The following is a 72,089-nucleotide window of genomic DNA, read 5'->3' on the forward strand; positions in this document are numbered from 1 at the left end:
TACCTGGCTAACTTCAAGGCCCATCTATAGCTTTAGAAAATAGACAACAGTAACAAACAATCATTCAGGTCCCCAGTGGAGTCGCCAATGATGTTAACACTCAAGTTGTTCCCCAAAAGTTGTAGAAAAGGGAATACAGCCGAGGTAACCACAGACCAATCTTTTAGATGCACGTTCTAGCCAATCTGCATCCAGAGAGGGCTCTCTCTTTATGATTTAGCTTTGTTTTGAGGTATAGTAGGCTAATTATGAAGTACAAGGGTTTGTTTGATTTTTGGATGGTGACATTCAATAGGACAGGGGTGTAAATCTGAGAAGGTTAGTCCATTGGGCTAATGGAGTATGTGAGGATAAACTGCTTGATATGGTTTCTTTGACAGAGGGTGGTACTACAAAGCAAGTTAATCAACCATGGAACAATTTGTAAGCTAGAATGAGGTGGGATGGAGTCAAGAGGTGAAGGGAAATTAAGAATCCTTCATCATGTTGACAGAGGGAAAGTGGATGATTATTGCTAGGGAGTAGTTAAGAATTCTTTAGCTATATTCAAGATGTAAGAACCAGGGGAAACAGGAGCAATTAAGAATTCATTCTTATGCTAATTCTGAAGAAAACATAAACAATAATGGAGATCGAATGCAGAGTGTAGTCAAGCAAGTTCTGAGTTATTATTTTTACCTATTATTCAGATCATGAAACATATATGATATAGTCAACACAGAAACTGAAAACACAAGTAAGAAAGACTTATTGATCCACAAAATGATTCAGGAATTATGTAACATAGTTCTCTGCTATCAATACACATCCAGACATTCCAGCAAAAATGGATTCCAATAGCTTTTGTATTCAGAAGTTTTTTAGAGTTACAGCGCAGTCTGAGAGATGTATCACCAACCCCTAATACTTCGTTTGGGGAGGTATTTGTACAAAAATGTTTACAAAATATCTCAAAGAGATAATATCTAGTAATAACTTCTTCTACATACTTTACAAGAGAAGTAAATGATCTTGGGAACAGGAAGAAATAAATGTAGAAGTAAATGTTGTTGTGCTGGCTGCTCAGTTGGTGAGATATGTTGACTGTTAGCTCGGTGAGTCGGCCGGAGGCTGCTTCAACTAATATTTCGCGTTGCTGCCTCAGCTTTCTTGGGCATATCTACTTTTTGATATGATATATTTCTGCCCCACATAACTCTCATCTGTTCCTTTTCTCCGCTTTTTGATATCTGTTGTATCCTAGGAAAACAAAAGTTTGGAACCTGCCTACAGGATTTCCAACATACTTTGCCACCACTACTCTTCTGGTAACTGATGCCTTAGCAGCTTTCTCAAAGTCTGATCTGCGTCTGTGTACCTGTAGAAGTTAGGCTGGACTATAAAAATATGTTTTACTTCATGCTCAATATGAAAAAAAAAATCCAAGTTGTTGTAGAGAGTTTGCCGAGATGGAAGGGATTTCTCTACTGAAGTACTTGATGATGCATTTAGTTGATTAGTAGCATGTTTATTCAACTTGAGCTGGTACTCAACTTGTCTCAACAACCGTTCATTGTTTCCCACCAGACTTGGCAAGCCCCTTTCATGCAAAACCGCAAATCTTTCCATAAAAGAGTCTATCTCCACCTGCATATCCTAGCTCTTCCTCTCCAAATTCTGCATCAGGGTTCTCCTGGTCAAAACTCTTTTGATTGTTAGAATGGTGGCTATCCGGTCTCTGATGTCTAGTGCTGCTAGTTCTTCATTGGTCTTAGTGTTCAAAAATTGTATTAACATGTTGGCCTGTTCAGGCATATGTCCCAATAAATTTCTAGCCCTTTGAATATCCACCTGGGCTACTGCTATCAAATCAATCTGCTCATATGTAATTTGAATAGATCTCCACACATTACTAATGAATTCACTGATGTTAGCCCACAAAATGCCCTTGATTTCTCCCAGAGGCTTATCTAAAGAGAGGTCCTTTTCTAATGCTTTCACTTTGTTCTCTAATGCCTTCACCTCTCTTGTCTTTTATGCCACAGTTATTTTAGATTTGTCATAACTTACTTCTAACTTTGCCAATTTCTCTGTGGCCTCTTTTAATTCTAATACTTGGAGTTTTAAATCTTCCATAGCCTTTATCAACTCCTCAGTGGTCATGGTAGTGTTGCTGCTTTCTGCTAAAGTACCTGTTGTTGATGCTGGGTCAGTGGGAGGCACTATTGTTGTAACTGCAGGAGGAGCAGTTGCGACTGTTGGAGCTATTTGAGATGGCTGGGAGGTCGACACTCCCTGATTTTCTTGTAATGCTTTCTCCAACTCCTGCTCTATCTCACTTAATCTTTGATTCATTTTGATCAGCAAGTCCATCATGTCCTCCTCTGCTTTTTTCTACACAACCTCTATAGTTTGTGGGTGCATAGTAATAGGCAGCTTCAATTGTTTCCTGAGGGCAGCAATGTCCTCCTCCTTCTTCTTCATCAATGCTTTTATTCCTTTGGCATCATCGGTATCATGTCCCAGCTCAATGATAATATCTTCCAAGGACTTTATCCTGTTGTCCTTGGCTAAAGAAGATGCCTTTTCTCGATCCAGTTGGGAAGATGTGTTGTTCAATGAGTTCTGCAATTTGTGAGCTAACATTGCCTTATCTGCCAATGTAAAGTAGACCATCTCTCCAGTTTGCTTATGCAGCTCAATTTGGTCCATAGGATGAATGTCTTTGGCAAGGACCTCCAGATTTGTCCTGATATAGTCAGCTGCTGACTGTGGCTGCTGCACGTTAGGCTTAAAGTGGCTCAAGATCATTTTTCCTTCTTTAATGTCATATGCAGACATTAACCTTTGCTAGTTGGCGGGAGTCATCTTGAGAAATTGATCATAAAGTTGCAGCCTCAATGGATCATTTCTAGCCTTAATCTTTGTGAATGTTATTTTGACATCTGAGGCCTGCTTGCTTGATGGTCTTGTGGATGAAACTTCCACACTATGCTACTTTTCTAGGTCCTGCCTATGAGAGCTGGTGGATGTTTCTACCACTGGAGATGTCTGTGGGCTGTTGCCCTCTCACCTCTTGGACTTTCTATGGTTTCCTCAATAATTTCCTCTTTAGGTAGAGGATTTATTCTTTGCCTTTTTGCCCATGGTTTCTCTACTAGTCCACTTACAGCTGTGGTCTCTTCTCTGTCCCTTTTTCCTGCACTTTTCCTCATTTAGAGGATTCTGTAATGCTGGTATCTCTGGTGCTTTGGTCTGGGCAGGAGGAATTTGCCCTTGGCCCTGTTCCTTTGATGATGTTGGCTGATCTGTCATTATGTGCTTCTCTGTATCCAGCACTTCTTTGCCTTTAGATGTCCCTGTAGCTGGTGTAGTACTTTCTTGGTCAAGCTGCTGTGAAGTTCCAGTAGATGATGTACCCACTCCAGTTTGCTAAGGCAGTTTGAAAGACACCAGTCCAAAAGAGTCCAAGTCAAGATTTTTTTCTAGATTTTTCATAGCTTGTTCCATTTTTTCTTCCTCAGTAAGCTCGTCTATCAATGTGCCTTCTACCCACTCATCCTAATTAGCAAATTGCTCTATTTCAGGGATCCTACAATGTTTGTAAGCTAATAGCCTATTTTTTACTTTTCTTTCAGTGATAAAGCCATTTGGGTCATAGGGTACCCACCAAAAGCTCCTCTTTAATTTGAGTTGTTCACCCAATATCTTGTCAGCATCTTGTCATGCTTCCTTTTTGTTAATGATGAAGGGGCCTAACTAGTTTCTTAATTTTAGCTGAGATTTTTTCTTGGCACCATAAAAATGAGTCAAATCTGAATTGATAAATTGCTTGAAATATTCTAGAGCAAACAGTCTCATAGGCACATATTTTGGCAGCTTGTAAGGGAACAACTCACAGCCATATATCTTGTTCTCATTGTGATTCTGGTAGAAGTACTAGTCACCTATTTTATAGCTTTTGGAGAGCTGTAAAAATTTCTGCATATCACCAGAGAGTCTGGGAGGAGGAGTTCTCATCAACAGAGAGGAGACTGGATGTATAAACAAATCAATGAATTCACAGTAAGTGTAATGAAAGTTATGGACTTCATGGAATACTGAGATCCAAAAGATCACAGACCTCCTTTCTCCTTTAGAATCCAATTTTCTGATGGGAAACTGAAAACTGTCTGTTTGATAATACAAAAACAGATGATATAGATATGAGGTATACTTGAAGACTCCTTCTTTGTCTATATTTATGAATTGGTCATGGATCTTGTTGGCAATGAAAGTAGCAAAGTCATATTTGACAGCAAGGGGCTATCTTGGAGTAAACATGGACATCAAAGCTAAGATTGTCTCATCAACATATTCCCTTGTCTTAAATCCCAAGACATAGGATATCATATCAATAATGAATATTCCAACTTCATTGAACCAGACATGGTGAAATGGAGGTGGCTCTTTGGGCTGGCAATCTGGTCTCACAAATGTTTGAACAACATGAGTTATCTCTGCATTGGTCAGTTTAGAGCCCTACTCAAGAAAGTATCCCATAGAAAGACGAGCCAGAGGCTGAGTAGGTTTGAAGTGTAATATCTCATTTATGGAATCAGGGGTTATATAAAAGAGAACAGTTCCAGATGGATTCATAACTGCTCTTTTGACAGGTTCATAATTGGCACAGCACAGACAGATTACATCTAGGAATACATTTACTGAGGGGAGATAGTATCTGGGCAGACTGGATTCCCATATCCCATAAAGATCAGTTCTATTTAGGTGACTGTTCCTAATTTCACAGAATGCTTTGAGGTGGTTTTTGTAACGAGTTAAGTCTTGTATTTGAAAATTCCTATCAGCCAAGGGCAACCACTCCAAGTCCTTATGAGGAGCATTAAGGGGAGCAATGTTTAGGGTCACTGGAGCTTCCATTGCTCAATTGTCTATAGTTTTCAACTAGGAACTTGTGTTTTTGTAGCAAAATTAGGTAAAATAACAGTTTCGGGGCTTTTCTCCGAGAATTGTAGACCAAAGCCGGCTTGAATTGAGATCATTGGGTGCAATTTACAGAGAGAAACGAAATTTGCAGGGTTTTTTTGGGCAAAAATGGGTAAAGAGCAGAGGTTCTGGTGCGTATGTTCGAAACTAGTATGGTGAATTGAAATTGAATTCGGGTTATTTGAAAATTTTTGCAGAGGAAAGCTAAAAACACGGTTTTGGGAAGTGAAACGGGTAAATACCTACGTTTTTGTACGCGCCCGGGAGTAATTTGCAAGTTTGGACGACGAATTTGTAGAGTGGGATGTTGGATTAGGCTGGCCAGGGTGGTGGACTGGAGCTCTGGTAGCAGCTTTGACGAAATTCACATGCACCAGTCTCGTGAAAGCAACCAACAGAAATGAGCGAAAGAAACACTTTTCACATGCTTTTGACAAAAATTGGTTTGGCGGGCTTTTGGCACCTTTTTTTAGATGACGTCAGCATGATGTAATAGCTTGTCGCATAGGAGGGTGACGTGGTGGTGACACGACTATGACGTCACGGATGAGGTGGTGATGACGTCAGCGAGGAGGCAGTGGGGGCAGTAAGCGGTTTCAGCCCCGCACCAGTTTAGGACTGAGGTGGTTTTGGAGGGGAGGGTAGTGGGGGCTACGGGAGGGTGCCACACATCCCTTAGTACAGCGGGAATACCACCATTCCCCGGGCGCTAATCATCAGACACGGAGGGGATTGCGATATGGATCTGGGTCGTTGGATGGTCAGGTCAGATCTGACAGCGGGCGGTGAATGGGATATGGCGGAGGCTATGGTGCGGGGCCCATCAATTAAATCAATGTATTTTAATGTGGGTGGGTATGACCTTTGGTTATTGGGGTTGTAAGGGTTAGGTTAATTAATCAACCAGATGTTGATTAACTCTTTTAAATGGTGCGGCAATGGATTATTAAAAGGTTTCAAATAAACCTTTTAATCCCTTTTATGTAATAACATATGGCTTATAGCTTAGTCGGGGGCGAGATTTTTTCATATATTTATATAATATGGGGAGGGAAAAATATTATATAGGAATTATATAACAAAGTTAAGGGTTAATATGGAAGATATGTTCAAACAAAAGCACTAAGTTGAAAAGTGAAAAACTTAGGCTTAGGGAAATGAAGGGCACCAAGCCATGAAGTTGGAAAACTTAGCATAATGGAAGAAAAGCATTTTTACACAAGAAATGTGGCTTCAAAGAAAGAATGTTATACTTCTTAGGTTTTTCATGAAATGGAGTGATTGTAAGAGCATTGAGCAGATCCCAACATCTTTAGGGGGGAGGTTAGTGAGTGATTTTGGGAACAGTATGGAGGGAAGTTAGACATGCATCACCTGATTTGTAGCTAGATCATTTCCATTGTGCTTATGATATCAAATGAGATGAATCACCTTTGAAAGACAAAATTGCTCATAAACCTGCTTCTGTAACATCAAAACTGCCTACCCAGCCTATTATACCTAACATTTTTCTTCCTTTTTTTCTTGGGTGCATTTAAACTAGCAAACCCTTACTCTTTTCTTTTCTTTTAACTGCCATCCTATCTAAGTCTACCCTTATTTCTTCCAGGGGCTCAAATTTATCTATTGAGCACCTTTGCTTCTCTACCTAACTATTTATCTGCCAAGCTTGAACTGTTTGGACAGATTTTATTCTCTATCTCTAAAACAGGAAATTTAAACATCAACTAACCAAGATTAAGTTGTTTAGCCATCCATCAGCTATGGCAAGAGTCAACTAAGTAGTGGAATTTTGGAGTAGCACACTTTCCTGGCCTTGTTTATTTGGGGTTCATTTCCTTTTCTTTCTTGACCAATTCATTCTTTTTTCCCTTTGATCTTTCTTTTAGGGCATACCCTCTTTTCATTTTTTGATTTTTTGATTTTTTCAAAATATGGAACCTTTGCAACATGGAAAGGATGAACATATTTGGGACTTTACCAGTCAATCATGAAATATGACACCTATTGGTATAGGAGCATAACAGGGGGTGTAAAGGGGTGTTTCATGTATTTGGACCCCTGCATCCTGGGTCTTCGCAGGGTCAATCTACACAACAGCTTCAACGGCTTCCAGAATTACACAATCAACTTGAAAATTTTCTTCAATATCAGTTTGGACAACAATGTCCACAGTGGGGTAGGCCGTTTGAGTTCCCTGTGAAAAGATACAGGGCTCTCTAGTTTGTATTGCAATATCTTCTCTCATAGTTGGCTCAGTCTAGGTTTCTTTTGGGAAAACCTCAAGAAACTATATCTGAGTCTCACCATCCTTTGTAGAACATTGTTCTATTCGTGCTCCTGCATTTTCCATTTCTTCTTTCAATTTCCTCATTCTAGTTGCTTCTTTTAACCAATATTCCAGTTGCTTGATGACTTGCTTCTGTTTTCTGTATTTTCTGAGTACCTTTTTAACCTTAGCTCTATAGGGATCCTCTACTCTAAGGCTTCCATCTGGAGCTATGTTACCCTCTACTACCTGTACAGGGTGCACTATGTCATCATCAAGAATGTTCCCAATTGGAATTGTGTTTTCTGGTGGAATTTCTCCTTCCCACTCATAATTATTATTCTTTTCATTTTCCAGAGATCCCAATGCAATTGTATCTCTTGAGTATCCATAATTCTCATGGTCTTCTCCTTGGTAGGCCTCATCCAAAAGGGACTTTGAAAAGGGAATATCACTTGGTTGATTGGCATCTCTCAAGTTTTCACCTTCAGGGTTTCCTTCTACTGGGGGGTCCACTGGACCGGTGCCTATGGCTTGAGTTTCCTTTCTGTTGGTCATTTCTTCATGTTCCTCAGCTTCGAGGGGTGTTTCCATAGCAGGAATTGACTCCTTCTGTTCCTCCATGGCATTAGTGCATGGTTGGGTTTGTTCATGACCGGAATTGTCAGCAGGAACCGATCAGTTAGGGGTACAATTATGTTTTTCAGTGTTCCCTAGTTGTTCCCTACCTTCGGTAAACACTCCCATGCTTCCCAAAACCATTTCCACTTCCTCCTCATATTCTTGCAAAGGAGGGTCTCGAGGACTAAGAGGAGGTGTGCGGGGTGGTCCAGCTTCCTCTTCTTGGATTGGAATGCATCGTTTGGATTTTACTCTCACCGAGCATCTACACTTAGCTAATTCTAGGGGTGTAGAGGGGCTCTTTCGCTTTAATATTTTCTTTGGGCCTGGGGTTCTTGGCCCCTGCTGCTCTGTTTCCTCATTTTTGGGGGGTGGAGCCAAGGTAGGATTTATGATACTATCCCATGTTAATTTTTGCCAATCCATTTGTGATGATTAACTTAATTAACCCATGATGGCTAACTACACTATGTGGGTCCTTGGTTGTCCTTACCCGTCGGGCAACATCGTGTAATAGGGAATTTAGATAAAATGGTAAATTAACTGAAATTATTTGTTTAAAATGGCTAGGAGTTTCAGTTGTTGGGGCTCTACCATGTCATGCTGGTTGTTGCAAGTGATATATCTTTGGACGATGACCACCAGCTCTTCCCTTGCTGCAACGCCGAAGGATGAATTCCTTTCCCCGTTCATACCAGCCACTCGCCTGGGTCCTGGAATGCTTGAATTGCATTGTATAAAAGGACGTGTTTGTCTACCCATTTTGCACCTTCAACCAAAATTGAGGTGACTTCGGCCAGTACTTCTTCAGAAACCACCATGCTTATGCCTTTGACCACTATACTACCATTCTGCAGATTTTTCATAAATTCCAGCATTAGCTCTTCATGGAATCCCTGCAATCCGTTTAAATACTTGAGACAACCAGTGCATTCAAGGATTTCATGGGCTTGATCCGACACCATCAATACTAGAGGCTCACTCTGAATTGCTCTTCTGCCCATAGCTGCTGCACTCGAGTCTAGTTCTTCTATATACAACTGTGTTTTACCCCTGTAATGCAACACAACAACAATGTATATCGCAACAACTATCAAGGGAATGATACTACCTGGATAATTATTATCATTTTTAGTTAAGTCGTTCATCCTGTCAGCCATACTTAACGCAAAATCATATGTTCGCATGCCCGCCATAATGGTTTCCATTCTTTGACCAATCAGAATTTTCTACTAATTATTACACATTCCTGCTCATCATGCAATTTGTACTCTAGAGGTAATCTGAATGACTGTCACACAGTTATCCATAATTGGAAAACATGCCATCCATATGCAAGCCATCCCCCCTTTGATGAGAAAAGGGCATCCATGTCCTTTCGACACACGTAAAACAGGCAAATAAACCAATGCGAAGTAAATGCCGGCAACCAATCTAATGAACACAACATGCAAATTAGTAAAGCATTTAAGTGATATCCGCCCTCAGATATGAATTGGCCAATTCAAATAAAAACAATATTAAGTCATTATGTCAAATATTTTTACCATAAGCAGAATTAATCACATCAACATAATCAGCAGTTTATGTTTAATGATTGTCATTTAATGCTCGGATGTATGGAATATGATAAATATATATTAAAGTCACCATGCTTATTCTGCTTGTAAAAGTGCTACCAAATGGAGATTTTCATTGGAAATAAAGTCATAGGTGATAAGAGGTAGATGTCATATGGCAATATAAGATAATACTTGAATACCACAAGCAGAGCCGCTGCTGCCAGCAAGCATTCATAGCCCCGGCAGGGTTCCTTTTTAACCCTCATAAATGAGCCAGAGTCCTTCCTATAGTTAAATGTTCTTTATTTTGTCACAAAGAGACCGCTACATTGGCATGGTGACCAGATAACCATAGTGCCACTTACCTAGGTGTACAAAAATAATCAGTGTGGCTCATGATGAGACCCCCTGTTCTTTTGACAAATTAATTATCAAGAAGGTCATTGCCTTGGCTTGGTAGCCAAATTAGAATGTCACCTGTTACATCCTTATGATCATGGTAGGCTGGCTCGTGATGAGACCCCCTATCCTCTTTGGACAATGTTTTAAGCATTTTCCTATTATTTTTCTTCTGCAATCTTTCTTGTAGAAAAGGGAGACTCATTTGCTCCTTAAGCATCAGGGATGGTGTAAGAAGTAAGAAGGCACCAATGGAAGTGTTATACTCTTATTCGCTTAACATTATATCGATGAGTTTTATCCATTTGGAAGAATAAACATAAGACAACATGGGTTAAAAATAATCAATCATTTCATGATGTGTCCAAAAGAATAGATGTTCAGATAGCCATTGTAAAGATATACCGTATTAGCTTATGGATAAAGATAACCAACAAAAGGCTTTTAGAAGTCACAATGATATTCTTATTACCATTTTTGTTTAGAAGCGGCACAAATGAATGTAAATGGTTCTTATTTTCAATACAAAAGAAGAAGAAAATGGCATAATGATCAAGAGAAAAATGAGAAAAATTCAAAATTTAGCTCTTAAAAGGTGTGGTTTAGTCAACAAAATCAAAATAGAAAATAAAAAGTGTTGTTCAATTGATTGAATGGAAATCGTTCAATCATTTGCACAGTGAAATCAATCAAAAACAAAAATGTTGTTCAATCAATTGAACGACAATCGTTCAGTTGTTCGAACAACGAAATCAAAATAAAAACAAAATGTGTTGTTTAATCAATTGAACGGCAGGCATTCAATGGTTTGAACAATGAAAAATAGCAAGGAAAGTATGTTGTTCAATCAATTGAACGACAATCGTTCAATTTTTTGGTTAGTGAAAATAAAGAAGAAAGAAAAGTGTTGTTCAATCAAGTGAAGGGAAATCATTCAATAATTTGAACAATGAAAAAAAATAAGGAAAAAAATGTGTTGTTCAATCAATTGAATGACAATTGTTCAATAGTTTGAACAATGAAAACAAATAATAAAGAACAATGTTGTTCAATCAAGTGAATGGAGATCATTCAATAGTTTGAATATCGAAAACAAATATGAGAGAACAATGTTGTTCAATTAAGTGAACGAAAATCGGTCAATTAGTTTGGACAGTGAAAACCAATGAAAGCAAAACGTGTTTTTCAATCAATTGAACAATGGTCATTCAATAGTTTGAACAATGAAAACAAATAAGAACGTGTGTTTTCCAATCAATTGAACGACAAACGTTCGATTGTTTGAACAACGAAAACAACAAAGGGAAATGTGTTGTTCAATCAATTGAACAGAAAATGTTCAATTGTTTGAACATCAAATTATAAAAGAAAAATGTGTTGTTCAATCAATTGAACATAAAACATTCAATTTTTTGAATAACGAAAAACAAAACAAAAATGTGTTGTTCGATCAATTGAACAACAAATGTTCAATTGTTTAAACAGTGAAAAACAAAAGAAAAATGTGTTGTTCAATCAATTGAATGACAAACGTTCACTGTTTGAACAACAAAAAAAAACAAAAGAAAAATGTGTTGTTCAATCAATTGAATGACAAATGTTCAGTTGTTTGAAGAGTGAAAAACAAAAGAAAAATGTGTTGTTCAATCAATTGAATGGCAAACGTTCAGTTGTTTGAACAACAAAATGTGACAAAATAAAACTGCGTTGTTCAATCAATTGAACGATGACCATTCAATTGTTTGAAAAACGAATTACATAAGAGAAATAAATGTGTTGTTCAATCGATTTAATGACAAACGCTCAATTTTTTGAACAGCGAAAAAAAAGAAGAGAAAAATGAAACTTAAAAAAAAAATCATATTTACTTGGTAATGCCTACAGAGGTATGCACATTATTTACAATTTTTCAAGAAATTTCAATTTTTTAAAGAAAAAGTTGTTGGGTTATCATTCCCTATAGCTAGAATTTTCATGGAGGAGTCCTCATGTACCTGCTCGCAAAAAGATTCCTTGGTAAGAGGTTTATGATAAAGGCGCACTTGAAGCCTGTTTACCTTAAAGGAACGGTCAGATCCATCTATGGTAGTCAAGGTAAGAGTACCATTGTTATGTACATTTTGAATCTCATAAGGGCTGAGCCATCTTGTTTACAGCTTTCCTGAGAAGTCCTGGAATCTGGAATCGTACAGAAGTGCCCAATCCCCTTTCTGAAATGTTTTCTTCTTGATAAGGTTGTCATACCAGTTTTTCCTTTTCTGCTATATTATTGCAGTTCGTTGCAAAGCAAGAAATTGAGTCTCATCTAGTTTGTTAAGCTGCTGAAGATGCTTGGGTTGGGCTTCTATTAAGTCCAAACCCATTTCCTGGGCCGTTCTTAGAGTCTTTATTTCGAATTCGATTAGAAAAATTGGTTCTTTAGCAAACACAAGCTGGTAGGGAGAGTATCCCGTAGTATTCCTCCAAGTCGTACAATAGGCCCATTAGGCCTTTGGCAGTGTAGTAGCCCAATCTCCTTAGTGTGTTGAGACTGTCTTGGTCAGAATTGCTTCTATAACCTTGTTGGTGCTTTCGACCTGCCCATTCTCTTGCAAGTGATATAGAGAAGGTGATCTTGTGCGTGATATGATGGTTTCTAAGAGTGACAGTAATCTTATGCCCTGTGAATTTCTTTCCCCCATCTATGATCACTTCTCGTAGTAATCCATACTATACAAATAGCCCAAAAAGGAAGTTAATCACTTCTTCCTCTGTGGCTCTTGGTAAACCTATTGTTTCCACCAATTTTGTCACATAATCTATGGCTACCAATATGTAGGTCTTCTGATTGGATGGCGGATGGAATGGACCTACGAATTCTAATGCCCAATGCTCGAAGGGTTCTATGACAAATTGTGGCTACAGAGGCATTTCATCAGATTGTCCAGGTCGGCCCATCCTTTGGCAATTGTCACAGGCCTTGGCATATTTTTTAGCATTCTTAAAAATAGTGGGCCAATAATAGCTCATTTGTGGTACCTTATGTCTTGTCCTTCGGTCTGCGAAATTCCCCCCACAAGGTTCGTCATGGAAAGCCTTCAGAATGTCATGGATCTCATCCTTACGGATACATCTACGTATACATATGTCTGCTCCTGTATGAAAAGGATATCTGCCTATCCAAGAGAACTAGGCGCTGCGCTAAACAATCAATTTTCTTTCTCTTGTTGTTAAATGTTTAGGTAGCTTCCCCACTGCTAGATATTTGCCACATCTACATACCATGCTGTCTTAACTACCACGGAAAACAGGTGCTCATCCAAGAATTGGTCATCTACCGCCAGTGGATCTAGTATCCAGGATAATATGTGGTAAAAAGGGAGGTACCCAAGGGAATAATGTAATAATGGGATGGGCCATAGTAATAAATAAGGTGGTTAACCCGTATCATGTAAGGGACCACAAGTAGTTAGTAATAATGTAATGGGTCCATGGTATTAGATAGATGGTATTGAGAGAACCATGGTACTGATCCATGGTATTGTATGTATGAAGCCAATATAGAGGCTAGAGACTCCCCATTGATGGATGTCAAGGAATATTGTATGAACATGCATATGGCTTGTGGAGTGTTCCCCTTCCTTAAGGAGTGAATGTATGGTGTTGCCCTACCTTAAGGGTTTGATCAATAAAGTGAATCATGTCTATCTATTTTCAGATCTTTTAATTTATTGGGTTTATTTATATTCTCTTATATTACTGGGTTAGATCTATAACAAGTGGTATCAGAGCTATAAAAAGTGGTTTCAGATCTATAACTAGAGACTCCCCATTGAGGGATGTCCAGGAATATTGTATGAACAAGCATATGGCTTGTGGAGTGTTCTCTTTCCTTAAGGAGTGAATGTATGGTGTTGCCCTACCTTAAGGGTTTGATCAATAAAGTGAAGCATTTCTATATTCAGATCTTGTTATTTATTGGGTTTATTTGCATTTTCTTATATTTTCATATCAGATTTGTAACAATGGATCAATAACCTTTGGGATTCGAGATGGAAAATCAACAACTAGATTTTCCTTTCCTGGACAATCTTTGATAGTAATATCGAACTCCTGCAAAAGAAATAGCCATCATGTTACTCGCCCATTTGTGATTGGTTTATTAGCTAGATATCTAATGGAAAAGGTGATGAGTATACACAAAGACTTGGTATCCAGTTATATAGCGTCTAAATTTGTTTATTGCATAAATAACTGCTAAGAATTCTTTTTCTGTGACTGTGTAGTTTGGTTCTGCAGGAGTGATACTTTTGCTAATGTAATATATAGCATAATGTTTCTTTTCCTCCTCCTGGCCGAGGACAACATCTATAGCTACATCTAATGTGTCCATGGAGATGTGGAAAGGAAGCTCCCAGTTTGGTCCACATAACACTGGTGCCATTGAGACTAGTTTCTTTAACCCCACAAAATCTATGTCACACCTGTCAAACCAACTCAAATCAAAATTTCCAGTTAGAGCGTATAAGGGTGCCACAATCTGTGAAAAATTCTTGTTAAATCTACGATAATAACTTGCATATCCTAGGAAACTACTTACCTCTGTTTGGGTGCAGGGGTTAGGCAGTAAAATAATTACTTGTATTTTTGTTGGATCTACCTGTATTCCTTCTTCAGAGATGTAATGTCCCAGGATCGTGCCTGCGGTCATCATCATGTGACACTTGACATTGCTTAAACATAAACTGGTAGCAATGCATCGTTCTAATACCTTTTCTAGCGTTTGGAATGCTTGATCAAAATCATCCCCATATGGAGTAAAGTCACCCATATATACCTCCAGTCCTTCATTTATTAGATCAACAAATATGCTAAGTATATCTCTCTGAAATGTGGCTGGGGCATTGCACAAGACAAATGGTAATACCCTGTATGCAAATGTGCCCTAGGGACAGGTGAAGATTGTTTTGTCCTGTTCTTCAAGGGCAATCTGAATTTTATTGTATCCACTGAAGCCATCTAAAAAGGAGAAGAATTGCTTCCTTACCAATGTATCGAGGACCTGATCAATGAATGGGAGGGGAAAGTGATCTTTCTATATTGTCTTGTTTAACTCTTGATAGTCTACACAAATACACCACTTCCCATTTTTCTTACGGATGACCACCAATAAGGAGTTGATAGTGTGGGTTGAGGCTGAGGGCCTATCCCCATATGTACATTAGATATTCCCAGAGGTTGCTGCTAGTTAGTAGGTAAAATCGGATTTTGAGAGGTGGAGATTGGCCATTGGGATTTATAGGGATTTCCTTGCCAAACAAGAGTAAAAGGAGAATTTGGCCAGCGATTTCCTAGAAAAGATTGTGTTGGATAGGATGTAATAGGGAATGGTGGGCTTTGCCAATTTGGGTAGGGTGATTGGCATTTCCAGGCTGCCCTAAGGTTCTGCTGTTGATTAAACTATGAGGAAGGAAAGAATTGGGATACATGTAGGTTTAGCTTTCCATTATCGACGCTGGTTCATCGAATATACCGATTTTGTTTCCTCCTCTACTTCTTTGAATACTTCTTTCAGCCCGAGTAATGATGGACACTGTTCAGTTTCATGATCTTTAGTATATATGGCACACGTCTGAACCATGTCTATCAGGCATTCCCTTTGGTTGTGCTTCTTCCGACAATGTGGGTAGGAGATGGCCAATTTTTTTTTTGCTAAAACCTGTTTTTGTTTGGCTTGTAGGACATCTAGTTGTGTTGTAAGAGTGCCCAAGATGTCCATCTTAAAATATTCCAGTAGGTTTCCGATCTCCATCCATGTTACACCTCCACTATGTTGTTTGCTTCCTCTGCTCATTGGATCTTGGATAGCTGCTCCTGTACGTGTGCTTCCCCACGAACACCTGATACACAAACGAATAATTTCATCATAATATTCCTCAGAAATATTTCCTTTTCCCATTAAGTTTAGAGTTTTTACCCATTCCTCTTTCATTCCTTTAATCAATATAGCTCTTAGGACTTCTTTTGGTAGGGTAGCATGTGGATATATTTGCAAATTATAATTAAATTGTTCTACATATTCTTCTAGTCTTGCATCATATTTTGCAATCATCTTAGAAATCTAATCCTTCAGTTCCCTAGTTTTACAAAAGTCCTGATATCTTTTAAGGAAGGAGGTTTTCATTTCATCCCAAGAATTGATGGTTCACCCACCTAGACCCATAAATCATCTCAAAGCTACCCCTTTCAGAGTGGAAGGGAACAATTTCAGTTTTTGGGGGTGGATGGTATCGTCATACGCTCTATAGAGGACATCAAACTCAAATGGGAAAGCATCAGGATCCAATGTGATCATCCCATGGAAGCTTTGGATGCTCTGTAGAGGAATAGCCTTCATAGGGGCATTAACCACCTGGTCAACTATGGGGTACTCTAATGTTGAGGTTTGACCTTGGGGTGGCTAATTTGCCATTTGATCAAAGATATGCCAATAATATTCAAGGATTTCAAGGGGTGCTTATGAAGTAAGAAGAGATTTGGAAACTCGAGCTAGCTTTACAAAACTTCCTAGGTCTGGAATCTTAGGAGATCCTTTTTCAGACAACTATGGTTCTACTTTAGCAGCCCCACTAGTTTCTCCTTTTCCTTCTCGTAAGTTACACGATTTTCCCTCTTGTAGAGGATCAGAGTGTAGGCTTATTGTATCTTGAAAACTTTGTTCTGATCCTCCTACTTGGCTTTGAATCTCAGCATGAGCTGCAGAAGGTGAGCTTGTTGCTTGAGGGATACCAATAGAACATTTTCCAAGTATATCTTGGAATCCTACTAATGCTTGAGACTCTGCTCTTCTTATGATTTCGTTTACAAAGGTCATTCTCCCAAGGTTCACCAATCCTTTGGGTTTTGTGGGTTTTGGTGGAGGATTCTACTCTTTTTCTATCTTTTTATTTCTAGTCATTCATAAAACAAATTCATGTTTAGCCTCTAAGGTTTTGTTGTAAAGCAGGCAGGTAAGCAAGCACTTTACCTCCTAGGTACATAGGTTCTTACCTTCCATTTTTAAAATCTAGTTCTCCTATAGAAAAGAAATAAAAACAATCACTTGAAACACTCTCCCCAGCAACAATGCCAAAATGTTGGCTCGCTAAGATGTCTTTTTACAGGAAATCTCAATCCCTACATTAGTTGTTAAGCCTAGGTAAGTCTTTCTATTTCAAGAGTTCCAAAACAGTATGTGTAGTGAAGCTAGAGGTTATCTAATGATGAATCGTTGCAATCACTAAAGGTTAATTCTTCAATTCAATTCACATAATTCTGAGAAGAACTATCTATGAAAGAAATGCTGACAACACACCATGTAATTCTATGCAGCTTGTTCTGAACCTAATTGAAATTGAATGCAAATAAGAATTACACTTAGAATCATTAAATAAGATTGAGACTAATCATACTTAATCAAGTAAAGAAACTATGACTATCAAATAACACTATGAATCTATAACAACCCAAATCAATCTACATTACTCAATTGAACAGCAATAGTAAGTGAACAACAAGCAACAATCGGTAATTGAATAACAATTGGTAAGTGAAAAGAAACAAAGATAAAGGATCCCTAAATGATAAAAATTCTATGTTGAAAACTATAGAAGTTAATCAGTCTTGTCTTTTAAGATCTATGATAACATCTATTCAAATGAACAACAATTAACATGCATTCACTCATTCCAATCAAAGCACTACTTAAGTATATCTCACAACTTCAATATGAATCTATTTGAACAGCAGTATAAATCGATATCATAAATCTTCATGATAAATGAAATCACTGAACATTAAATCAATTGAAAAGATTGAATATAAAACTATAACACAAAGGAGTAGTGGAACTTCTTGTGACTGGGCCCAGAGTCACCAGATACCCCTTCTTAATAAAAACTTAGAATACAGAGATGTATCAAACGCAACCTTCTTTCATTAACTTCAAGTAAGAGCTGATAGAGTCACTCAATTAACAACATTTATGCTTCAAAAAAGAATAATTACAAATTAAAAGTCTGAACCTATATCTAGTTGCCTTTCAGCCCTATATATAACATAAAAGAGAAACTTGGATAAAAGCGAATCCTCAGGATCAGGGGATCCTAAGGATTTCGCCATATAGAATCTGATCATATGATAAAACACGAGTGTTCAAACTGATCTTCCACTTCCTTGTCTGCCCCAAACACTATGGCTTTCCCTTTTATGGCCTCATGCTGTTCTTCCAACTGAACAGATTTTTCCCAATCGCATCTCTGCATACAAAGATAACAAAGAATTAGTTTTTCGTACTAAATGCGCGTATTCTATCACCAAATGGTTTCTTCCAACTTTTGCTGATATTTTCCTCATTTTAATCTATAAACGGAGATAATATAATAAGGATGAATGATAAATTAAGCATTTAATGAAGAGGAATCATACCTTTTTCCTGTCCCAACACCCTTTTAGTTCATCTTTGATTTCTCTTTGCGACAATGAAATTTGTTGCACTTGGTCCTGTAATTTGGATATATCATGTTGCAATTCTTCCTCTTCATGTGTCATAGTATATCTCTTTGAGGATTTAATGGTTCTAGAACTATTTTCTTTGGGATGAAATTTAGATCCAAATTTGATATCTCTACTTCAATATGCCCTTGGAATCACTTCAAACTGATTTTTCAAACAAAAGTTATGTCATTTTTTAAAAACTACACACCTTTTCCTTGCTTTTAGGAGATCTATATTGAAACGTTTGTAACTATATAACTCTGGTTATCCAAGCACTAAAATTTCACCGTGTTGTATCCCTCTAAGTCTTCTTTCCAACCCACAATTCAAACCTAGATTGGATTCTTCAAGAAATAGTTATGCCCAATCTCGTATGATGACTTGATTATAGAATACTTTAGTAGACAGAAATTATATAGAATGCTACATGTCATTGTTTTGACTTTCAGCTCTAATAATTATATAAGAAAACCTATAGCCTGTTCACTTTCAGTCACTTTTTACAAAATTCATATAAGATTCTCGAAGAGAAACTTATGATGATTTTTCCTAGGTCACCTATTTGAGATTAAATTTTGGAGCCTACAAAAACCTTAACATCTTCAGACCATATCTCAAAACCTATAGAGAATCAATATCTCAAATATTTATATTAATTTCACTACCATTTCAGCTCGACATGGTCAAAATTTTAGCTTTAAAAGCCTCATATAAAATACTTTATAGGAAAAATTCCAAAATGACATGTTTGAAGTAGCAAAACCCTAGAATCCAAAGCTATAATACCAAATATTATGAAACCATATCACAGAAAAAGAGAAACTTTAGATCAATGATTTAAAACTTATCCTCTTCGAGGGGGAAGCCTACTTTACATTACATAAATGAACAATTCTTGGATGAGATACATGATAAGACCTCCTTCTTATATATAGGAATCTAAGGGATCACAATATAATAAGAGCCTACATAACCATAATATTGTAAAGACACAACAATAACAATAGTGGAATTTTATGAGGCACAAAAATAAAAATATGGGGGATACATGGGCACAACAATAAAAATAGGGAGCTACACTAACAATAATAATAATGGGCATACACTATTATCATAGGGACCTAACAAGGTCCTCCACCAAGGAAAATAAGCTCTCCCAATATTCTAAATTAGCTTTCCAATTTTGGAAACCAAGCTTTAATAAGAGTATAAAAAGGAAAATATAACAATGATCTGAAATGATCATATGACGAATTGATGTAGAATTGATTAATGCCATTAACGAATAGAATGTTAGATGAAAGTGCTTTTATCATGAGAACTATTTGAGAAGAAATATTTTGCGACATATGATAAACATAAACAAGATGCAAAACAAAATTGAAAACAACAAATACATAGTGATACTAGACAACAAGATTAATTACGGAGTTCGTCCCTAATGGACTACATCTTGGGGTCCACTTTCAAGATGGGCAACCGCTTTATTAGGATTGAATTCCGAGAAGGTCGATTACACAAAAAATTGACCAAACTAAATGTGCACAAATGAACTTCTGATCACTTTCATAATAAATCTCTCTGAACCAGCTTTCCAACGCCTGTCATGGTTCCCAATTTTGACTCCCGATGCTCCTGTTACACTGAAAACAAAAAAGCCTATATCCTCAAGAATTTGCATACAAAACTAAAAAATCACTCTCCCTCTCTTCAATGAGTAAAACTGCCTTTATAACATCCTATATGCATTCGTACTCTCTCAAGATAAGTTTAGGCATGAATATGATGATTTTTGGGGTTAAATTAGGGTTTTGGTTCAGCTTTAATGTCATGTTGTGACATTCACCACTCAATTTAATTATTTTAACCAAAAACTGAATAATAAAACCCATTTTTAGACTTTGGATAGGTCGCGGACTGCTAACGGTTAGCCAACCGGGCAGAGGGCCCTCACAGTGCATGTGAGCAGTTTCCCTAGCTGCGGTTAGCATGTCAGAGGTTCCACTAATTGCTAATGGCTGATGGTTGGTGAGCTGCAATGTTCACATGCCAATGGTTTATAACTCCTCGTGCAGTCAGGCTCTGCTACGTAAACCCCAATGGCTTATCCCCTCACTACTCACATGGTCTGCCGGGGTCAGACTTTGATGTGGTCACTCCAGCAGTTAAGAGCTGTGGTGAATTGCTAACTCCGATACCTACTACCTGTCGCGGCTATCTCTATATCCGCTCACATGATCACAGTTCTAACACGGCTACTGTTGTGGTTAGGGACTAATATATAAGTTTTATAATTTTTTCATATGGTTTATATATTGTAATGTTTTTTTTAATTACCTGATAGGGTTTGAAAATTTATTTTAATGTATTGCAATGTTGATACAATAGGTTTAATGTATTTGTATTCATGTATTAGGTTCTTAGGTATAGTTTAATGGTTTTAGTATAGGTTTTGGGTCAATGTGTTAGGGTTTAGGTGTTACATTACTTGGATTTTGATGATAAAACACACATACATCTTCATCACAAAATGAAATTTTGAAGAACATCACATGACGACAAACCCCTAACAAAAACCAACCCTACAAGGTAGATGACCAGCCCACTTTGATGACCAAATATTGGTAGAAATGACGACAATCACATGTCGACAACTAGGTACCAAACCATAATTGCTGAACACCATGAAAACCATATACATTACCGGACAACCTAAATGATATACATAACTGTTGAAGCTAGCGACACCGGACCTGAATACTGACGACGAAACTGAACTTGTGCAACTGATCTGACAAGATCCTCCTCGATCAATCCTCTCCACTTGAAAGCTTTTGGACCACAAAATTTTGACTAGACAGATAGTAAATGAGGGTATATCTCCCTCATTCTCCACCTAGTCCAGAAAATGTACCAATACATTCAATCAACCACCTGAAAGTGATAACCCTTATGATGCTAACCATGGCATATTTTGTATCGGTGACCTGTTCCATCCATCTCCAGTATGTACAACTTGCGAATATGGTCAAACAACCTGTTATGAACATGGAAATTGACTTCTATCCATGAAATTCCATGAATTAGTGATTCATACATATCTTTGAAAACAGTCTCTACAGGATATTGTTCAATACTTTTCACATGTATTAAAAATCCACATTGAGGAATGATAGAGACAATCGAAGACATTTTTGACATTATACCAAACTACTTGATTTGATATACTTTCCTGATTCCTCATTACTAATTGAACTTGCTGCAATAAACCCATAAAACTGTAAGGTGAAAAATGCTGCAACTTAGTTGGATTTTTAAAGTATTGAAGTGGTTGTTGATTTGTTTGAATCACTATTTCCTTATTCATTAAATGATGTTTCCATTGATTAGTACTTTCCCCTAATGCATAAGTTTTCCTTAGATGTATTGGATACTTTGACATTGCTTTAGAAAAGGCTTTCATATGAAAACAAATAGGTTTCCTCTCCACTTGAAAAGAGGATTCGAAACTGTTTGAAACATGAAATGGTGACACAATACAAGAGAAAATTAACACTAACTTTCCCCAATACTGACCTCCATCCCTGTAACTTATAACTTCCAAACTTGGACTAAATTGATTCATTTGACATTAGGAAGAGGAGCTTTAGGTATCAACTGTAATTTATGTTGTATTCCCTACTTATGAGTAAGATATTTAGTTTCTTTAAATAGAACTGGAAAAGTTTCTACCTCTTCAATCAAACTATCTTTAAGCTGAGACTCACAACCTGAACAAACATCTTGTCGATTCTTATGTTGTTCCTTTACACACGTGATTACAAATCTTTTATATGAACTTACTAATCACTTCATCTGATTAGTAACAATATTCAAGTGATTTTTGTTTTGATGTTCCCTAACAATAAATTCAAGCCCATCTTTATTAAGGTGATATTTATGCTCTCTTCTATAAAATACTGCATCATGATCATAAAGATAAGGACTTCCTAAGACAACTCTACATATGTCTACTGGAACCACATCTAATTCCACTTCATCAATGTAATTAGTTGTAATGGAAAATATTAATCGACACTATTTTGTGACTTTTATCTGAGTTGATTTATTTAGCCATCCTAATGGGTAAGGTCTTGGATAATTTCGTGTCTCCAAACCCAAATTCCTAACTAAATATTCAAATATTAAATTTTCCTGTGATCCACTGTTAAACATTGTATGTATCTTTGTGTGCTTAGAGGTTATCCTTATGTTAAATAATTCAACTCTTTTTTCCTCATTTGAAGGATTTATGTTTGATGAATATGCAATAGTATTCGAACTTGAATGAGTGTCAGAAGTTTTACCTGTCAAAACTATGGCAGTTATCGTCCTTTCATCACCTGAACCAGAACGTAGATCTTGTTGGACTGTTGCAATTGCCTTCTTTTCATCCTTCTCTTTAAGGAACTTTTTGGACTTAAGTTTTGGATGAAGTTTCCAACACAGATTCATCATGACTGATTCTTTGACAGTGAGAACAAGTAGGTCTTTCCTTCTGAGTTGTTGCTGATTTCTTTCTCTTCGAATTATTCTTCCTTTTACTGACATTGGAATCTTTGATTTCCAACTCTTTGGATGATTGCGGTGAAAACTTGAATGGTCAACCACCTCATTCAATATGTATGGTCTGAACACACACTTCATCAAAATCATCAGGATTAAACATCAATAATGTATGCTGCAAATATGAATGTAAACTTCTGATGTATTTTAATAAAGTTTCATGTGTATCCAATGAAATACCAAGTGCCAATTCTTTCTTTCTGAACTCCTAAGTAAACTCTTGAACACTCAGCCCTTTACCTTGCCTCAAATGCTGCCAAACAATAACAGCTTGCTGCATGTATCCTAAAGGATAGAATTGTTTCCTAAGAGCTTTTAAAAACTTAGACCACGAAGAGATGACTTTACCTTTCCACTTTACATCTATCTGAGTTTTAATTTCCCACTAGATTAAAGTTGTTCCCCCCATTCTAAGTATATGTAGCTGAATCTTTGTTTTATCATCAGAAATGTTCTGAATACGAAAATACACTTCTAACTGCTTAATCTAGTTATCTAGATTTTTAGGATTAATTTCGCCATCATAAATAGGTAACTTAAATTTTACATCAAGTTTTAAAAGAGATTTTTTTTCTTAGGTTTCTTTTTTGTTTCAGATTTTGCACTGGAAGAAGAAGAAGAAGAAGATGATGATGGAGATGATGGAGGTGAAGGTGGTTTATCAACCTTGCCTTTACCTTTTTCCTTCTTCGATGTATTTGAAGAAGAAGCTGCATCTCTTACCTTCTTATCTTCATAAATTTCTCCCAACATATGCTACATAGTCAAGAATTCTTGCTGAAACTGTTCATCGCTCATCTTAGTTTCTGACATTTCACCTGCATCAGATCCTGTCATGGTCAACTTATGCACAACTGTTCTCTTTCCAATCTATGGATCAATTTTCTAAAGGATTCCTTCTCCACGTTGCGACTTTGACGTAGTTAACATTCACTGACAAATTCTACAAACGCAACCTGCTCTGATACCAAATTATATGATCTGAAATTATCATATGTAAAACTGATGTAGAATTTATTAATGTCATTCACGAATATAATGTTAACCGAAAGTTCTTTTATCATGAGAACTGCTTGAGAAGAAAGACTTTACGACAGATGATAAACATAAAAAAGATGCAAAATAGAAGTGAAAACAACAAATGCACAATGACACCAGACAAAAAGATTAATTATGGAGTTCACCCCTCATGGACTATGTCTTTGGGTCCACTTTCAAGATGGGTGACCGCTTTATTAGGATTGAATTCTCAGAAGGTCGATTACATAGAAAATTAACCAATTTGAATGTACACACAGGAACTTCTGGTCACTGTCATAAGAAATCTCTCTGAAACATCTTTCCAATGCCTATCATGGTTCCCAATTCTAACTCCTGATGTTCTTATTACACTGAAAACAAAACAACATATATCCTCCAAAATCTGCATACAAAACTCAAAAATCACTCTCCCTCTCTTCAATTAGTAAAACTGCCTTTATAACCTCCTAGATGCATTCAAACTCTCTCACGATAAGTTTAGGCATGAATAAGCTAAATTTTGGGGTTAAATTAGGGTTTTGGTTTAGCTTTAATGTCATATTGTGACATTCACCACTTGATTTTAATTAGTTTCACCAAAAAATGAACAATAAAACCCATTTTTAGACTTTGGATAGGCCACAGACTATTAGCGGTTAGCTAACCGGGTGGAGTACCCTGATAGCGCATGTGAGCAGTTTCTCTAGCCGCGGTTAGTGTGCTCGAGGTTTCGCTAATTGTTAACGGCTCACGGTTGGTGAGCTGCAATGTTCACATGCCAACAGTTTATAACTCCCCACGTGGTTAGGCTCTGCTATGGAAACCCCGATGACTTATCCCTTTGCTGCTCACATGGTGTGCCACAGTCAGACTCTGATACGGTCAGGCCAGCGATTAGGAGCTACGGTGAATTGCTAAATCTAATACCTACTACTCATCGCAGCTATCTCTATATCTGCTCACATGATCACAGTTCCAACGTGGCTACTACTGTGGTTAGGGACTAATATATAAGTTTTATAATGTTTTAATATGGTTTATATATTGTAATGTTTTTTTTAATGACCCGAGAGGGTTTGCAAATGTATTTTAATGTATTGCAATTTTGATACAATGGGTTTAACGTATTTTTATTCATGTATTAGGTTCTTAGGTATAGGTTAATGGTTTTAGTATAGGTTTTAGGTCAATGTGTTAGGGTTTAGGTGTTATATTACTTGGAATTGGATGATAAACACACACATACATCTTCGTCACAAAATGACATTTTCGACAACATCACATGACAACCAACCCTACAAGGGTGATGACCAACTCACTTCGATGACCAAATCCTAGCGAAACTGACGACAATCACATGTCGAAAACTAGGTACCAAACCATATTCCTTGAACACCATGAAAACCATATACATTATCGAACAACTTGAACCATAAACCTCACTGTTGAAGTTGACAACACCAGACCTGAATACTGACGATGAAACTAAAACTGCAACAGATCTGACAAGATCCTCATGGATCAAACAGTAGAAATGGAATTAATAGTAAAAATATATGGTAGTGTCTAATATTCAAAAATTGAGCATGGCTATGATGGCTACCTGCTACGAAAATCTTAGCGAGTTACCTTGACTCACAACACTATAGCCCATATGAAAAATAATAATAAAAATAACTAAAATTCATTAGAGTATTCATGCTCTAGAGGGAGAGTTGGATTTACATCATTTATTTCTTCCTTACAGTTTTTTGGGAACCTATACAAAAATTAGCTATGGTTGTGCTGCATTTCCTATTCTACATACATGACATACAATTTGCCAAACTCCTAGATTCAAGCTAAAGCCCCTACAACCTAAAACTAGATGTTTCCCTTTGTTGCTTCTATGGTGAGTTAGAACCATTACTCTTAGATTATTTGCAATAGAGTTATGAAAATACAAGTATTCCTAAGTTTCATCCCTTGTAATCACTAAACCTAAGCTAGAGAGGTCATAGCTAGAACAACCCCCTAAATAATGAATTCAAGAAATCATCCCATAGGATAAAATACGAAATCATACCTTGAATAAGGTGAAGTTAACACCCCACAATAATCACTTCTATTACCTTCATATTTGAATATTATAACCCTTTTATGCAATTTTTCCTCTTGTAAAGCCAAAACCATGCCAAATTATAGTGGGAAATCATTTACACATTCACTTACCTAAGATGCCAATTAGGTTCCTTTCCTCCCTCACTTTGGTTGTTAATCTTCATTAATCCCACACTCATATCTGAAGGTGGAATTGGAGTACAGGTATTGTGAATTTGTTGGGAATGGGCTCCTATACTAGGCAAGCCCCTTAATCATATGAACACCCCCATCCGCATTAACCTCCACCACCATGCATACACACTCATTTTTTACTTCAACTGCATTAATTTTCCTTGTGTTTGTTCTGTGATATAACACCCATTAGAAATATGGACATATTTATTCATAATAAAGAGATAATGTAGTTGGACTAGGGATGAACTCTTTTATAGTAAGTTCCATATCTGTAAAGTGGTAGGTTGAGAGAACACTTCATTGTAAAACCTATACATCAATACATCCCTTGAGCATTTGATATGTTGAGGGATGACTACATGAAGTATGTTTAATAAATGAGCCACCTTGGTGTAGCCTACTAATAGTCTCTCATTGTTCATGATATTCACTAGGTTGTTTCTTTCCATAATCCTACCAATTTATTACATTATTAAGTATGATTCTTCTTCAACCACGAGATAGGAAAGTCCCTAAGAAGTAGCTAGGAGAAATCCCCTAATGAGGCATGGTAACTATATGCCATTATTATAATTGTAGCCCAACCATTTGGAATACATACACAAAACCTAACTTTCATGTTTTTGAAATACGCTTTCATTAGATAGTCACAGATTCCCTTTGGAGGCCTCATCAAACTTCAACTTCATCTAACCAATAGAAATGGGGTCCCTATTTCCTGGAGACGTCATGACTTTGGTCCATGTCTAATGGGGGAACACAAATGGAGCCTATAATATTGATATCTTGCATAATTAGTGTTTTCGACTCAATGATTGTTTGGATTTGCGATCTTGAATTCTTGAAACAATTATTTATTTAATGTTTCTAGGATTAAATTCTGAAATGTGTGCATCTATAAACATATTGGATTTAAAAATTCACCTATTACTTTACTTCCATATATTATATAGAAAAATGGCAAAGAAGGAATTCCAAGGTAGGTTGATAATGGTGTTCCTAATGAGATATTTCCTCAACTAATATATAGTAACAAGGACCTATGTATGAGATTGTTTTAATTGAAAGAATATCAAATGCATGTGTGCCATAAATGACCCAATTCCTTACAAAATGTAAAGAAATGTTTGTTGGTTTCCTCCATTACCAAACAAAGGGGACACCTAGATGGACCAATAAACCTGATAGAGATTATTATCCTAGGTTAACATTTTCTTTAGTTTAATAAACCATAGAAAAGTTGATATTTTCAGCCATAGCTTTCGATTCCATATTTTGTCCTACTATTAAGATCGGCTTACAAGGGGCCAACCTTACTACTAGATTATAGTCTTATTTGAGCTTCATATGATGATATGTTGTAGGAAATCATTATCCTCATGTATTCCAATGAGGCTAGATCAAAGAATCCCATTGATTTTCTTTTTATATACATTCCTGATTGAATAACCCATGGCTTGCTCGAAATATATGTGTGCATTCCAATCTAGTTTAAATCCCTTATTAGCTCCCATTATTGGTTAATTTTTGTCCAACCCACATCCATAATAACTTGTCTAATATGGTCTAATTCTTCCTTTAGGACTACATAGGGTCTTGTTGCGAAGAATCTTCCTAAAAAATGATTGAATATCTATTATAGACTTCACAAAAATAATGGGTTCGAAATAAATTTATGTTTTTCCATGCATTTTTTATATGAGTGACCATGAAGAACCCCTATCCAAGGGAGACAATAAATATTTTGGTATATCAAGAGTATACTTTGATTTCCATATATTTTAGCATAGCTCCCCTTTTCGTTTTAGTCACAACCACCATAGTTTAGCTACCAAAGTTTTTCTCATTGGAATAGGGTCTTTTAAATTAAGGAATCCTTCTCATTTTGAATGACATACTTTATCCCAAGACAAATTTGCCCATTTCCATTCTTTTTCGGGGTTCTCCTCATAAAAACATGCATTAAAAATTCCTATTTCTCTTGATCGCATTCATAGATGCTTCCAAAATATAAAACAAATGCAAAGGTATCAAATGTAACACCAATTTAATAAGTAAAATCCTTCTGGGAAGGAAGATAAAGTGGAAGATAGAACTAGAGAGTTAAGCTTCTAGTTGCGTGAGGATATATTCCCAAGATGCATTCCTTAAGGATCAATTCAAGAATGGGGTGTTTATATATTTGGAAGGGAGAAAATCTCATTTGAAACCTAAGAGACAAGTGATATTTCTATAAATAGGAAGATAAGGGAAATAAGTATTGAAAAATAAAAATTGGGCCATAACTTTATTACTAATCACTCCCTACGCATGTAAAAGAATTTCCTAAGGCTACTTTGAAATCTTTTCACAAAAGGAGTCCTCAAAAATAGGTTATCATCCACAAATTGAAGGTGTGATATAGGATCCACATTAGGTATGAGACACAAATCTTATATGCATCTAGAGTAAACTTCTTGTTTTATAAGACAACCAAAAACTTTAGAAATTACATGATATAAGGAAAGGGAGAAATATGGTTGCTTGTTGAATACCCTAAGAATGATTTTAAAAAATTTGTATTGAAAGCCCTTGAACAAAACAAATAAGGTGACAAAAGACATCAAAATCAGAATCCATGAAATCCATTCCTTACAAAATCCAAAGAGATGAAAATTTTGAGATAAAATGTTTTTAGCATAAATGGTATCTTAGTGTTCCAATCACATCCCAGATGAGGGCCATAAAGCAATTCAGCGTAATGGAAATCTTATGAGTTCCTCCCCTCTATTTGTTCTAGGTGAATAGATCATGACTAGTGGGGATGTTGATCATATGGAGTTGTCTTATGTACTCCTTGAATATTTGGTTGTCCATATATAATTTACCAGTGCCTCTTTATTTTTCTTGAAGTGAGGATATTAGATTAAAGTCCCCTACCTCTATCCATGGTATATTTTGATGAGTGATTCCTAGTATTGTGAATTGATCCAAGAAACCCACCAGTCTGATGGGATTGAAGGGTGATATACATTGGTCAAAAAGGATTTGTCCCAACAATCCACAAATTCATTCTCTCACCTTCATTCTTCATGCTAAAACGTTGAAGGTACGGTTCCAGAATGTGAGACGAAATTTCAGTTTAATTTCAAATACACTTTGGAAATTAGATATATGCATGACCAACACTTAACTTTTGTTCCATGTACTGCAGGGGTTTTGATGTGCAGACTACTTACTGTAGTGGCTGCAGCTTTGTGAAGTAGAATGTGAATTATTCCCAGTCTTTATAAACCCCAGTACCCTTCTGGGGTTTGTCTGAACATATTGTTTTCTCAGTATTTGTTATGTTACCATTCCCTAACTAACTTTACAGTGATTCATGTATTATTTGCATTATATTATTTCTCCATTATCTCTAAATTTTTTACATTCACCATGTGAACTTCACTTTTTCTTCTTCAGTTTTGAAGGTACAAACAATTTACACCTTATGTCAACCTTTTTAGAATTCACAAAAAATCAACACCATCATGACTGTCATACCCTCCCTCGACTTTCGGTAAATAAAACACTCTTCCTTAGGCTCGAAAAAATCATGTACAAAGAAGAATTTTCTTTGCAGGGAAGGGTTGAGGGTACACTACCCTCATGTGCACTTCATCAGAGTTTCTTGACATTAGGTTGAGGTGTTCATCCCTTTCCATTGAATGATACCTTTATTTATTTAGTTCACATTCTAATTTTATTTACTCCTCGTTCTTATGTCCTGTAGGTACCCAAATTTCCCTCTTAGAAAATCTTGGAGCACCCTGGTTCCATAAACCCACCTAATTTATATGACTTACCTCGTCAAGGATGGTTGCTTCATTTCTTTTGATTTGTCAATTTCCATGTTCATGTTTCCGTGGCGTATTTCATGGATGTTCATGAGGATTATTACAATGAAAATTTGAGAATTTTATTGTGGACCAGAGGGTTTCGATATGGGAAATCCCTTTTCCTTTACTCTCCGAAACCCTCATTTGAAATAAAAGCATGAACACATTCTTAAATTTATTCGTCTAGGTAGCTGGTCGACCATTACAACAGTTGAACCTCTAGGGTTTCTTTTTCAATTAATTCATTTAATTGCAGAGGCTTAGACTTCTAATGATTGAGTTGTATGGTTTTTATCTGGTATTGTATTGCAGCTTGTAGGTGCTTATTATTCTCAATTTGGGGATTAACTGAGAAATTTCCAGCATGTGATTACTTGATAGTTAATTTCTCAACCTACTTGTTTTAATCACTTTAAGTTCTATCTAGTTTGCGTGATGAAAATCCTTGATTTATAAAATAAATTCATACATGTATATGCTTTGTTGTTTTTATTTTATCTCAGTTGCCTAGCTAATATGTGATGGAGTTAGTTATAGCATGCAACTATATTTTCCTTCTGGGTCTTCCCAGATTTTATTAATTTATGATTGAGATAAATGAAATTGTTTCACTTTTTATCCTTTTTCATCGGTAGTAATGAATACTAGTTTTCTCTACTGAAAACCTTATTCTATCACCTGGTAGATGCTAATACTGAAATTGTTCCATTATCAGCTAGTTCCAACCAGAGAAATCCCCTTAAGAGTGGTATTATATTTACCTTGCATAATCAGTTTAATTGTGCCCATTTTCTACTGTTATTTCAGAATTGAACAGTAGCATTACTATTTATTACTCTAATATACATTAACATTTTAATTTAGCTGAGATAAAAATTCCCTTGCCTTTCTTTCAAATCATGTGATTTAAGTGTAAAACATTTCCCCTCCTAATAATCACTCATAACAACTTCGGACTCATTCGACCATCTGATCCTTGTATGCATTCTCGTAAGACCTTAAAATCAGGTAAATGTACTCTTCCTGTTAATAAAAGTTTGAAATACCAATACCACTAACAAGAAACCTACCAAGATAATCCCAAGGTCACATAGTATATTTCCTCGGTAATTTTTTTTTATTCTGTAGATTAAAATAGAATATATCTTTCGGCGGGAAATTCTCTCAACCCCGAGAGTATTCATAATCCAGTCCCAACTACTATGTTTAATTAGCTAGATTTATAGTAATACGGTGCACACCTTCTAATAGGCATATAACCCAGCTTGCAACTAAAGCTCATATTTAAAACCACCAGGTACCCACATGCCCACATAGATGTAGGAAACCATTTACCAAAAATTACCTTAATTGTTCCCACTTCTACTTGCTAACCATAAAATCAGGCTAGAAATAAATCTCTAATATTCATGATCTTCATATGCATGAGAAAAAAGATGACGAGGTCGATATATGGCTATTGTTGTAGAGTTAAATGTATAATCAACGAAATTTATATATTTTGTCTTATGTGCACTATGATTATAATTCCATTTTGTATAAGTAACTTCATATCTAGATGACTTTATTTGTCACAGACTGCATGCATAGAAGAATTGAATAGCAATTACGCTTCTCTACATTTAAAGTCACAGTCATACCTTTAACTTCCCACAACATCAAACTTCTAAAGACTCCAATGTGTCAACTATTTTTCAAAACAAATAGCATAGCTACATATAATCCAATAGATTACAAAAGTATCATGGAAACCAACAATTAAACCAGAATTGTTGTGAAAAAACACTCTTGAGATTCAGACACCTTTTCCACCCAACTTAGAAATGCTTCATCCACTTCACCCCCAGCTGAAAAATCTTACCAAGGTTCCAACATCAAGAATCTTACGAAGGTTTCAACAACCTCTCGATGATTCATTCAATGAGGATTTAATTCCCTTCTTTCATGATAAGGTTTCCTTTAGCTACTTCCAGCTTTTATGGATCTTTTTATCCACTTTCATAGGGATTTTCCCATAAAAGCTCGCCTTTCTCTCCCACGAGGCTTTTATGCTTTTTTTCTTTCCCAATCTTAGCATCTTTCTCCAGCTAAACAAATTAATGGATATTTATCTCCCATCCATTAAGCTTATCTAGAATTTGATCTAGAATTCTTATCATGAAAGAATTATCTATTCCCATTCACCAATGGGATTTTATTTGGCAAGAGTCTCATCTCTAAGTGTCTCATTTCCAAGCACTTCAATTCCGTTTATGTATTTGGTACTGAAATATTTACTCATATTTTTACCCTAATTCGTAGTTTTTCTGGTATAACTCTTTCTAAATTCAAACCATCCTCGGTGTGTATTTTTTTAGTCATATATTTTTATTAACTACTAGATACAAATATTAGAATGTATTTCCTCATTCTCACATAGCCACTTATGAAATTATAGGTTCCCATTGGATTGGCACGTGAACTCAATATCTTACGAGATCTAGGATACAAAGTAGTTCTACCAGCAAGTCCCCTTCAAGCACGAGTCACATTATCCACATGTTTTCAAACAATGTTAGTATCATCAACATAACATCAAGTCAACTCCAAAGTTTCCTTTTAATCCTTTATTCACAATTACATTTAGTTGTAATCTCTTGTGGTATTGAGAGTAGGAATTCTCAACTCTTCATTTTGTACTTCTTACATCAAGGATTACTAGTTACGAGACTATCTGTATCATTTTATTTTGACCTTATAAATTCAATACCTCAGTACTCCAATATCCATGTATCATGCATATTTCAATGCACCTATCTTACTGCTACTCTTTTCATAAATCGATGGAAGTATGAAAACATTACCCATATAGACACTTATGGAGTACCTTGCTATTCTTGATTTTCATCTATTATAGACACACACACACCCAGATATATATATATATATATATATATATATATATATATATATATATAGATATATATATATATATATATATTCTAGACAATGTTATATATATATATATCTATATCTATATCTATATCTATATATATCTATATCTATATATATCTATATATATATATATATATATATATATATATATATATATATATATATACACATTACATATGCAGATTCCCTTCTATGGTTTAATTGTACCTTGCATCAAATTTTCCTTCAATATTGCCATTCAATTAGGCTACCATGTTGATTTATTATACCTTCTTAGTACATTCAGTGGCATTGTTATAGTTTGCCAATTCATGGTTATTTTTGGTCCATTAATTCTTCCCATTGTTCTAACATAAATCTACTTATTGATTCCAGTTTAAGCGAATAATTTCAGCCTCATTTCTGCACTATATTCTAGTGCCTTCATGTTTATTCAATCTCTTGGGTTACAAGTATTGTAATTTCTATTGTTACACTATCTCATTCTACTCACATAACCCATGTGTTTCCCACCACCTCCTAAAGTCTCATTTAATTAACCAATTTTCTTGGTTATGAATGATGTTTTATGTGTACATGAAAGAAAATAACTTACCATAATCCTGTTCCAGACGGATTTGAGACCAAACCTCTAGTTATGCTTTAATTATAACTTGATCACTTGTGCAACTATTATTTTAGTTGTGTTTTTTTTTTTTTTTATAACTGTGAGATTATAATTAAAATAACCTGCAAGTGGGATCAACCATGCCCATTCTTACTAACCACCATTATCAATACTGACAGCCTACTAGTATTTCAATGTCCCCCTTGTAACCATATGTATTTCGCACTTTAGGATACCTTATGTCACATATCTCATTCCCATACTCATCTTTGTTTATAGCTTATGGGGTGTGTGACACAATTATATTTTATCTGGTTTCTTCATATGTTAAAAATGTTTGCATTGTATTCTACTCATACTCAAAATTTACTTGAGTCACAATATTCACCAATCATTTTCTCCCATTGTGTTTTTAAAAATGTTTATGTGTGATTATAACTTCTGAACTGGCAAGAATTGGTTTTGAAAGTAAGGATATTTTACTTGTTCTTCTGCATCATGAATACCAAAGATGCAAAAAGAACATGGTAGTACTAGTACTGGGCTACAATTGATGATATTCTCTTTTATTTTTTAATGGCATCTTTTTCTCATGTCTTGAAATATGTTATTGCTATTTCATGTCCATCATTTAGCCACTCAAATTCTATAACCCATTTTTCCATCCAGTTGGAAACATATTTGGTACAATTTTTGGTTGTAGGGAATAATGTTTCTAAGCACTCCTAACTACTAAAACTAGTTTATTTCCTCGCTTCTAAATGATGGATTTCTAGTTTGAATTATTCGTTGAATGTTTTTTTTTTTTTTCCATATCTACTGAATAGATAAGGGGGTTATTTATTTAAATCTACTCAATCTTCAATATATTTAACTACAAATCCTAGCTAAATGACACTGAAAATTATCTAGACATGACACCCTATGGGATGTGGCCTTCTAGAACTTTTTGGTGTTCTTGTAATAATACCACCCGTGAGACTTTAGTTTTTCCTTTTGAATGAACATTGTGCTAGCATGACATGTTCTCCAATCGGATCAGATACCAATGAGGTTTCCAAGTGTGGTGATTTTATCAGGAAAGAATGATAAAAAATAATGTCATTAACCCAAACCAAGGAAAAAACATTTGTCTAAAGAGTACCTACGATGTCTAGACCTACACATACTTGGATTTTAAGCAGGAAATCAATTATTACGATCTTGAAAACCACATAATATATGAATTTAAACTATACTAGAACAAGGGATCATGCCATAACCTGTCACTTGTAGACTTATTTAAGGTAGAGAAAATAGATGAAGCTTCTACTCATCATGCCTCCTGGCACAACAAACAACTTGGCACTATTGCATGGCAGATCTGATGGGTTGTTGCATGATGATACAAACTCTCTTTTATGTTATTATTGCATGGATCAATCCTCAATTCTAGACTCTAAAGGATGGTTGCTCTAGATTTGGAAATCATTGAGAAAACCTCATCCAAATTGGCCAATATGACTAGTCTTCAAAAGTTGGAGCCCTCCAAGATTTTATGACGAAGCTAGGATAACAACCAAACACAACAACAAAGCTTGTGTGTGCCCTGTGTCTCATGCATTTTTTTCAAGAAAAATCAAAATAGGGGTAGTCCCACAAGAAAATCAATTAATCATTTGTGACCTTAAAGCCAAAGACTCTAAGTGCTTTATTCATAAAAATAAAAAAAAAAAATTAAAAAAAAAAATCCTAGTTCCTTTTGTAATTTCTTATCTCTCACAATGGTGCCTCATTTCATGCACTTATTTCCATTGTAATCTTATTCTCAATTGTAATCCGCAACTTCTCATTTGAATCATTGGTTTATCATTTTAATTGTTTTCATCTCAGAATCACTCTTCTGCTAGGATAGCAATTATGGATTTCTAATGGCATGTAATTACAACATGCAAAGTGTTTGAGCTTGGTGGCTTGTCATTACATCTCATGCTTTTACTTCAAAGAGATTTTTTATTTTCTTTCACAGATATGGCCGATATGTAGGATGTTAACTTCCATTGTTTTACTAAACAAATTTATCTATTGGAACAATAATCTACAAGGTTCATGAAATGTTACCTCCAAAGGCTAACTTCTATCGCCCTTTTTCAACAAGTGAATTTTTTTTTTTTTCCATGGGTGTACTGACACTCCATATTTCTAGGATTTTGATAATTCCCATTAGGGCCTAGGGTTGAGCCTAAGCTCTGATACCACCTATCACGTCTCCTCGTGAGCAGTTAAATTTTTTCAATTTTTTTTTTATCATCCACCCTCTCTGCTCCTCCTTGTGTATATTATTACCATTGTCTACACAAGAATTATTTTCTTGTATTACCCACTTAGAATTACTTCTTGTAGAGATTATAACTCAATCATCCTTCAACTAGTGAATTTACATATTTTTAAATAATACTAGAAATTATGAATATTATCCTCCTGTTGATGGTGTTGGACATGCCAACATGTCAAAGGATCTCCCTGCTCGGAAGTCTCAACTAGACCTTAGACTGTTTGGAGCAGGAGTCCCAACAGTGGGTAGTAAAGCAATGCCTTGACTGTGATAGCATGCAAAGGTAAGTGTGATCTATTTGTTGGAAGCAAGTGTGTGACCTTGCAATGACTCACGCGAGATGCATGGCAGTTCTAACACACATAAGGGAAAAGGAAGTGTGTCCCTTAGAATCCTATAATAGTACGCAATGTGAAAGGAACACATGAGCTTAATGACATCACAAGTTGGAAAGCAGAATAGTCCACAATCCAAAGTGACAGGTTAAACCAACAACACATTTTCCACAAGATTCATACAATTGCATAGAAAATAGTTCATACACAAATGCATAAGTTAAATAACATATATACATTGTTAAAGCAACCAGAATATTCCAACTACAATAACAACATATGCATGGAAACGTGTTGGCTCTGTTATATATTATTAAATGAAATTTCCATTCATACATACACCATTGACAGCCACTAGCCCCAATAGTGGAACATTACAGTAAATAATGTCTGCTCCTCCAAAGATATGTACTTGCTCTACGAAGTTTATAATATCAATAGTCGAGTGAAGTTAGCATATTAAGATGAGTTGCAGAGCAATGGCAGCTAGGGTTTGAAGAAGACCTGTTCAAGCTACAGCCATAGTACCAACTCTGGAGGAGGACAGTGCCAGAGTGGCAGAGCTTCGCAGAAGAGGGCAGGTTCTGACCCTACAGATGAAAAACGCGGGGTCCAACGGGACCCCATCTTATAAACAGGTAATGATGCACAAGGATAAAACTGCACTGGACGGGGTGCAAATCTCAGGCTCTGAGAAGTCAGGAAAGGAGAATCCAACCAACAAAGGAAAGCTAAACAATGAGGGCAAAGATACCCAGAAACAAAAAGAAATCATTGGCAGCAATAGTACTACTAACAGAGACAGGAAAAACCCTTCCCTAGAACAGGTTTCACAAGAAAACGAGCTTGAGGATGAACGATCAAGAGATAAGGAGGATCTAAACCAAGCCAAGGCAGGACAGGAAGGAACAGTGATGGGAGCCAAAAAGAAAGAAACCCAGGGACTGTGCAAGCCCAAAGCAACTAAAACCCTACAGGTAATAATCTCTGACCCAGAACTACAGGCATACTGAGACCACATGGCAGAACATGCAGTGATCTATAAGTTTATGGGTTTCTGGCCAACAGAACGAGCCCTGTGCTTGTGGATCAAGCAACAATGGAAACCCAGAGGGGATGTAAGACTCCACCTAGGAGCCAAAGGATTCTTCACAGTGGTTTTCACCAATCTAGATGACAAGGATCGAATTTTTTATGGAGGCCTATATTTCTTTGCCTCAGTAGGTCTTTATATGAGACCATGGAAACCCAACTTCGCACCAGAACAGGAAACCTTCAAATAGGTACCAGTATGGATTCATTTGTTTTCTCTACCGATTAACTACTAGGGACATGCAACACTTGAAAAGATAGGAAATAAGTTAGGCACCTTCATCAAAGCTTCAGAGGCAACATTACAGAAAAGATACACTCCTGTGCTAGGATCTGTGTCGAGATGGATGTTTCAGGAGCTCTACATGAGGGCCTATGGTTGGAATACAGAGATGAAGTGTATTTTCAAGCTATAGACTATGAGCAGATCCCATTTCGCTGCAGGAAATGTCATGAACATGGACATTTGATCAGAGAATGCCCAATGAACAGAATGACGGAGAAACCCAAGGAAAACAGAGGAGATAAGAATAAGGAGGCTTTTGTTCGACCTCATGCTAGACAGTGAGCAAACAAAAGACGACAAAATAAAGCAAGTACCTCCTTCAGAAGCACAAGCAATGCTTTTGAGGTGTTGGAATCAGAGACGGATTCAGAGGACACCAATCCAGCGTGTGAGACATTGCAAGAAATCCAAACCACAACCACACCAGGAACACAAGAACCCATTTCTAATCCATCAAACAACATCCCAACTGCTCAGGGACCAACAGAAGGATTAGAAGAAGACTCAGAAATGATGACTAGTGAAATAGGGCTAGAGGATATGGAACTAAGTGACATTCTTGAACAAGAAGGTATGGATCTACCAAACATGGTAGAGAATTGGAAAAAGAAAGGCATGGAACACATATCGAAAGAGGAGGTGAACAGAATCAACAACTTATTCATAGCAAGACAACAAGCAGAACTGGATATGCAGAGAAGGAGCTTGGGAACAGCAAAAGGTCTAGGGGTGAGAGCTCAGGGACTGCATCAAACCACCACCAACTCAAAGCACCAGAAAAAACGAGGACGAAGGACAAACAATGAAGCATTACAAGAACTTGGTCAAATGCTCCTAAACTCAGGTAAGATGAAATCCCTTAAGGCGCTCACACTCACCTCCTAAAAATTTGTTGATTATGATAGTACTTTCTTGGAATGCTAGAGGGCTAAATAGCCTAAAGAAGTAGTGGTTATTAAAGAAAAAAGTCAAAAAGGAACAACGAGATATAATTTCTTTGCAAGAAACCTAATGATCTAGCAAAACAATGGAAAACATCATTAAAAAATTGGGCAAATGAATGGAACACCTAGAAACAGCAAGCAGTGGATGGGAAGGGGGCCTGGCCATTCTTTGCAATCCTCAGGTTTTCTAGCTTATATCTTCTAAAGCTGCCAGATCTCATATATCAATAGAAGTCCAAATGGTAGGGAATCCAGCCACCTATCTCTGCACAAATGTCTATGGCCCTCAGAAACTAGAGGAAAAATTGCTATGGCTTAGAGCTCTATCCAACTTGCAGTAGAGATATCCCCAAGCAAAAGCTATTTTTGGAGGAGATTTTAATATGATCACTTCGCTTATGGAAAAAAAAGGAGGCATCAGAATGCTCAATAGGGATATTAAAGCTTTCAAAGACTTTATCAAATCAGCCAAGCTGGTAGACATCTTCCCCAAGAGTGGAGATTTCACATGGAACAATGAAAGAGGGGGTGATATAAAAATTGCATCTAGAATAGACAGGTTCTTAGTGACAGAAACCATTCTTCTGGAAGGGATTACTGTGGATTTGGACATACTACCAAGTGGAGGTTCAGACCACTGGCCCATAATAATGAATGCAGCCATCCTAGGCACACCAAGGAATAAGCCCTTCAGATTTGAAAAGTTTTGGCTTAGTCATCCAGAGTTCACATCGAAAATAAAACAATGGTGGAGTGAACCGATAGGTATAAGAGGTACTAAAATGTACATTTTCCAAGCTAAACTTAAACATATCAAAACTAGATTAAAATCCTGGAATCAAGAAGTCTTCAGCAACATATTTAAAGAAAAAAAGAAGCTGGAGGAGCAATTGGAACAAATTCACAAGGAATGGATCTAGGGAAATATTAATCAAGAAACAATGAACACAGAACAAAAACTCATGCAGGACTGGCAGATCAGATGCCAACAGGAGGAAACTCTATGGAAGCAAAAATCTAGAATTCAATGGCTTAAGGAAGGTGAAAAGAACACTAAATTTTTTCACAGATCTGCCATTGATCACAGAAGTGCTAATAAAATATTAAGAATAAAGGATGATCAGGGAACCTCGGTGCAAACTCATCATGAAATCTCAGGCCTTCTCATAAATCATTTTAGCCAAATTGCTCTGGAACCCAACATTGACAGAGAGGAAGCTATTAGGGACCTATTGACTTCTATTCCCAAGCTCATCATAGAGGATCAAAACAAGGCTTTAAATCGAGCAATCACCTTGGAAGAAGTGGAAGAAGCAGTGAAAGATATGCCAAATGGTAATGCACTAGGACCAGATGGTTTCACCATCGAATTTTACAAAGCCTGTTGGGAAATAATCAAAATAGAGGTTTGGGAAGTGGTGGAGGATTCCCGGTGCTCCTTGTCCATCCTAAAATCCCTCAACTCTATGTTCATAACCCTTATTCCAAAGGAGGAGGAAGCAAACACTCCATCGAAGTTTCGGCCAACTGCATTGTGCAATGTTCTATACAAGATCATATCTAAAGTCATAGCTAATAGACTAAAACCAATTCTTCTAGGGATTATTTCGGAAGAACAATCTAGTTATGTAGAAGGGAGACAGATTATGGACAACATATTGCTAGCTCAAGAGATGATTCATACTCTCCAAACTCAGAAAAAAGCAAGCATGATAATGCAATTGGACCTATCGAAGGCTTATGATAAAGTTAGTTGGAACTATTTGGAGGATATCCTGGATGCCTTTGGCTTTGCGAAGCAGTGGATAATATGGATCCTAGCCTTGATTAAGTCTACTAGAATTTCCATTCTGGTTAATGGAGCTCCCACAACCTAGTTTACACCCTCTCAAGGTATACGACAAGGGGATCCCCTGTCCCCATTTCTGTTTGTGATTCTAATGGAAGGTCTCTGCTGGCTTATCAGAAGAGCAAAAGAGGATGGCATTATTCAGGGACTCCAACCCGTGCCCTCAAGCCCTGCAACCACACATCAGCAGCTTGTCAATGACACAATGTTGCATGGCATGCCCTCTGTGAAAGAAGCTCTTGGTTTCAAAAACATTCTCAATCGCTTCAGCCTTGCCTTAGGTACGGAACTTAATCTAGCTAAATCTTCAATATTCTTTTTTAATACGCACCTAGCAGTCCAGAAAAATCTACCTACTGTCCTCAGTTTCAAGAGGTGTAACCTCCCTTCAAGATAGATAGGCATTCCGCTAATAGACAAACCCTGGCAAAAAATACATTGGGAAAAAATGATTGCAAATCTAGAGAAATGATGTCAACATTGGACTCATAGAACCCTCAACTTTGCAGGCCACCTAGTCCTCACCAAATCTGTCCTCTAGGCTATTACTCAATTCATGCTTTCTATTCTCCCAATACCTAAAGGTGTGCTTCAGAAAATCTGATTCATCCAGAAAGCTTTTCTTTGGTCGGGTAACTGAGTTAAACAAAAGTGGTCTTTAATGGCATGGGACAAAATCTACAAATCCAAACACCTGGGTGGGTTAAATCTTCAGGACCCTTACACCGTCAACCAAGCATGTGGAGCCAAGCTATGGTGGAGATGGGTCAAAGAACCAAACATACCCTGGGCCAAACATTGGAAAGCAAAGTATTCTATTCACTATAGCCCACAGAATTTGATCAAGATGCAAGAACCCCCAAACGGATCTCCAATCTGGAACCTTGCAAGAACTAATTGAGGCATATTTCAAGAACAGATTTTTTGGGAAGTCCGAGATGGACAAACTGCCCTGTTCTGGGAGGATTCTTGGCAGCAATTACCTAAGCTCAAAAGCCCTAATTTCCTCACCATTCAAAGAAGATACCAGGATCTAGGGAGGATAACTATGAATCATTACTGGAAACCTAATGATACTAATCAATCATGGAAACAGTGGATCTTCAATGATATAGAGTAATCAGAAGAGGAGGACAACAATGTAAGAGCACTGCAAATAGAGCTGGCCAGAAGGAAAATAAGTAATGCTCATGATGTAGATCAATTGCGTTGGGGCAAGCTCGAGGGGGGTAATTTCTCCCTCAAAGAAGCAAAAGTCTATATCGAAGAAAAGAACCAAAGGGAAAAATTTAATTGGTATAGTAAAGTTTGGGATGTTGAACTTTGGCCGAATATTAAAACTTTCCTTTGGCTCTTGATACACCAAAGAGCTCTTACCTGGGAGAACCTTTGGAAAAAAGGGTTCATAGACCCTTCACGCTGCCCCCTATGTGAAAATGAGGAGGAATCCATGAATCACCTCCTCAATACTTGTAAATGGATAGAAAGCCTATGGAACTAGATGGAAAACGTATTTAAGAGAACAGACAGGGAAAGAGACTCAATACAGGAAAGCATAGTGAATTGGTGAAGTAATTTTTCCAAAACCCAGACAGTCAATACATTATGGGAATTAATCCCTTGTTTTATAGTGTGGATGGTATGGAAAGAATAGAATAGAAGAGTGTTTCAAAATGAAGCTAAAACCATAGAGTTTATTCAAGCCACCATTTTGCAAAACATGAGGGAAACGACTCTCACCAGATGGAAAGCAGAACAGAACAAGGATTTCTCAGTGACTGACTTACAAATTCTGCGGGCATTTCGAATTGAGACAGGATCCATCTTTATATTGTCTGAACTGCAACAACAATAAGGCCCCTCCATGAAAGCTTGGTCACCACCACCAACAGGCTTTCACAAATTCAACATTGACAGGGCTTCTCGTGGAAATCCTAGTCCGACAGGTATAGGAGGTGTCCTCCGAGATCACAAAGGGGAAATTCAACATATTTTCAGTCAATCGTTGGGTGAAGGCACCAACAATGAGATGGAATTCGCAGCTTTAGAGCAAGGGTTACGAATTCTAATTCGCTTGGGAACAGGAGCTACAGTGGTGGAAGGGGATTCTCTTTTGGCTATCAATGCCGCAAGGAGAATGCAGATGGGGTCGAAACCGAGTAAGGTAATGAAGCATTGGAGGTTGGCCAAGGTCACAGAGCTCATAGCAGAGCACCTCTCAAGCCTTGACGGAATCATCCTGCAAGTAGTAAGAAGAACGACAAACGCGGTGGCTGATTGTCTGGCCAACTACAGGATCGATCACCACTTCACCTACCCGGACACCTGTTGGCATGATGTCACATGCACGAAACTTCGGGATAAGTGTTTACATCTTTCAATATAAGACATTCATTAAAGGGAGGAGGGGTGCAGTAGTACGACGGATTATGCTTGAATAGCGAATGAAGATAGCCAAACAAAGGACATGAGGAAGAGTGGGAAATCATCTACAAGCACAAAGTTCATCGAACGAGGAGGACAATCAATAAAAAATATGATCAGCGCCATCAGAAAAATGTAGGGGAGGACACGTGGCTTTCAACCAATAGCCTCAAGCGTGGCAGAGTTAAGGCTCTGGATACAACAGGAGTTGGGAAGCTGTAATGGTAGTTATTATGGCAGGAACATCATATCTTCGATGGTGAAGTGAGCGATCTCAAGCCAAACCTTCCCACCCTCAGCTATATCTAAGGCATCCAGCCAGAAGATCAGATCACTACTCTCTCCTGGTTCGCTTCTTCACAATCGTAGTGCTGCTAGGATTTTTAGTGTTTCCTCGACCTGCAATAGCATTATGGTGCATGAGGGTAGTTGAAATGTTTCCACTCACCGGGACCTGCTGAAAACCCGGGAGGCTTATGAAACCCAAACCACTCAAAAAGAAAAATGCAAAATCAAAGAGCTAGAAGCTGCGGTAACAAAGGAGGAAGAACGTTTGGATGCGCAAGCTCTGGAGACGGAAGTGGATTGGCTTTCTGATCTAGGCACTACGACTACAAGAGAAACTCAATTTGTTCAAACCCAAGGTGAAATGTGGAGAATGAATACCATGCTGGCTAAAGCGCTTAGCATTCAAACTAAAGATATCAAAAAATCTCACTAGGCCATCTCTCTCATTTCTACAGAGAATTTGGCTAAGCTTGATGCCATGGAGTATAATTTCATTGCCCTGTCTCAGGAAGTCAGAATCATTTTGCAAAAACTGAGTGTCCTCATCAGTCTCCTTAGGAACTCCATTCGTCAGGGATCCACAGCTGCGATGGAAGTCCCAGAGGAGGTTACTGACACCAGCTAGGTGAATCACCCCACTCCTCAAAGGATTCCGCATCCTATGAAAATGACTCCAATGGCCGGCCCAAGTGCTCCCAATACACACTATGTGATTTTAAAGTTGTAATGGCTTCTCTATTCCTAGTTTCTCTTTTGGTGTTGTATCTATCTGTCGTAGCTGCAGAGGACCTCCTGGCCCTCTTTCTTTTTGGAACTATTGTCCAGCAACCCAGGGTAATGGTCTGTTTTTCTGTTTTAAGCGCAGGGTAATGATCTATTTTTCTGTTTTAAACCCCTCTTTAGGCAACCCTGCATGGTTAGCCTTAGGTCAGTAGATGAATTTTTAGCTGCTCATAGTCATTTTGAGCATGCGTTGAGGTTTTGGCTTTGTCTTTGCATGCAGACCTTTTTGTATCCTATGTATTTTATGAAGTAATATATAATTGCTGATTTACAAGAAAAAGATATGTACTCACTCTACACCATGGATAAGCTAAGGCTCATCACAATAATCTCCAAGGATTCTTTAAGAAATGCCTAGCCAGAAGATTGGATCCCAAAAGAATGTACTATGAGTTATGAGGTTCTACATATAGCAAAGGGTACGATGACCCTTGAGATTCCCCTTTGACTCTTGGACTACCCTCATGACTCTTCACATTACAACAATGATTGTTCACATTCCACTAATGACACTTGGAATTTCACTTAAAACATATTTACAATAATACAATTTCCACATATACCCATGTGGGAAAAAAATAGGCTTGAGTCATCATGACATGAAAAAAAACATCAATCAGGGTCTTGTGAAAAGACCAACTCGGTAACCTCCTTGTGATGGTCTTTGATGACAAACTGATACCAATATTGGTACTATGCTATTGTGTCCCCATACTGTTTGGTGACGTCTTTGCCAAAGGGGACCCTTACCTCCATGGCTTCCAGGTATATGGTTCTGAAACCTCTGTCTAGCTCATACTGAAGCATATGCAGCATTATCCTGAGTGTGGGTGGACCACCAATATACTTCTACATGTTCTCTACACTGAGTTGCAAGTCATCATTGGTGGCTTCGTGCATCAACTTTTTTATTTACTTTTCGATGTCCAGCAAGGCTTGGTTCTTCCTCACTACCTAGGTGAGCATTCAGATGGAAGGGATCTTGTGTGTTCGCACTATGACATCCACACTCCTGAATAACGGTGCATAGGAAGCCTTAATGTTAGTGATGAGTGGAGGGAGTTGCTCATAGTTTCGGATCAACATCTGAATATGTGCTTTGTCTATCTCAACATGTGGCTTCATCCTCTTGTGCAAGTAAAGCGGGGATCCCTTGTACCTCTTTGTCCATTCCTGCATGTGCACAATAGCAGTGTGAATGTATTTGAGAGTTTGTTTTGTCTGTGTGCATTACTGTTGAAAGTTGAATAGATGGACAATCGCTTTGTGCATGGTGACAAATCTGCGATACAATTTCTGCATGGTGGTCTCAAAAGTTGATATCTCTGCTAGTATTTCTTTCTTCATTTCTACCATTGTGGATCGTGCGGACTGCCTGGTTCTCTTCCTGGCCTCTTGTAATTCCTTCATCATCCGATTATTCTCTATTATCAAGAACTTGACTGTCAAACTTGTGGCTACTGCATATGCCTTAGAAGCCTCGGCCATGTCAACTAGATGTCTTCTAACATACGGTACAATCACCCTTTATTCTGTGTGCATAGGTGATATATGATCATTCGAGAGCTTCCTTTTTCATGCATGTACAATCCTCTGTTGTGACTCATCGAATTCCATATTGTACACATCCATTTCCAATCATCATCAAGGAGAAACAATTCTCCTTGCTCGCTCGAGATTGGTTGTGATTTTGGAGGTGGTAGAGACTCTGGTGCAACCTCTAATGCCCTTGACATGAGATTGATGTCTTGGTCCTATAGCTCCTGTTCCATATCCATGTTTGTTGCCTCAACCAACTACTCAACCTACTAAGAAAGTTCCCGAACCTTCACTTGCTCACCCTCTTCTTCATTTGTTGTCTACTCTGCTACTTCAACCTGTGTCTCTGTAGTTTTCTCTATCAGTGCACCTTGGCCTACTTCCTGTTCCTATTTCTACCTTTCTTCCCTTTCACTCCTCTTGAGCTCTTGTTCTACTTTCAATTTCTTCTCTGTCTCCTGCAATCTTCTCTTTGTATCTTCCAACCTTTTCTTCTCTCTCTTCTTCCACTCTACTCTCCTTATGCGTTGTCACCTTATCGCATCTATCTCCAAAGATACTTTCTAAATAAGAGTATTTGCTTTGAACTTGTAAATTTACTGAGCTTCTGCGCTCTTGACAATCTTCCTCTTACCTTTGTCTTGTGTTAGTTTCCTTCTCATAGATGTTTTTGTTGTTTCTCCCTATGGTGCTGCTGCCTGCAGTGTTGCTTTCCATTCTACAGCTATGTTGACTGGGTCATTGAGCCTAGATAAGTTATAGAAATACCTCGAAGGATCTTCCTCTAGCCAATGACATGCCCTGTGGATCCATGGGTAGTACACCTTCACCTAGTGGTTCTTTCATATGTAGTGGGGATCATATAGATTGAAGCTCTTGGTGTCGAACCCAAACTTCTTCAAGTTCTTAGCTCAGCATCCACATCCTTCAAGGTACAGATCTCATACAACCCAATCCACAAAGGAAGAGTGGGCCATGGTGCCTTTTTCCTCCCGTACAGTCTTGTTGATAACCCTATGGAGATGTGGTATGCAACCTCTTGCGTGACCATCTTATTAGTGGCGAACCTCGATAGCTCATGCACAGACGTCTCCATGCCAAACATCCTGATGAAGGTGCCACTAGGTGAGGCATACCAATCTGCAATGTTAAGCAATGCCTACATCACTTCTTGGGACATTCATGGCGGATCCTATTCGAATATCATCCTATATAGTGGGGCGATGAAGTGGTCAAACAACCTCACCATGACTCCTCAGTATTTGCACTCAGAGAGAAACTTACAATAGATGTTCACATCTTCCTCTGATGGTGTCGATGTCCAACCCATGCCAAGGAACTGCTGCTAGTCACAGATTGCATAAAGTAGGTACACAGACATAAATAATCTCTCTTGTGCATCATTAGGTAGACTCCGAGCATTAGGCACATGCACTTTTAGCTGAAGAGCCAATGTTTCAAACCAGATGAAAGGACTTCCTTCATTTTCCAACTAATCTAACATAACAACCCAACTCTGTGGAAAGGTCTTCGTGCTCTCTTGACCATACAAGCGATATGTGAATATGACCAGGAGTTGGTAAGCCTTCTTGAGTGTCTTCATCTTGTAGACCTGGTTAGGTTTCATCCTGAACTTCGATGGCTCTTTCACCCAACGCTTCATGGTGTCTCTAGTGTTTACATTTCTATTGGGAGTGAAGAAAAGTGCATCCATTTAGTTCACAGGCTACAGAAAGTGATACATTTGATGGTAGTTTTCCGACCTAAAGGTGGGAAGCTGTGTTCCACTGGTATTTCTCAATTCCATCATCTTGGGATTGGTATGTGATACAATCTAGTGAATTATGTCTACACACAGGAAGGCGAGATACATGTGGTTGAAGGGAAAGTACCCCTAGGGTCCTTTGGGCTAAGACTCTACCAGACTGAAAATTGCTTATTCAAAGAAACACACACACAACCATTATCTTTACTTTAAGCAAGTTCTAATGTTAAGGGTACGTACCTAAGGTCCTACGTTCGAGAAGGCCTTTAGGGTCCAAACCCTTCTTGGAGTTCCCTTCTTCTTCTTTGACCTGTAAAACAAACAAATCAAGGAACACAACAGTACATGGACAAATACTTATATATAAACCATCTTCATGCTATAAAGTTAGTTATAAAAATATTTAAGTAACTACTTGCATAAGAATTCAAGACAAGAATCTCATAAGCATAAAGAAAGATTGTTTCGGGAACCAAGACATGTTTCTTTTATATAAAGGCAAATAAAGTACATATAACGGAAAGATATCACCTGAAACACCTTCAGCAGGCTCCAAGCAAAGCTTCCTCCCGGATTCGTTCCAGCCTCAAGCCTCCAACAAGAGCTCCTTCCAAGTCTTACTCAATGATGACATAAAGGATGAATGATCACCAATACACATGGAAACAAGGGTTTCCTATGCAAAATGGGGGAAGTGTAGAAAGCACCAAGGACTTCAGACCTGGTCTAAGGGGAAAATCTTAGCATAATAATCTTGCTCTCTTTTCTCTCTCCCTTAGGCCTTCCCTTTGATGTCTTTTTATACCATCTCCAAAGTAGTTTTTTAGTTAGGAGTTGGTTGGGAACATTTGGGCCACGGGCACTAACAAGTGATCCAGCAGGTAAAACCCTCGATCTCCGCCCGAAAATAAGGAATTATATATTTTTTAAAGTGTTTTAATACATACACGCGGGTTGGGTATACACAGACCCGCGTGTACACGCGTTTGACTCAGGGCAATGTCGCGTATAGGGAATAAAACACTGTTTTTTAAATTTTAGGACCAGGTCTGGAAGGAGGGGTTGCCCTAGGCCATGAGTGCAGAATCACAAACCATAAGAGTGAGATTTGGAGCTATAACAGATGCCCCCTAATATATGAGGTCAGAAGGGGAACATGATGGCCGAAATATATTATGTAAGTACATGGAAAGGAACTCTGTCGAAAACCCGAGGAGGACTGCACCAGAATTCAGCCTGCCAAGCCACCAAAAGGAGATCAGAAAGAAACACTGTCTGAGGTGGGCATACCCATGCTCAGAAAAAGTAAAGCATGTCCGCATATCAAGTACAAGCGGATCCACTAAGTATACAAGTATAAATGACTGGAAGATACATAATGGATCATCTAATCATAAGGAGCAAGTACATGTCTGAATATCACATATAAGACTATCAATGATGCTGAAAGATGCAACGGATCACTGAAATCAAAGACTGATCCCAAAAGGTACCAACTGAACATGATGGAATAGGATGGTACTACACTGCAAACTCAGGTGCCAGCATATAAAATGTCGCCATGACTGACTGCAACATATAAGGTGGAGTGGTATCAACTAGCAGCAACAGGAGCAACTATCAAGTGAACCAATGAATGCTGATACAACCTGAGGTCTTCACCAACCGCCGTGGTACATTTCTACACCATGGGAATAAATGATCTGAAGTCGACCATGTGAGAAATCATTTGATTACCGGTCATTGATGTATACCGTTAATAAACGCGAGACGACTCACCGATAATGATAATGAGTGTCAAGGTACCCAGTACAATCTAACAAGTGTGAATAGATGAGCTGAAGTCGAACACTTGTAAGAATCTATCGATCAGGAGACAATGATGGTTTCCCATTGTCGATAGCGAGGAATCTGCCACTAATCACTGCAAACCCCAAGGTACTACCAAATGGACTCTAGATCTTTGCCCCAGAGCAATGAGTCGGAGTCAATAGGGAAAGATCCGCTAGAAGGAAGGCATTAAGGCATCGTTCATCAATCTAGCGCGAGTGTAACCCGTAGGCCAATAATGTGGAAGGAATCAGACGAAAAAGATGTAGTAACCCAACCGAAGTACGTTTCCGGCGTACACAAGATGTGGCTAGCGCACGGCAGAAACCCTCTGAACCAACCAATAATGAAAGCTGAAACAGAGGCGAGGTATCCACCAATAGGGTCAAATGGAAACCAAAGTACTGCATGAATCCCAATGTGTGATAATGTATGCTGATGTCGAACACAAGGGAAACCACTCAGTCAAAGACCCATGATACTGATCGATGCTGAGCACAAGGTGACCTATCAATAATGAAAATAGGGCCAGGGTGCGGCTCTAGGCCTGTCCTCAGAGCAAGGTGTCATCGTCAATAAGGACAAGACCCGCCAGCAAGAAGTCAATGGGGACCTTCTCAAACCAGCACGAGTAAAGGACCAATATAACTGATGTGATGATAGACATGACACTAACAACCAGGGATGGCCAACTGAAAAATGAGTCAAGAGACACCGCAGAAAGGCCGACTCAGGCTAACTTCCCTTGAACAAAAGCACGACTCAATGTGACTATGTGGCAGCATATGATGAATCTGTATAAGTTCGTCATGCAGGAGGCACGAACGAACCCTCCATATGATTGGAAGAGATAACCAATCGGGGGAGAACTGACTCGATAACAAGGTTATGGCGTACCTAAGTCAAACTAAATCCCACCCATGCGGAGGAGACTTTGTTTTGAGTGCTTTGTTTAAGGGCAACACGACTGACTCTAGCTGCCAACAATAAATGGAAATAATGTCCCTGTTCCCGCTCTTTTTGGAATATTTAATTTTTTTGTCTTTTTCTGATAAGCCAGAAAAAGAATAAAAGAATGCTATGGTACAGTGGAAAGAACGAGTGTCGGTGAAACAGATGATCTAGTTCCTGGGAAAGGAACGTTCCTATGCTCAATGCAGGGAGGTGAAAACTGGTCAGTGACACTCAGAGGTGTGTTCCTTCCATGGATCTGGGTATGTCAAGCTGCAGAAGTCAAAGGTATGAAAGGTTGATTTTGCAGATGTCATGGTCAAAAGTTGGCTTAAACACGAGTCCAAGTGAAGCCGGCTCTAGGCCAAAAGGTGCAAATAGTCAACATGTAATGCAGAAGTACAACTCGACACACATAGGAGCCTCTAGGGTATAAGGCCAGAACGAAGCGAAGAAGCAAAGAGGAATGAGTCTTCAACGCATAAGTCATGGCGGGACTACAGAGGACTCCCGAGCCTACTCAAAACGAAGCAGCATGGGCAACAAATGTCAGTGAGGTGCTAACTACGATGCCCATGTAAAGGGATGGCTCTACCATCGTGTCATGATTTAAAGAATCGGCGAGTGAAAATGGCTTACGAACCATAACACGATGGGATCGACCCTATGGAAGATGTATCGGTCATATGGAGGCTAGTATGCATAATGCAACGGAAAAATGGTGTCCCTAACCTATATGCCAGTGAGAACACGATACCTGCCATTACGGGTCAGCAGTCATGGAACCGTCTCGAACCATCGAAAAATGTCCAAAATGTCCTGAAAAACAACCCAATCTCGACATTCCAAGCTCCCAAGTTAAAAGTGAGATGAAACCAAACACAATAAAATTTTGAAAAAATTTTGCATTTTCAAAACTTATAAAAAGAAATTTTGGACTTACCATTTTCACCGTTTGACTTGGAGAGCAAAAATTGTGGAGCAAAAGGAGAAAACTTCCCTGTGACTTATCCAACCGTTCAAACTTGCCGAAAACTTCCAGGTAAGCACTAAACTTGTCTTGCAATTAATTGTGATAGTTTTTAGGAAGTTTATTTGATGTTTTACCGTTGGATTTTTGCAAAAAATTCCTTCGCGACGTACACGCGGGTTGGCAATATTGAACTCGCGTATACGACGGCCCTACACGCGACTGTGTATATATGAACCCGCGTGTGCGCAGCGAACTAATTTTTTAAACAAAACTAACGGATGAAAATGATTTTTTCTTCTAGGATGACTATCACATGGCGTGAAAGAGAGCACTCAGCCATGGATAATGAAGTTATGAACAATGATGAGGCATTGGATGCCCTACGGGGATGCGGGTTGCTAAAATTCTTCAAATTGCCAAATATGAAAGCAAACACACGTTTGCTCGAGAGACTCATTGATTATTGGGATGTCGATGAGGAAGCATTCATCATTGATCAGATGCCACTCAGGGTAGAAGTGGAAGATATATATTTTATCACGGGCCTTTCCCGAAGGGGAGAGGTAGTGAACTCCCGGGGCAGGACACGGAATAGCCTCAGTGTAGATGACTATGTACAGATTTACTGCCCGGGTCACCGGAAGGTCGGGAGCCAGATCTCTATCCCACATGTGGCGAGTTTGTGACTCAGGATAATCTTGTTCACCATAGGTCGGGTGAACGGATCATCCTCACTGCATTAGGCGTCACGGGTAAACATGAGCGTGGCAGTGGACTGTCTCACTACAATGTTTGACTGGTGTACTCCTCTCCTTGCCAACATGAAGGAACAACTCACTTCTATCAGGAGGGGACAGACTAAGAATTTTGGGTTCGGAACCATCTTGTGCACTTTCTTCTTCGAGAAGGTTCCCGCACTCCGCCCCAGGGTAGCAGTTTCCATCAGTAGTCCACGTGATCCACGCATGGGCCGATGGGCTGACTTGATGAAACGTCTGGGGGGTGGGGAAGTCCCTAGGAATGCATTCGACGATGATTTCTTTACCTGGTGGGAGCATCAAATCATCGCCGTGGATGATTACCCTTATTCCGGACTGGATTTCCGAGGAGATCCTGATCTAGTGTTACCACCGGATGCAGCATGGGGCAATATTGGTAAGATTTTTTATTTTTATAATTTTTTTGGATTTTTCAAATATAATGATGAATTTTGAAAAATATTTTTGATGAGATTCAAATGACTAATATGATGATCATGTTCCAGACGTTGGGCCCGTACAACCAGATGGATTCCCACGGCATGGACGGCGTGGCCGAGGAGCCGAAGAGGCGGCTGCGGATATGGAACGGACCCTGAACAACGTCCAGCAACACTTGGCGAGACTGAGCTGCCGAGTACCGATGGCCGAGATAGAGGACCTTCCTCCAGATATGCAGTGTCATGTGGTTGGGATGCCACGTGACTGGGTTCGCGTCTTTCGGCGCGTGGCCAATGCTATAGTTACATATTTAGTTGCTCATCCAGAGCCGAGGCGTTAGATATGCCTGACATGATTATGGGCATTTGAGTCCCAATTTTGTATATTTTTGGACACACATATGTACACTCGAGACGCTTTGCGATATATATATATATATATATATAGTTTGACTTTTTGATGCATGATTTTATGATGATGAATGATTGATATGCCAGTCTAATGCTTGATTAACGATAGAATCAGCTAACCAATTTTGAGATCTTGGAATGTGCAAATAATTAATGTAAATAAATGATCTTTGCAACAACCTCACTCTTAAATGTTGGCGATATAATAATGGATCTCTGACCCGATAAATGTTATTTAACTGAGACACTATCAATTGAGAATCAAGATATACTACCAACGAGTCGATCCCATAAGAGATTGCCTCGGATAACAAATTGATAACAACTGTATACTCGGCCATATTGTTTGAAGTAGGACCGATACACACGCCTCTTGATATCATCAACTGACCAGTTGGGTAATAAAGTACCCAAGCTGCGGAAGCAAGATTCCGAGTGTGCCGACTAGCACCATCGGCGAACCCAAAATAGACCAAATCATCCATCAGCACCTGCCACAGCAGACCAAAAAGCACTGATATCAGAAAACGCTCGACAATATATGTATAAATATATACATAAAATACAAAGAAGTCATTGCCCAGCCTGAACTAAGCAAAGTACTTCTTTAGGTAGAGCCCATTTCGGGGCTCTGCCAGCTTGTTTCCTTCGAAATCAATTAACTCATACGATCCTTTTTCTAAAACTCGTTTGATAATGAAAGGACCGTACCACATAGGCTTGAATTTGCCTGCCCCCAAGGCGTCCTTATCTTGGTCATAGACCAAGACAAGGTCACCTTCAAAAAAGACTCGAGGACGGACAGACTTATCATACTGCGTTTTGACCCTTTTCTTATGGGCCTCATTCATCATGGCGGCATCTCGACGCTGCTCATCGAGATGTTCCAAGTGAACTAGGCGCTCCTCGAGACTCGAAGTCTCAGGAAGAAGCTCAACAACCAACTTCAGAGATGGGATTTCACATTCAACCGGAAAGATAGATTCCATCCCGTAAACCAACTGAAAAGGAGTAAAACCAGTAGCCATTTTGACGGAGGTTCGGTATGCCCAAAGAGCCGAATACAACATAATGTGCCAATTGGACCGATTTTTATCGATTTTCCATTGGAGTATCGTCTTGAGAGTTTTATTGACCGCCTCGACCTGTCCATTGGCCTGAGGATAATAAGGGGACGAATGCTCCTGACGGAAACCTAATTTAAGAGCCAATTCGGACATTAGCTGATTTTGGAAATGACTGCCATGGTCAGTGACAATCTCCCTTGGGATACCAAATCTTGAGATAACTTGATTGAAAAGAGACAAAGCTGCCATGTCACTGTCGTTCTTATAAGTAGGCATGGCCTCAGCCCACTTCGTGAAGTAGTCTACAGCCACGATAATGTACTTGTGATTCGTTGTTGAAGGCGGATTACAAGTTGTAAAATCAATACCCCACTTAGTGAAGGGACCGACGGTGACAACGGGAAAAAGGGGAGCTGGATGCGCACGCATCTTGCGAGTAAAAATTTGACACGGGTGACAGCGTTTGACCGCTTCCACACAGTATTTAAAGAGTGAAGGCCAAAAGTAGCCGGCACGTAAGATGCGCTGGGCTGTAGCAAGCCCTGATAGATGACCACCACAAGCTCCACTGTGGCAGTCATTACGAACAGACTCTGCTTCCTCTAAGGTTAAACAACATCGAAGAATTGAATCAACCCCTCGACGGTATAATGTGTCACCAATGATAACATAGTTTTTAGCCAGGTGACGTAATTTGCGACATTCATCCTTGGAGAAAGTAGAGGGAAACTTCGAAGTCTGGAGATAAACAATGATATCTCCATACCGAGGGTCTTGTGAAGAGATGAGGAATATATGTTCGTTGGGTAAACTTTCCTCATAAACAATATCCTCTCCACAAGGAAGCTTAGAAATTAGCTCTGCGAAGACCATAGATTTCTTAGATTTGGCGGACAAGAACTCGAGATCGAATTCTTGTAAAATGACTATCCATCTATTATATTTGCCCCCAATCACTCGCCTACTGAGGACAAATTGAAATGGATTGACCGCCGCTAAGACAAAAGTTTTGCGTAGCAAAATATAATGACGAAGCCTCTGGACAGCATGGACAGCTGCCAAGGCCAATTTCTCAACCGGAGAATAGCGGAGTTCAGGACCTATTAAGCCTCGGCTCAAATAATAAATCACGTGCTCGACAAGAGCATCGTCCTCCTGAACTAGAACCATACCAATGGTAGATTCTGCTGCAGCGAGATATAAAAGGAAGTCTCTACCATAATCCGGTGGACTCAAAAGCGGGGTAGAGACTAATGCTTTTTTCAAAGCATCAAACGACCACTGCGCAAAGTCGTCCCACACAAATGGAACTCCTTTTCGTAGCAAACACATGAACCCTTTAGTGATCTCGGCATAGTTTGCTATAAACCGTCTTAAGAAATTAGCCTTCCCTTGAAGACTTTGAAGTTGACGAATTGAGGACGAGGGAGGCAACTGAACTATTGCCTCAACCTTGAAGGGATCAACCCGAATCCCTTCATTGGACACAGTAAACCCTAACAGCCGACCGGATGTAACCGCGAAAATGCATTTATTGGGATTCAACCGGATTTTATAGAAACGACATCGCTCAAAGACTAATCGAAGATGACTAGGATGATCAGTTCTCTTTCGAGAGCGAGCAGCGAGATCATCTAAGTATGCCTCGATGACATGTTTGATGTCGTGGAAAGCGTATGACATGGCCCGCTGAAAAGTGGCTCCAGCATTTTAAGACCAAAAGGCATCTTTCGATATGCAAAGGTACCCCAGGGACATATGAAGGCTGTCTTATGTTGGTCTTCAGGACGGATAGAGATTTGATTATAACCCGACAAACCATCCATGAAGGAAAAATTTCATTACCCGCACACTCGTCGATAATCTGATCAATGAATGGCGTGGGGTAATTGTCTTTCGAACAAGCCTTGTTTAAGTCCCTAAAATAAATGCATACTCGGATTGTTCCTTGCTTTTTGTCCATAGGGACTGGATTAGAAACCCAATCCGTAAGAGGAATAGGGTATATAAAACCCGCCCTTAGTAGCTTCTCAACCTCAGCTTTGATAGCCGCTGCTTTCCTAGGGTTAATCGGCCGAAGCCTTTGACGAATCGGTTTTGTGTTTTCGTACGTCTTGATCTCATGTTGGACTATAGAAGGATCAATGCCGGGCATTTCCTCATAAGACCAAGCAAATACATCACGATATTCCTTGAATAGGTCGGTGTAAATTTGAATTTCTTCAGGGGAACACTCAATTCTGATGAAGATATTCTCGATGATGTTAGGATCCTTAGAGATGTTTATAGGTATCATTTTTGAAATTACCGACATATTACCTTCGGCACGTACGTGTGTTGGAGCCAAAGGGTTCGACACCGTACAAACATCACTACCAATGAGCTCGGAGAATCTAGATTCTACTTCCCGTAATGGAGGAAGAAAATATGAACGATGGTGTAAGTCTTCCCAAGGTCGATCTATACCCATCATTACTTCGAGGATTGCTTCTTCAGAAGGTAGAACCGAATCTAAGCAGTCCAAGGTAGAGGTAGAATCAAAGCTCCAAGCCAGGGCCACATGACCATCTAACTCCTCTTCGGAAAAAGGAGTAGAATGGTTATCTGCAGAGTCTACGATAGACTGATATCTAAGCTCAGCTGCAGATATAGGAAACGCCATTCCATTAACTTGTCCTTCAACTAATGTGGTCTTAGGTGAAGGCAAGGTCCAAGGGTCGGAAAAATAATGAGTTCGGAAGAACTCTTCTCGACGAGACTCCTTGGATGATGAAATAGCATTGATTCTTGCAAAAGGAGAGGGAAGATCAAACGTACCCATCAATGAGGAATACATCCCTACTCCTAAATTCTCAGTCGGCGGGCGAGGGTTATCCACCAAAGGAACAGTAGAGTCGGAGCTTGCTTGAGGATCGATTGGGGAATAGTCCAATTGATCAACCTTAACGATTTTCCCCTCATGAGGAAAGCAAATGACACGAAACAGAGTCGACACGACGGCTTCCATCTCATATACCTAGTTCCTTCCTAATAGGAGATTATAGTCTAGGTTAGCATCTACGACTTCAACTTCGATATTAACGACCTTCCCTCCAACACATATAGGGAAGGCCGGGATAATCCCATGCGGCTTGTGAGAATGGCCATCAAATGCAGTTAAGACGGTTGGTGAAGAAACAACCGAAGGTGAACCAGTAGCCTTCCAACATGACATGGACATGACACATGTGGAAGCTCCTTCATCTATAATGGTGCGAAAAATATTGATTTTTCGGTATGTGGACTTTTGACATGTCAAAAGAGAGCACTAAAGAGTTAGCTGGATCGACTGCTCCAATGGCGGAGAGTAAAGCACTTCTCTGAGACGGACATGACTGGAGAACTTCCAAAGCGGACATAGCACATGGGCTTTGAGCCAAATCCTCCACAATGGAGTAATTTTGGGCGGCCCTAGCATTAGGGTTAATCGTCGCGCGTTTGGCGGAACCTTTCGGTATCCTAGGTATAGTCTCAACAGGGGGCCGCTCAATATGAAGGTCATTACCTCCGGGAACAGTTTTATCCTTAGATGTTTCGGCTTCACCATAATCACGTGACCGAGTAGTCACATGGACATTTGAACCCATCATAAAAACATTTGATGCTTTTTCCCCTTCCTGGTTGCCCCCTGAGGAGGTCCCAGGATTCGAATTCGCACCAGCAAGAAGTTGCTGCCCTTGGGGAAATGGGTTAGTTAACACAGCTTGCGAACTAGAAGTCCCTTGCTGTCCTAACAAGCGTTGAGCGTCTTCAATTCTAGGGCAAAGATGAGTTAGATGGTCCCCACTGCATAACTTGCAAGGAAACTTAACTTTCTTTCTCGACTCACCTTTACCACCACCAGCGTTGTTACTGGATTTATTTGCATCAGGCTTCCCATCCGAGTTCTTTTTCTTACCACGTCCTTTCTTTTTCCCATTGGAATTTTGATTTCCTTTGGGGTTATCGAATTGGACGACGTTAATTGAAGAAGTTTGGGAAGCGGGAGGATTAGACAATGTGACTTGGTTGTTAGAAGCAGTTTGTAATGACAACTGCTGCAATTGATTCAACAAGTTCACTGTAGATGTGTCTACTGACCCAACGATACTGTCCGCGTGCGGACCTGGCTTTGGCTTAGCTAAATCAACCTTAGATCCAGGAGCATCTGGCATGTACTTTTGTAGGATCCCAGACTGAGAGTAGATCAATTCCAATTGTTGGGCCGTGAAAATGGCTTGCTCCTCAGAATAGACCCCAGACATGGAGACATCCTTGGAGATCTCAGGTTGCAAAGACTTCAAAAACCACTCTAGACAGTACTCTGGAGGGATTTCGGCTTTGATGAGCCTCTTTCTCCATCTCCATTCCTGAATGTGATCAGAAATGTGGGTTGCCTTATCCTGACGAAAGGTGGCCAGAAGTTCAGTTCCGGCATCATAGCGGACAGGCAACTGGAAGTGATTTAAGAAGATATTGGCTAAGTCAGCGAATGATGTAAAGCTTCCCCCTGGCAACTCTATATACCATTTAGCCGCATTACCAGTCAAGGTGCACTGAAAGAGTCTCAACCTAATTGAATCCTCGATGAGGGAGTTGGATGAGCACCACAAATGGAATGTGGTTACATGATCGCCCGGATCTTCACCACTCTTCCCTTCGAATTTTGGTATATCCGAAGGGAGTTTGGTTGGGACCAGAGGCCAGGCCGGATTGTATCTGATAGGATCATTTGTTAGCTTAGTGAGATCTGGCAAGTTTAACGTTGCCAGAAACGGAAGCCTAGGAGGACCTAGGGGATTCCACCCAGACTGGGCAGAACTCCCAAAGTTCTGAAAAGATTGTCCTTGGATTTGGGAGGCACCAGGCTGCCCAAAGTGACCAGTAGAACCGGCTGAACCAAAAGGCAAGCCTTGTGGTCCAGCAAAATTCAGAGTTTGACCAACTCCTGCTTCCTCATCGACATCCCAATAATCAATGAGTCTCTCGAGCAAACACGTGTTTGCTTTCATATTAGTCATTTGAATCCTCGACCTGTCCATTGGCCTGAGGATAATAAGGGGATGAATGCTCCTGACGGAAACCTAATTTAAGAGCCAATTCGGACATTAGCTGATTTTGGAAATGACTGCCATGGTCAGTGACAATCTCCCTTGGGATACCAAATCTTGAGATAACCTGATTGAAAAGAAACAAAGCTGCCGTGTCACTGTCGTTCTTATAAGTAGGCATCGCCTCAGCCCACTTCGTGAAGTAGTCTACAGCCACGATAATGTACTTGTGATTCGCTGCTGAAGGCAGATTACAAGTTGTAAAATCAATACCCCACTTAGTGAAGGGACCGACGGTGACAACGGGAAAAAGGGGAGCTGGATGCGCGCGCATCTTGTGAGTAAAAATTTGACACGGGTGACAGCGTTTGACCGCTTCCACACATTCTTTAAAGAGTGAAGGCCAAAAGTAGCCGGCACGTAAGATGCGCTGGGCTGTAGCAAGCCCTGATAGATGACCACCACAAGCTCCACTGTGGTAGTCATTAAGAACAGACTCTGCTTCCTCTAAGGTTAAACAACATCGAAGAATTGAATCAACCCCTCGACGGTATAATGTGTCACCAATGATAACATAGTTTTTAGCCAGGTGACGTAATTTGCGACGTTCATCCTTGGACAAAGTAGAGGGAAACTTCGAAGTCTGGAGATAAACAATGATATCTCCATACCAAGGGTCTTGTGAAGAGATGAGGAATATATGTTCGTTGGGTAAACTTTCCTCATAAACAATATCCTCTCCACAAGGAAGCTCAGAAATTAGCTCCGCGAAGACCATAGATTTCTTAGATTTGGCGGACAAGAACTCGAGATCGTATTCTTGTAAAATGACTATCCATCTATTATATTTGCCCCCAATCACTCGCCTACTGAGGACAAATTGAAATGGATTGACTGCTGCTAAGACAAAAGTTTTGCGTAGCAAAATATAATGACGGAGCCTCTGGACAGCATGGACAGCTGCCAAGGCCAATTTCTCAACCGGAGAATAGCGGAGTTCAGGACCTATTAAGCCTCGGCTCAAATAATAAATCACGTGCTCGACAAGAGCATCGTCCTCCTGAACTAGAACCATACCAATGGTAGATTCTGCTGCAGCGACATATAAAAGGAAGTCTCTACCATAATCCGGTGGACTCAAAAGCGGGGCAGAGACTAATGCTTTTTTCAAAGCATCAAACGACCGCTGCGCAAAGTCGTCCCACACAAATGGAACTCCTTTTCGTAGCAAACGCATGAACCCTTTAGTGATCTCGGCATAGTTTGCTATAAACCGTCTTAAGAAATTAGCCTTCCCTTGAAGACTTTGAAGTTGACGAATTGAGAACGGGGGAGGCAACTGAACTATTGCCTCAACCTTGAAGGGATCAACCCGAATCCCTTCATTGGACACAATAAACCCTAACAGCCGACCGGATGTAACCGCGAAAACGCATTTATTGGGATTCAACCGGATTTTATAGAAACGACATCGCTCAAAGACTAATCGAAGATGATTAGGATGATCAGTTCTCTTTCGAGAGCAAGCAGCGAGATCATCTAAGTATGCCTCGATGACATGTTTGATGTCGTGGAAAGCGTATGACATGGCCCGCTGAAAAGTGGCTCCAGCATTTTTAAGACCAAAAGGCATCTTTCGATATGCAAAGGTACCCCAGGGACATATGAAGGCTGTCTTATGTTGGTCTTCAGGACGGATAGAGATTTGATTATAACCCGAAAAACCATCCATGAAGGAAAAAATTTCATTATCCGCACACTCGTCGATAATCTGATCAATGAATGGCGTGGGGTAATTGTCTTTCGGACAAGCCTTGTTTAAGTCCCTAAAATCAATGCATACTTGGATTGTTCCTTGCTTTTTGTCCACAGGGACTGGATTAGAAACCCAATCTGTAAGAGGAACAGGGTATATAAAACCTGCCCTTAGCAGCTTCTCAACCTCAGCTTTGATAGCCGCTGCTTTCCTAGGGTTAACCGGCCGAAGCCTTTGACGAATCGGTTTTGCGTTTTCGTACGTCTTGATCTCATGTTGGACTATAGAAGGATCAATGCCAGGCATTTCCTCATAAGACCAAGCAAATACATCACGATATTCCTTGAATAGGTCGGTGTAAATTTGAATTTCTTTAGGGGAACACTCAATTCCGATGAAGATATTCTCGATGATGTTAGGATCCTTAGAGATGTTTATAGGTATCGTTTTTGAAAATACCGACATATTACCTTCGGCACGTACGTGTGTTGGAGCCAAAGGGTTCGACACCGTACAAACATCACTACCAACGAGCTCGGAGAATCTAGATTCTACTTCCCGTAATGGAGGAAGAAAATATGAACGATGGTGTAAGTCTTCCCAAGGTCGATCTATACCCATCATTACTTCGAGGATTGCTTCTTCAGAAGGTAGAACCGAATCTAAGCAGTCCAAGGCAGAGGTAGAATCAAAGCTCCAAGCCGGGGCCACATGACCATCTAACTCCTCTTCGGAAAAAGGAGTAGAATGGTTATCTGCAGAGTCTACGATAGACTGATATCTAAGCTCAGCTGCAGATATAGGAAACGCCATTCCATTAACTTGTCCTTCAACTAATGTGGTCGTAGGTGAACGCAAGGTCCAAGGGTCAGAAAAATAATGAGTTCTTCTAACTCCTCTTTGGAAAAAGGAGTAGAATGGTTATCTGCAGAGTCTACGATAGACTGATATCTAAGCTCAGCTGCAGATATAGGAAACGCCATTCCATTAACTTGTCCTTCAACTAATGTGGTCGTAGGTGAAGGCAAGGTCCAAGGGTCAGAAAAATAATGAGTTCGGAAGAACTCTTCTCGAGGAGACTCCTTGGATGATGAAATAGCATTGATTCTTGCAAAAGGAGAGGGAAGATCAAACGTACCCATCAATGAGGAATACATCCCTACTCCTAAATTCTCAGTCGGTGGGCGAGGTTTATCCACCAAAGGAACAGTAGAGTCGGAGCTTGCTTGAGGATCGATTGGGGAATAGTCCAATTGATCAACCTTAACGATTTTCCCCTCATGAGGAAAGCAAATGACACGAAATGGAGTCGACACGACGGCTTCCATCTCGTATACCCAGTTCCTTCCTAATAGGAGATTATAGTCTAGGTTTGCATCTACGACTTCAACTTCGATATTAACGACCTTCCCTCCAGCACATATAGGGAAGGCCGGGATAATCCCATGCGGCTTGTGAGAATGGCCATCAAATGCAGTTAAGACGGTTGGTGAAGGAACAGTCGAAGGTGAACCAATAGCCTTCCAACATGACATGGACATGACACATGTGGAAGCTCCTTCATCTATAACGGTGCGAAAAATATTTATTTTCCGATATGTGGACTTTATCTGAAAAGCCATATGATGAGGGAGTCTCTTTTTGACATTTGACATGTCAAAAGAGAGCACTAAAGAGTTAGCTGGATCGACTGCTCCAATGGCGGAGAGTAAAGCACTTCTCTGAGACGGACACGACTGGAGAACTTCCAAAGCGGACATAGCACATGGGCTTTGAGCCAAATCCTCCACAATGGAGTAATTTTGGGCGGCCCTAGCATTAGGGTTAATCGTCGCACGTTTGGTGGAACCTTTCGGTATCCTAGGTATAGTCTCAACAGGGGGCCGCTCAATATGAAGGTCATTACCTCTGGGAATAGTTTTATCCTTAGATGTTTCGGCTTCACCATAATCATGTGACCGAGTAGTCACATGGACATTTGAACCCATCATAAAAACATTTGATGCTTTTTCCCCTTCCTGGTTGCCCCCCTGAGGAGGTCCCAGGATTCGAATTCGCGCCAGCAAGAAGTTGCTGCCCTTGGGGAAACGGGTTAGTTAACACAGCTTGCGAACTAGAAGTCCCTTGCTGTCCTAACAAGCGCTGAGCGTCTTCAATTCTAGGGCAGAGATGAGTTAGATGGTCCCCACTGCATAACTTGCAAGGAAACTTAACTTTCTTTCTCGACTCACCTTTAGCACCACTAGCATTGTTGCCGGATTTATTTGCATCGGGCTTCCCATCCGAGTTCTTTTTCTTACCACGTCCTTTCTTTTTCCCATTGGAATTTTGATTTCCTTTGGGGTTATCGGATTGGACGACATTAATTGAAGAAGTTTGGGAAGCGGGAGGATTAGACAATGTGACTTGGTTGTTAGAAGCAGTTTGTAATGACAACTGCTGCAATTGATTCAACAAGTTCACTGTAGATGTGTCTACTGACCCAACGATACCGTCCGCGTGCGGACCTGGCTTTGGCTTAGCTAAATCAACCTTAGATCCAGGAGCATCTGGCAAGTACTTTTGTAGGATCCCAGACTGAGAGTAGATCAATTCCAATTGCTGGGCCTTGAAAATGGCTTGCTCCTCAAAATAGACCCCAGACATGGAGACATCCTTGGAGATCTCAGGTTGCAAAGACTTCAAAAACCACTCTAGACGGTACTCCAGAGGGATTTCAGCTTTGATGAGCCTCTTTCTCTGTCTCCATTCCTGAATGTGATCAGAAATGTGGGTTGCCTTATCCTGATGAAAGGTGGCCAGAAGTTCAGTTCCGGCATCATAGCGGACAGGCAACTGGAAGTGATTTAAGAAGATATTGGCTAAGTCAGCGAACGATGTAAAGCTGCCCCCTGGCAACTCTATATACCATTTAGCCGCATTACCAGTCAAGGTGTGCTGAAAGAGTCTCAACCTAATCGAATCCTTGATGAGGGAGTTGGATGAGCACCACAAATGGAATGTGGTTACATGATCGCCCGGATCTTCACCACTCTTCCCTTCGAATTTCGGTATATCCGAAGGGAGTTTGGTTGGGACCGGAGGCCAGGCCGGATTGTATCTGATAGGATCATTTGTTAGCTTAGTGAGATCTGGCAAGTTTAACGTTGCCAGAAACGGAAGCCTAGGAGGACCTAGGGGATTCCACCCAGACTGGGCAGAACTCCCAAAGTTGTGAAAAGATTGTCCTGGGATTTGGGAGGCACCAGGCTGCCCGGAGTGACCAGTAGAACTAGCTGAACCAAAAGGCAAGCCTTGTGGTCCAGCAAAATTCAGAGTTTGACCAACTCCTGCTTCCTCATCGACATCCCAATAATCAATGAGTCTCTCGAGCAAACGCGTGTTTGCTTTCATATTAGTCATTTGAATCCTCGACCTGTCCATTGGCCTGAGGATAATAAGGGGACGAATGCTCCTGACGATGGGAGCATGTGACAGTGCAGCATCACATGAATCTAAAGTAGGTGGGGTGGGACAATGTGACAGTTCAATATATGGGTTCACAACTTCTCCCACCTTGCACAATGGAGCTAGAGTTGTTTAGCGAGGATAGGACAGAGCGTCATTTGTGACAGCAACCCCGTCCATCTTTTGTTTGGCATCTCTAACACCAATGTATGATGGGATGGGTTCAAATGATTCTAACACGTGAGGAATTTCAGATATGTGAAGAAGATACTAAAATATTTATGAGAAATTTCCAATCAATTTCATCTTTTGGGATTTGAAAAGCAATATTACAAAAGCGATCCCAAAATTGCAAAAGGGATTCATCAGGTGCTTTCTATCAATCCATTTTTTTTTCATTGAATGCTTTACGATCATAATGATAGAAAGAATGGGGTAACTCTCTGATAATTTGATCATAAGATGGAATGGAGGCTACAGGCATTGTGACACACAATTGCAGTGTTTTCCCTCAGAGTGTGAATGCGAACAACGAACAGGCAACATCATCCAGGAGGAATTCATTCCTTTCACGAAAGTCGATGAAAGAAAATTTGTCACTAAGCAAGGTTGCTCCACCTTCACCATCATATGTGTGACGTGACAAGTAATTAAAGGTATCATCTGACACTTCAAAAACACATCCATGAGATAGGCATGTTAGATGATTAAATGTAATGTAACTCATGAAAGATGTGCAAATATTCAAAATATGCTTTGAGGACTCAAATTATCATCTGGCTCTCTTTCTAGTGCCAGAAATGTTGACGGTGTTGGACCCACCAACATATCAGGGGATCTCCTCGATAAGAGGTCCCAACTAGACCTCATACTATTTGGAGTAGGAGTCCCAGTAGTGGGTGGTAATGCAATTCCTTGACTTCAATAGTGCACAAAGGTAAGTGTTATATATTTGTCGGAATCAAGTGTGTGACCTTGCAGTGAGTCAAGTGAGATGCATGGGGGTTCTAACACATGGAAGGGAAAAGGAAGTGTGTCCATTAGAAGACTGTAATAGTATGCACTAAAAGGAACACACGAGTTGAATGACTTCACAAGCTAGAAAGCAGAATAGTTCACAATCCAAAGTGATGGGTTAAACCGACAACACTTTTGCAATAAGGTTCATACATTTGCATACAAAATAGTTCATACACAAATGTGTAAGTTAAATAACATACATTGCTAAAACAACTAGAATAGTCCAACTATAATAACAACATATGCATGAAAATGTGATGGATTTGTTATATATATTATCAAGTGAAAGTTCCATTCATACATACACCATTGACAACTACTAGCCCTAATAGTGGACCATTACAGTCAACACCTCCTACTCCTCCAAAGAGATGTACTTCCTCTACATCATGGAGAATCCAAGGCTCATTACAATACTCTCCAAGCCTTCTCTAAGTAATGCCTAGCCAAAAACTTAGTTCCCAAAATCTTGTACCATGAGTTATGAGGTTTTATATATAGCAAAGGGTGGGGTGACCCTTCTCATTTCCCTTTGACTCTTGGACTACCCTCATGACTCTTCACATTACAACAATGATTGTTCACATTCCACTAATGACACTTGAAATTTCACTTACAACATATTTACAATAATATAATTTCCACATATACCCATGTGAGACAAAAATAGTCTTGAGTCAACCTGACAAGACAAAAACATCACTCGGGGTCTTGTGGAAAGACTAACTCGGTAACCTCCTCATGATGGTCTTCAATGACGAACTGATACCAAGCTTGGTACTATGCTATTGTGTCCCTGTACTATTTGGTGATGTCTTTTTCGAAGCAAACCCTTTCTTCCATGGTTTTCATGTATATGGCTTTGAAACCTCTGTCCAACTCATCCTGAAGCATGTGCAACATTTTCTTGAGAGTGGCTTAACCACCGATATACTTTTGCATGTTCTTTGTGCTGAGCTAGAAGTCATCACTAGTGGGTTCACACATCAACTACTCTATGTACTTGTCGACATCCAACATGACTTGGTTCTTCCTCATGGCCTGGGTGATGGTTCTGATGGAAGGGATCTTTTGCGTTTACACTATGACATCCAGACTCTTGAGCAACCATGCATAGGAAGCCTCAATGTTAGTGATGAGTGGAGGGAGCTTCTCATAGTTCTGGATCAACATCTGAATCTGTGTGCTATCTAGCTCAGCCCGTGTCTTCATCCTCTTGTTCAAGTAAAGTAGGCATCCCTTGTACCTCATTGTCCATTCCTGCATGTACACAATAGTAGCATGAATGTCTTCAATGGTTTGTGTTGTTTACACACACTACTACTGAAATTTGTATAGATGTAAAACCGCTTTGTGCATGGTGACAAATCTTTTATACATTGTCTGCATGTTGGTCTCTAAAGTTTATATCTCATCTAGTATTGCTTTATTCATTTCTGCCATAGCGGATCCTACAGATGACTATATTCGCTGCTTGGCGCCTTGCAAGTCCTTCCCCATTTGATCATTATCTATTATCAAGAACTTCAATCTTGAACTCATGGCTTCTCCATAGGCCTTAGAAACCTTAGCCATGACAACTAGATGTCTTATAACATATGGTACAATCACCCTTTCTTTTGTGTGTGCAAGTGATGTATGATCATCTGGGAGTTGCTTTTTTTGTACTTGTAAAATCCTCTATTGTGACTCATCAAATGCAATATTGTACACATCTGTCTCCAAATCATCATCAAGGAGAACAACTTATCCTTGCTCGCTTAGGACTACTTAAGATTCTGGAGGTGGCAGAGACTATGGTGCAACTTCATATGCCCTCAACATGAGATCAATTTCTTAGTCCTGTAGCTCCCTGTTCTATATCCATGCATGTTGCCTCAAATAGCTACTCAACCTGCTGAGAAATTTCATGAACATGCACCTGCTTACCCTCTTCTTCATATGCTGACTTCTTTACTTCTTCAGACTACATTTGCACAGTTTACTCTGTTAGTGTGCCTTGTCTTCTTCCTATTCCTATTTCTGCCTTTCTTCCCTTTCTCTCCTCATGAGCTCTTGTTCTTCTTTTAGATTATTTTTTGTCTCCTGCAATCTCCTCTCTATATCTTCCAACCTTTTATGCTCTCTCTTCTTCCTCTCTACTCTCATTTTGCATTGTCACCTCTTCATATCTATCCCCAAAGCTACTTTCTCAACAAGAGTATCTACTTTGAACTTTTATCTTTGCTCAGCCTCTGTGCTCTCGACAATCTTCCTCTTACCTTTCTCTTACGCTAGTTTTCTATTCACTACTGTTGTTGTTATTTCTTCCTGTGGTGCTCCTACCTACAGTGTTTCTTTCCATTCTACAACTATGCTAACCTGTTCATTGCGCCTAGAGAATTTATAGCAATACCTCCAAGGATCTTCCTATGTCCAATCACATGCACCGTGGATCCATGGGTAGTACACCTTTGCACAGTGGCTCTTGCATATGCAGTGGGAATCATACAGGTTGAAGATCTTGGTGCCAAACTCAAACTTCTTCAAGTCCTTGGCCTCAACTTCTACATCCTTTAAGGTATGAATCTTGTACAAGCCAATATGCAAAAGGAAGAGTTGGCCATGGTGCCTTCTTCCTCTTGTGCAGTCCTCCTAATAACCCTATGGAGATGTGGTATGCAAACTCTTGCATGACCAACTTGTCAATAGCAAAACTCGGTAGCTACTGCGGAGTCTTCTCCGTGCAAAACTTCCTCATGAAGGTGCCACCGAGTGAGGCATACTAATCTACAATTTTAAGTAATTACTGCATCTCTTCTTAGGATATGCAAGGTGGATCCCATTCAAATATCATATTTTACAGTGAAATGATGAAGTGGTCAGATGGCATCACCATGGATCCTCAGTAACTACACTCAGAGAGAAACTTTCAATAGATGTTCACAACTTTCTCTAATGGGTTCCATGTCTGACCAATGTGAGGGAACTACTGCTCAGTACATATTGCATCAAGAAGGTACACGAACATAAAGAATATTGCTTGTCCATCCTTAGGAAGACTCCAAGAATTAAACACATGCACTTTTAGTTGAAAAGACAAGATGTACGACCAGTTGAAATGACTTCCTTCATTTTCCAATTGATCTAACATAACAACCCAACTCTGCAGGAAGGTCTCCATGCTCTTTTGACCATACAAGCAAGATGTGAATATGACCAGGAGTTGGTAAGCCTTCCCAATTTACTTCGTCTTGTATACTTGGTTGTGTGTCATCCTAAACTTCGATGGCTATTTTACCCAATACTTCATTATGTCTCTAGTGTTTACATTGGTTTTGGGAGTGAAGAAAATCGCATCCATGTAGTTCACCGGTTGCAGCAAGTGATACATAAAATGGTAGTTTTCTGACCTGAATGTGGAAAGATGTGTTCCATTGGTATTGCTCAATGCCATCATCTGAAGATCAGTATGTGAAAAAATCCAGTGAATTATGTCTACGCACGGGAAGGCAAGGTACTTTCATGCAACCCTGTACAAGCTTGACTTGTGAATGTTGACATAGACTTGTCAATATTCCAGATCTTCCTTGAAATTGCCTGCAAATATGTCCTTTATCTCTTGCCATTTGATCTTCATGTCCTTCTCTATGAACATGTGTGTGTCTACACATGTTCAACCATGTCTCTAGTGCTACTCTCTACAGTTTCCTTTGATCCAACTCTCTTGGAAACCATGATGCATGTATTGCTGAGAGACTGCTCAATAATTGATGTGCCTAGAGACAGAGCAGACACTCACTGCAAGAAAATGTCATCTTTAAAACACAAATCACTTCAAGGATCGATCATGCAACAAGCTGGGTGACTATTGGGTAAGATTGCATAGTAATGACTCTTAAAGCTAAGGGGATGTTAGCTGGAAATGCACATTGCACAGTCCCAACAGCCAGTGAGATGTGTTCTTGACTAGAACTATGCAAAGCGTAGTATAGTGAGGCTCGTTGTGGATTGGAACTGCGTCATTGTTATAGACATATTTGGGCACTGCAACCCCAAACTAATATGTCCATAAACTAAGGGCTCTTTAAGTCCCTAAAAGTGTTGTTTCATACCCTAAAGGATCATGGTCAACTGATTACATCATTTCCCAGAAGTTCCACCTGAAAAACTACTCAGAACTGGCCAAAACTGGACCATATTGACTTCTCCGTGGTCAAGGTGCGATGCATATTGGTTGCCACACTATCCAGGTGTGATGCATTCTAAAATAGCCTTCTGTGAGGTGTGATGAACGAGAATAGACAAATGGCAGAGACAGTTTGCTAAGTGGATGATCATGGAATCTTCTATAAACTTCTCCTGTGACACTTGCCTCTTTGAATTTGCCTAGGGATCTCCTCAACTTGCCTCAATGAAATCTCCAAGTGGAACCAAGAACTATCAGTGGAATGACACTAATCAAAAACCCAGAGCTGACTCACACCCTTGCAAGACATCTATAAATGGATCCCTCATCTGAGAGATCTACAAGCTGGAATTTTGTATTTTGTAAGGAAGTGTTGTTGGTTTGTTGGTGAGAAGAGACATTGCATTGTTGGGTGATTTTCTTATTCATGAGGTGAAGAGGGCTTCTACACTGGGAGGATGATGCTGGATTAGAAAATTGGGTTGTAATCCTCTCTTTCGCTATTAATAAATTTCTTTGAGTTTTCCTCCATATAATCATGTGTTTATGAATCTCATTGTTTATGAATGAAATTGTATGGTCAATGTGTTTCTAATTCCGCATTGTTCATGATGTTTTAGATGGAGATGCTTTGATGGTTTTCTATTACTTTGACTCTACAGGTACTCTTTGAAGCGGGACAAGTAGGAGAGGAGTGGCAAATTCTAAGGGAGAAAGAATTCAAGCAAGGATCCAAGCGAGAGATCCAGGTTGGTCCTCTTTTCTTCCCTCTAATCTATCACACTTAAAGGAACTCTTGAAAGGCTTTGATTGTTTGTTTCTAAGATAGCTACCCATCTTAGTGGGACTAGCAGTTTGAATCGACACTAGTTTTCCCTGAAACAAAATGGAAACTCCATTGGGGAACGAATAGTTTGTTTTTTTTTTATTGTTTGCTTTATAAACTACGGACGGAGCCTGAAGTTAGCCAACTAGCCTTTGAAACACCTTTGCTATGCAATTGCAAAGTAGATGAATGATGCTTCAGTCAATCTCTGGGTTGGTTTATGAACTGAACATCTGGCTTACAAGCATTCTAAGTGCCCTTGTGGTAGCTCAGAACCTCATAAGATCTTACCCCTATACTTTGTTTTTACTGTCCATCATAATTCAGCATGAATCACTAAACTTAGCTGCAAATTTTGAGCAAAAACCAAGCTCAGTTTCCCTCCCTAGTCCATCGCACTGTCTGTAACTATGAAACCTATATGCATCGCACCTTCTGTGTGTTGCAGGTGAGATGCATCCCTGTTTCCCTATGTTACAGGTGCGATGAGTGAGTGATACAGTTTTTCTCTCCGAAAGTTGGTTTTTTTCTCCTTGTTTTCAACTCTATTCAGTAGTTTTGTTATTCATGATTAGTATCTTCTTGTTGAAGCCTTCTTCCTTCACATATTTCAGCCTCCATTAGTTAGGAATTGTAAATGTTTTTGTGTATTTGTGAATCATTTACAGTCTTCCTTTGTCGAAAGTAGCTTAATCGAACTGTCGTTTTTGATGCAAGTGTTGTAATTGTCATTTTGAATCAAAAGAAGAGTGCCATAAAGTCTTCCTCTTCTAGATAGTTGATTGTACTTTTGTAATTGTTCTTGATTTGAGTTATTAGTATTTGAAGGGTCAAAAACAGTTTTCAATTTGAAATTGAAAAGTGTCGTCTTAGTCTTCCTTTCATTTTGAAAAGAAATTGCTAGAAATGTCGCTTTAAATGAAAATAGTTCAGATCTGTACTTAGCTTTCCTTTTTGGCATTCACACATTAAGGAAGCGGAAAAAAAAATACATGCATGTGCATTTGCATTTTGGCTGCATGCGAAATTTAGTGTGTGCTCTATACTCTCTGCTGAAAAAAAAAAAAAAAAAATCATAATCTTCTTTCCTTTGTAGCTAGGATTTTCATTTCTAAAAGAAAATAAACGACTGTTTATCATTTTAGATTGCATATTTAGGAATTTTACATCTACATCATGTGGTGAACCTTGAAAGAAAAACTTCTAAGCAAGATCAACTCTAAAATAAATCTCAATGAACATAAAAATGCTTTGGAACCTAACGCAACACTTCTAGAAGTCTAGGCTAGAGACATGTTCTAGCATTGTAAAACCTAGTAACTATCGTTTTCATCAAAGTTTGGGTGATTCCTCCTCTTTGATACGATAAGTGAAAGTACAGACTTGTGCTCCCCGTACCATCGAGTATATATTGGGAGACCAGAATAGGCTGATATCATTTATCCTTAGGAAGTCATGTCTGCCACCTTATCGATCGCAATGCACTGAACACAACATTCGGGAAGATTGACTGTTGTACATAAGTCCTTGGTAATTTCTCTATCATTTATCACCAAGGTGTATTTTGCAGTTTTGTGATCAATTTGGTAATCCCTCTATCTAGATTTCCAGAGCAGTCACTTTCATTCCTTTTCGACTCCTTAAAAGAAAAGGTCCATCTGAGCACTTGTCACTTCAGGCTCATTAAAAATCGAAGGCAACTAGAGTCACCTTTAGCTTTTTCTTGACTCTTAAAAATTGAAAAAGAAAGTTGCATCAAAGTGTCTTAAAATTTATTTAAATCGGAATAACATCCCTGTTTCTTTGTTGATTTGAGGTTGAGATAATGGAGTCCACCAATCAAGGAATCCCTCTTGGAGGGAATCCTAGTCCTTTCTCCTCTTGGGGAGATATTGGTTCTCCATATATGGCTACATTGTCCCTTCCAGGAATCACAATTGGCCTGCCAGTATGGCTTTTCTCGACCTTTGTCATTCAAAACACCATAATTCCTCAACAATCTAATCAGCAACCAGATGATACTGAAGTTACCCCTTCACCTTCTACTTTGTTTGTTTCTCCTTCCCCTTCTTCCTCTTCACTTGGTGAAACTAGTGACACTAAAAACCAAGTAGCTGAGAA

This window comes from Pinus tabuliformis, chromosome 7 (genome assembly GCF_031772625.1).
Source record: "Pinus tabuliformis cultivar Carrire ecotype Pingquan chromosome 7, CPIR1, whole genome shotgun sequence".
NCBI lineage: Eukaryota > Viridiplantae > Streptophyta > Pinopsida > Pinales > Pinaceae > Pinus > Pinus tabuliformis.